Source organism: Bufo gargarizans, chromosome 5, assembly GCF_014858855.1.
Source record: "Bufo gargarizans isolate SCDJY-AF-19 chromosome 5, ASM1485885v1, whole genome shotgun sequence".
Classification (NCBI taxonomy): Eukaryota; Metazoa; Chordata; class Amphibia; order Anura; family Bufonidae; genus Bufo; species Bufo gargarizans.
Window position 1 is genome coordinate 82,765,423 of NC_058084.1, and position 72,089 is coordinate 82,837,511.

At 46.1% G+C, this 72,089-nt stretch overlaps 1 protein-coding gene across 3 annotated transcripts; it reads left to right on the plus strand.

The window, feature by feature from the left end:
• Positions 1-4,178: 4,178 nt before the first annotated feature.
• On the plus strand, positions 4,179-35,756 carry CIBAR1 (CBY1 interacting BAR domain containing 1). Of its 3 annotated transcripts, none has more exons than XM_044293512.1 (10): positions 4,179-4,317; positions 6,194-6,428; positions 10,233-10,301; positions 10,978-11,079; positions 16,951-16,956; positions 19,758-19,862; positions 20,520-20,522; positions 20,693-20,806; positions 22,163-22,267; positions 34,729-35,756. In XM_044293512.1, the coding sequence occupies exons 1-10, from the start codon at positions 4,289-4,291 to the stop codon at positions 34,828-34,830; spliced, it is 870 nt and encodes a 289-aa protein (XP_044149447.1). In that variant the 5' UTR covers positions 4,179-4,288; the 3' UTR covers positions 34,831-35,756. The 3 variants fall into 3 exon arrangements, with proteins under 3 accessions (XP_044149447.1, XP_044149448.1, XP_044149449.1); XM_044293514.1 differs by having other exon boundaries at positions 4,217-4,461; XM_044293513.1 differs by lacking the exon at positions 20,520-20,522.
• Positions 35,757-72,089: the final 36,333 nt, after the last annotated feature.

Genomic DNA, 72,089 nt, shown 5'->3' on the forward strand with positions numbered 1-72,089 from the left:
TTATTTATTTTTTTAACCCTAACCCCTCCAGCCCTATTGTACTATGCATTCTGTATTCAGAATGCTATTATTTTCCCTTATAACCATGTTATAAGGGAAAATAATAAAGATCGGGTCCCCATCCCGATCGTCTCCTAGCAACCGTGCGTGAAAATCGCACCGCATCTGCACTTGCTTGCGATTTTCACGCAGCCCCATTCACTTCTATGGGGCCTGCGTTGCGTGAAAAACGCACACAAAATAGAGCTTGCTGCGATTTTCACGCAACGCACAAGTGATGCATGAAAATCACCGCTCATGTGAACAGCCCCATAGAAATGAATGGGTCCTGATTCAGTGCGGGTGCAATACGGAAAACTCGCCCGTATGAAAGGGGCCTTAGAGTTAGTTGAGGGTCATCCCCTGCCAGGGGAGGAAGCAGGTCCACGTCCCTGCTGGACGTGTCCTGCCTAAGCATGTTAGAGCACCTTCAGCTCTGCTGGCTATGGAGGCCACAGCTTGGAGGCCACAGCTTGGAGCCTCACCAGCCAGGAGGAAAAGTTCCCTGGATTAATCTAGAGTCAGGACATGTTATATTTTTTTTGCGGAGTTACGAGCTGCAAAAACTGCGGCTCGGATGCGGACCAGAACAACGGTCGTGTACATGAGGCCTAAGTCATCAGTATCTGATCAGTGGGGGTCTGACACCAGGGACCCCTGCGGACCAACCGAGCAGGCATTGGCGCTTGCAGTAGCGCCGTGGCCTTCTGGAAGCTTAGCCTAGGCCAGTGATGGCTAACCTCTGGCACACCAGCTGTGGTGCAACTACGACTCCCAGCGTGCTCCATTCATATCTGTGGAGTTCTGAGAACAGCCAAGCAAGTGTGCATCTTGGGAGTTGTAGTTAAACCACAGCTGGAGTCCCAGAGGTTAGCCATCACTGGCCTAGGCCATGTGACATAACGCTCATCGGTCACGTGATCTAGGCACAGCTCAGATCCATTAACCACTTCAGCCCCCCTAGCTTAAACCCCCTTCATGACCAGAGCACTTTTTACACTTCGGCACTACACTACTTTCACCGTTTATCGCTCGGTCATACAACTTACCACCCAAATGAATTTTACCTCCTTTTCTTCTCACTTATAGAGCTTTCATTTGGTGGTATTTCATTGCTGCTGACATTTTTACTTTTTTTGTTATTAATCGAAATTTAACGATTTTTTTGCAAAAAAATGAAATTTTTCACTTTCAGTTGTAAAATTTTGAAAAAAAACGACATCCATATATAAATTTTTCGCTAAATTTATTGTTCTACATGTCTGATAAAAAAAAAAAATGGTTTGGGTAAAAGTTATAGCGTTTACAAACTATGGTACAAAAATGTGAATTTCCGCTTTTTGAAGCAGCTCTGACTTTCTGAGCACCTGTCATGTTTCCTGAGGTTCTACAATGCCCAGACAGTAGAAAACCCCCACAAATGACCCCATTTCGGAAAGTAGACACCCTAAGGTATTCGCTGATGGGCATAGTGAGTTCATAGAACTTTTTATTTTTTGTCACAAGTTAGCGGAAAATGATGATTTATTTTTTATTTTATTTTTTTCTTACAAAGTCTCATTTTCCGCTAACTTGTGACAAAAATAAAAAATTCTAGGAACTCGCCGTGCCCCTCACGGAATACCCTGAGGTGTCTTCTTTCCAAAATGGGGTCACTTGTGGGGTAGTTATACTGCCCTGGCATTCTAGGGGCCCATATGTGTGAGAAGTAGTTTGCAATCAAAATCTGTAAAAAATGACCGGTGAAATCCGAAAGGTGCTCTTTGGAATATGTGCCCCTTTGCCCACCTTGGCTGCAAAAAAGTGTCACACATCTGGTATCGCCGTACTCAGGAGAAGTTGGGGAATCTGTTTTGGGGTGTCATTTTACATCTACACCCGACGCAGGCGCACTGAGGAAGGAGCGGCCGAGCGAGCGTCCTCCTCTCAGTGCGCCTGCGCCGACTGAAGACTGGTACAGCGCAGGCGCCAGATTTTGAACGCAGACAGGGCCAGCTAGAGGACGAGCGCATTCGCTGGCCCTGTCAATCAACATGAGGAGGGGGCGTCTTTATGAAAGGAGGATGCGACTGCTACCAGCAAGTAGCCGCCCTACTTGCTGGTAGAGAGCTCATTTACATATTATAAAAGTCAGTTTTTTTAAGAAACTACTGAACGAAAAAGAGTAAGAGCGCTATATATTAATATATCGCATTATAAGGAATTTAAGTTGGCAAAAAAATATATATGACTTTAGTGGGGTGACAGAAGCCCTTTAAGCCAGCCAGGCCCAGACTAGAGAACAGACAGTGTGTGGCGTGGCCCTACCCTACCCTACCGATACCGAACAGACTGGACTGAGCCTGACCTAGTGGTGACGGTGTGTAGCAGGTTAACTTAATAATAATAAGGTACAACTTACAAGTAGTGACTAGGGACTGACTAAGTCTCTTTCTATTCTAACTAGAGAGATTAGATCTGACTGAGTCTGAGAGGAGAGCTGGCTGGCGGCTGCCCCAGAATCTTCCTGATTTAAAAGTTAAAGGGATTCTGCACTTTAATTTAACTGATGATCTATCCTCTGGATAGATCATCAGCTTCTGATCGGCGGGGGTCCGACACCCGGGACCCCCGCCGATCAGCTGCTTAAGAAGGCACCGGCGCTCCAGTAGCGCTGCGGCCTTCTCACTGTTTACCGCCGGCCCAGTGATGTCACGAGTTACGACTAGTATCAACTAGCGTGGGCGGGGCTAAGCTCCATTCAAGTGACAGAGCTTAGCCGCGCTCAGGCCAGTTGATACTAGTCGTGATGTCAGTCAGTGGGCCAGCGGTAAACAGTGAGAAGGCCGCGGTGCTGCTGGAGCACCGGTGCCTTCTCAAACAGCTGATCGGCGGGGGTCCCGGGTGTCTGACCCCCACCGATCAGAAGCTCATGATCTATCCAGAGTATAGATCATCTCAGTTAAATGAAAGTGCAGAACCCCTTTAAAGTTACTGTCAGTGCAGCCTGGATGATTACAGTGTTTACTTTACCGTTTACAGAAATCATGTTCAAATGTGAGCGGTGGGAGGGTGATCTGTGGTCTGTGGATGTCATGAGTCATTACACTGTTATAGGGGGGGAGGGATCTATGGATGATACTCTTATAGTGTTATAGGGGGGGATCGGGGGTCTTTGGATGTCATGACACTGTTATGGGGGGGGGGAATCTGTAGATAACACTGTTATAGGGAGGGGGATCTGTAAATGACACAGTTATGGGGGGGGGGATCTGTGCCACTCTGTGGATGATACTGTTAGGCTCCCTTCAGACGTCCGTAACAGCGGCAATGTGCGGGTCCACATTTTTTTTCGGGAACGGAATTGCGGACCACGTCGTGCTGCCCTATAGAAATGAATGGGTCCGCAATTCCGTTACGTAAATTTCGGATGTGTGAATGGGGCCTTATAGGGAGAGGGATCCCGATATGACACTGATATGGGGTGGATCTGTGGATGACACATAGCATGAGATGCTATAAACGGTATGTGTCATCCACTGATCCCCCTCCATAAGTGTCATCCACAGATCCCCCTCCATAAGTGTCATTCACAGATCCCCAGGCAGCTAGGACATGTTGAAATCTGAGTGATTGGGGTTTTTCTTCCCTATTGTGGTTTTAGGTATTGGGTAAAGTATCGCAGCATTTCTAAGCATACTTGTGTAAATGTATCGTTGTTATAGCTGCCCCACCTACTTTTGTCCTGGCCCCCAGTGTGCCCCCCCAAAATTTGAAAGCTAGAGACGCCACTGAGTGCAGTACGTCTACTGCCTTATGTGTTACTTGTGCAGGGGGTGGGACACTAGGGCCCACGGGGGGATTTACCTGTACCCCTGTGTGAGCCTGCTCTCTACCCTGAGCATCATGGGGATTCTCACTCTGAAAGACTGATCACAAATGTCATGTGCACTACATGGGCCGCCATTACAGGTATGGTACATTGGCAGATTCCCTCCGATGACAGCTGGTTACCAGGGCTGCATTACAAGCTGCTGAGCAATAAAAAGTTCTGAGTGGACAAGCCCTTTAAACATTCCGAGGGCAAAGCCCCGCCCAGGCCCCGCCTCCACTACCAGGGACGCAGGCTCCGCCTTCATCACGTGATCATGTACAGCGGGGACGCGTCAAGAAGAAACCATGGCAACTTTGGCGCCCACCCCCCTCCCCCCGGTGACTGAGAGGGAGGAGTCAGAGCTGCGATCCCGGAGGACGCGCCATCATCCTCGTCATGAGCCAGACTCCAGAGGCCAGGGCTAGGTGAGGAGTGTCGCCGGTGGGTAGGGGGCGCCGGGTGCAGGGTCTTACTAGGAAGGGGGAAGAAGGACTGGTCCCGGGCCTCTCCCCGTAATACCGTTCACGTCTCGTCTCCAGACCATCTGCAACAATGTTCCTCCAGCCAAGGTATGTATAGAAAATATACCATCCATATCTAGCTGGGGCTCGCGCTGCCAGCATGGAGTATCACTCCCATCAGGAAGCGGGGTACTGTGGATGATGTTTAGGATGGGGTCTGAATACTTGGTAACCCCTGCAGTGCCGATCAGTGTATTGGGGGAACTCTACAGCTGGCTGCGGGGTACACAATTCTAGCTTCACGGTGGAGGTTGCGGTGTAATCACCCGGGTGTCATTTGTTGCAGAAGTTTCTGCCCCCCAGAAGTTTCTGCACACCATGGATAGTGGTTGGCGCCCCCTTTCCCGATCCTGGCTTCTGTTATCTCCCCACTAATAAAAGGATCGGGCAGTTGAATCCAATTTGGTCCATCCTTATGTCCCCAACATCAGCCATAGGGAAGGGGTCAAGAGTAGTGTTGAGTGAACTTTTGTTTTAAGTTTGGCGTCTAAAGTTCGGGTTATCGGAAAATCGCGTTAAGGATTCTGCTACCACGGACCATGTCCATAATGCAAATCCATAACGCGATTCTTCGATAACTCAAACCCGAACTTTAGACACCGAACTTAAAACAAAAGTTCGCTCAACACTAGTCAAGAGGTCCCACACACACAAGTTGGCCAAACCCGCCAATACACTTCTAAAGGGCATCTGCCAGCAGATTTGTACCTATGAGACCTGTTAGGGTACTTTCACACTTACGTTAAAGTTTTCCGGCATTGAATTCCGTCACAGGGGCTCTATACCGGAAAAGAACTGATCAGGCATATCCCCATGCATTCTGAATGGAGAGTAATCGGTTCAGGATGTCTTCAGTTCAGTCCCTTTACGGTATTTGGGCAGATAAAATTCTGCTGTATTTTCTCCGGCCAAAATTCCGGAACACTTGCAGGAATCCGGCATTAATTCCCATTGCATTGTATTAATGCCGGATCCGGTACCAAGTGTTCCGGAAAACCGGTCGCTGTTTCCTGGTGAAATAAATAAATACCCGATCCGTTTTTTCAGATGACACCGGAGAGATGGATTCAGAATTTCAATGCATTTGTCAGCCGGATCCGTCTACAAATGATATCCGTTTGCATGCGGATTTCCGGATCCAGAAGGCAGTTCCGGCGTCGGAACTGCCTGCCGGATCCTCACAACGCAAGTGTGAAAGTACCTTTAATTTATGCAAATGAGCCTCTAGGAGCAATGGGGGCGTTTCCATTACACCTAGAAGCTCAGCTCAGTGTCATCGGTACCGCATACTTACCTGCTCCCCGACGCTCAATTCCAGCTCGTCTTCCAGCATGGACAAAGTCACACGAAGCGGTGCAGCCACATTGCCTACAGATAAGCACGTGACCCCGTCTATGCCAGAAGATAGCACGTGGGGATCGGAGCGCAGTGAAGACAGCCGGGGAGCCAACCTGAGAGGTAGGGAGCAGGTAAGTATGCTTCCTTTTGACATTGGGGCAGATCTACTAAGCTGCTGGCCAAAGCGGTGACCTATCTCTATGTCGGGACCTCATCTTCGACTGGGAACTGGACAACCTTGGAAACGGGAGCCCCGGGGGATCGGTGAGTATCTCTTTTTTATTTATTTTCCTTAACATTTTGTTAACCTGGACAACCCCTTTAAATTATACGCGGCCTTGTGGAGAAGTAAGTGAAGTGTTCACCCATAAAGAAAACCTCATCCTCATTTATAATGTATTACAACCCACGCCTGACCTTCTACTGTTGTTTCTTACCCCAGAGACAATCAGACCAGACAGATTCAAGAAACAGTCAGTAATGTGGAGAAGCACTTTGGAGAGCTGTGCCAAATCTATGCCGGGTATGTCCGAAAAACTGCCCGGCTGCGGGACAAAGCTGATCTCCTGGTGAGAGAAGTCAATGCTTATGCCGACACCGAAACGCCAAATCTCAAGCATGGACTGAAGGGTTTTGCTGATGAACTTGCCAAACTTCAGGACTATCGACAGGCAGAGGTATGGCGGTATCTTCAGGATCATATATGATGGCCTGCTGTATTATACAACACTAGCGGCATAAATGCTGTGGATTCTCTACATCAGGCTATGTACACCTTCGGGGGCAGTTTTACTCATTTTAGGCTTAAAGGGGTTGTCTCATCATGGACAATGGGGGCATATCGCTAGGATATTGCCCCCATTGTCTTATAGGTGCGGGTCCCACCGCTGGGACCCGCACCTATATTGAGAGCGGAACCCTGCAAGTGAAAAAGGGCGCATGCGCAGCCTTCCTCCTTTCATTTTCTACGGGGCTGGCGAAAATAGCTCGGCTATTTCCTTCGGATACATAGAAATGAATGGGGGCGGGGGCCGCGCATGCACGGTAGGCTCCCATTTCCCATTCACTTCTATGGGAAGCCGGCCTGGTGGTTGCCGGACCGGAGTCCTCCAGCCACCACCTTGCGGGGCTCTGTTCTCGGTATAAGTGTGTGTCCCAGCGGTGGGACCTGCACCTAAGACAATGGGGGCATATCCTAGCGATTTGCCCCCACTGTCTATGATGAAACAACTCCTTTAAAAAAAAATTGATTTGGTTATTTCAATTTATTAAAAATGTTCAGCCACTCTGTTGCAAAAGGTGAACTGTTTTTCTAGCTGTATGTATCTTATTTTCACTTTGTGCCATGTAATAATTATCTATAAATTACTGAAAGGTGATAAACACTTCTTATTTAAGCCACTTTCTTATCAGTCAGATAAGAACTGAGCTATAATGAGCGTTTAGGAGATCAGAGATAAGGAGCCGTCAGCTGAGCTGCCTGTTGGAACACAGTAAAACACAGAGGATGTTACTAGAGAATCTCAAGGCTGTACAAAGAAAGGCTCTATTATTTAATAAAGAGCAATTGAAAAAAAAAAAAAATTTAGCCCAAAATGAGTACAATGCAATAATAAAAAATTGCCCCCAAAGGTGCACTTAGCCTTTAAAGTAGATTTTAGAAATCTTCTCCACCCACTGTAGAGAGCCTGCAGAGTAAACTGACTTGTGGTATTTTCGTCCCCAGCATGGCAGTGTATGCTGTGCATTTTACCCACAACTTTCAACCTTTGCCATGCAAAGCAGAAAACAATCTACTGTATGAACAGTGCTGCAGCAAAAAATAGCCCATTTCAGATAATTTTTGCAGCAGTGGCTTTTAGCCAGACCCGTCTCATGTGAGGTCATTGGCTGCAGCTAGGTTGCTTTCTGTGTAGCATGTTGGGATGCAGCTCTGTCATGTGGGTGGCAGTGATCTGCGGTAACATCTGCATTGAGATTATATGTACTGTAGGGCATGGGTGGCAGTGATCTCCAGAATTCCCGTCTGTATGGATATTATAAGCTACTCACAAAAAGTTAGGGATATTTAGCTTGTGTGTGAAATTTCAGGATTAACCTAAAATGCACTCTAACCTTTACATGTAAACTTAATGTGACCTTCTCTAAACTTTTGATTGCACATGTCAAACTGTTCAATGTTTTAGTACTTTTTGCACAACTTGCTGTTCTTTAACAAGGCTCCAATAAATGTCATGATTTAATTAGAGTTGGTATTTAAACAGTTCTCCTCATCATGCTGTTCACATTTTGACATCATGAGACCAAGACGACACCTAAAAATTGATCAACTGCACCTCGCAAGGACTTCAAGCAGGATGTTCTCAGACGTAACTGGCCACTGAGCCTTAGAGTGTCCCAGAGTGTCATCAGCAGGTTGCAACAGAGAGACTAGAAGAGTCACAGAAAGGCATGGTGGACATCCTTTGACAACATCCCACACTGATGACTGCTTCATGGTGAACAATGGCCTGCGTAACTGGATGATGAATGCCACACAACTCCAGGCACATTTAAGGGAGGCGAGAGACACCCAAGTGTAACCTCAGACCATTCGAAACCATTTACATTAGCGTGGTCTGCATGCTAGACAACCTGCAACTGTATCTGACAACTCCACCAGGCACAGGCATCATTGTCTTGCATGGCCAGGGAGTATCTACGCTGGACCAGTGGGCCTCCGTGCTGTTCATTGATGAAAGTCGATTCACACTGAGCAGAGATGATGGCTACCAACGATGTTGGAGACGTCAAGGAGAGCGCTATGCATCAGCCACTGTTGTCACCAGACAAGCCTTTGATGATGGTCATGGTGTTACAGTGTGGGCAGGTGTGTCTACTCAATACAGAACTGCCCTACACTTTGTGAATGGTACAGCGACAATCCCATACTACTTGAATAACATCATTAATCCAATCATTGTGCCTCTGCATGAACAACACAGGCCTAATTCCATCTTCACGCATGTCAGCTCATCGAGGTCGCATCATTAAGGAACGGCTGCTGGAGACTGGGGTAGCTCAAATGGAGTGGACTGCACTTTCTCCAGACCTGAATCCCATTGAAAATCTATGTGACCAGCTGAGTCGCCATGTAGAGGCTCGCAACTCTGTACCCCAGAACCTCAATGAGCTGAGGGCCACCCTTCAAGAAGAGTGGAATGCCATGCCATAGCGGACAATAATTCGACTTGTGAACAGCATGAGACGTGTTCGTCAAGCTGTAATTGATTCTCAAGGCCACAAGTTTTTGAGACACTGACAATTTTATGTGGGGGTATACCCATCACTGGTGTTAGCTTTTGTTTCAATAAATTGAGATAAGGAAATCACTATTGCTGCTTTTACTTAAATACCCTACTTTCATGATATAATATGACTGTAGCGTGACCTTTTTAAGTTTTCCATAAATTTCACCCAAAAGCCAAATACCCTAACTTTTTTTTTGTGAGATATATTATATATATATATTAGTACAGACCAAAAGTTTGGACACACCCTCTCATTCAAAGAGTTTTCTTTATTTTCATGACTATGAAGGCATCAAAACTATGAAATAACACATGTGGAATTATATACATAACAAAAAAGTGTGAAACAACTGAAAATATGTCATATTCTAGGTCCTTCAAAGTAGCCACCTTTTGCTTTGATTACTGCTTTGCACACTCTTGGCATTCTCTTGACGAGCTTCAAGAGGTAGTGACCTGAAATGGTTTTCACTTCACAGGTGAGCCCTGTCAGGTTTAATAAGTGGGATTTCTTGCCTTATAAATGGGGTTGGGACCATCAGTTGCGTTGAGGAGAAGTCAGGTGGACACACAGCTGATGGTCCTACTGAATAGACTGTTAGCTGCTTTTTTCTTGCCATAATACAAATTCTAACAGTCTATTCAGTAGGACTATCAGCTGTGTATCCACCTGACTTCTCCTCAACGCAACTGATGGTCCCAACCCCATTTATAAGGCAAGAAATCCCACTTATTAAACCTGACAGGGCACACCTATGAAGTGAAAACCATTTCAGGTGACTACCTCTTAAAGCTCATCAAGAGAATGCCAAGAGTGTGCAACGCAGTAATCAAAGCAAAAGGTGGCTACTTTGAAGAACCTAGAATATGACATTTTCAGTTGTTTCACACTTTTTTGTTATGTATATAATTCCACATGTGTTAATTCATAGTTTTGATGCCTTCATAGTCATGAAAATAAAGAAAACTCTTTGAATGAGAAGGTGTGTCCAAACTTTTGGTCTGTACAGTGTGTAAATTAGTGGGTGGCAGTGATCTCCAGGTTTTCTATCTGTATGGAGATTATATGTAGTAGAGGGCATGGGTGGCAGTAATGCAGACATTATTTCAGGTTGATATAGTAAAATACGTGGAAATGTCAGGACATTGTCCAATGTCTTTCTGCACTGAAGATCTGAATTTTATTACTAGGTGGAAAGACTTGAGTCCAAAGTAGTTGAACCTCTGAAAAGCTACGGAGCTATCATCAAGCTTAAGAGGGTATGTTGTTTCTGCATTGTATACATGTGGTGTGAACACAGGTCTATAGGCCCTCTTTGGTAATATGGACCGAATTAAGAGCTGCTGCAAGCAGAGGCTCTTGCTTTGGAGGACTTGGTGCTACCTCCCCTATAGTCTTTTGGGATTACACTTAAAGGGGTTGTATCACTTCAGCAAATGGCATTTATCATGTAGAGAAAGTTAATACAAGGCACTTGCTAATGTATTATGATTGTCCATATTGCCTCCTTTACTGGCTGGATTCATTTTTTCCATCACATTGTACACTGCTCGTTTCTATGTTTACGACCACCCTGCAATCCACACTATAGGAAAAAGCCCTACCCTATGTGCACTTCCCGGCCACCAGAGAGGCCGACGCTTTTTCTTGTAGTGTGCAAGCACGACCACCACTGATGGATTGCAGGGTGGTCGTAATCATAGAAATGAGCAGTGTAAAATGAATATGGTCCTGTGCATGAGGCGTTAAATGAAAACATGCCAGCAGCTCAGTCAGCCATATCCACAGCGAACCTTCCTGTGATTTACATCTGGGTGCCATTTTTATCTATCTATCCCCCAGGCACAAGACCACCGCATGGCCTGGGGGAGCAGCGTTTGACACAAAGGTAGGTTTGTTTCAGGTGAACATACTAATTTTTCATTTTTTTAATAGGAGGATCTTAAAGTGACCTTAAGTGCAAGGAACAGGGAATCGAAGCAGATGGCACAGCTAGAGAAAACTCGTCAGAGAAACCCATCAGATCGGCAAATCATTGTATCCTTTTTTTTCCATTTTGTCTTTTGATTGCTTAGTCTTTCTCTGGCGGAATTACTGTTGAACTGAGAGCAGATGAGGGCTAAGAAGTTTTGGCAAGACGTCTGCCATTGTTTTCTGACTGCTGCATGCATTTTACAGAAAGAGCCAGGACCCCAGCGTAGGTGAATGTCATCCACACATTGGAAATTCTGCTATTCATATGGTCAATTTACATCAGTGTCATACAACTTGCCAAAAGCCCATCATATACAAGGCATTCGGAAAATCTTCAGACGCCTTCACTTTTTTTTTTTTTTTATGTTGCAGCCTTGTCCTAAAATAACATTCATATTTTTTCACTTTACACCCACAAACGTTAATGTCATTTACTGGAATTTTTGTGACCGACCAACACAAAGTAGCAAGTATGTGTGAAGTGAAAAGTATATGATTCAATCTGGAAAGTGGTGTGAATTTGTATTCAACCCCTGTGGGATTGAGGTCTGGACTTTGACTGGGTCTTTCTAACACATCACTATGAATATATGCTTTGATCTAAACCAGGCGTGCTCAACCTGCGGCCCTCCAGCTGTTGTAAAACTACAACTCCCACAATGCCCTGCTGTAGGCTGTTCAGGCATGCTGGGAGTTGTAGTTTTGCAACAGCTGGAGGGCCGCAGGTTGAGCATGCCTGATCTAAACCATTCCATTGTAGCTCTGGCTGTTTGTTTAGGGTCGTTGTCCTGCTGGAAGGTGAACCTCTGCCGGAGTCTTAAGTCTTTTGCAATTGTTATTTACAATTGGCCACTCGGACCATCAGTGTCCCTTGGTTTACACGTGTTACTAATTCTAAAAAATAGCTTTTATTACTTATCTTTAAAATGTTTGCTTAGAACTCTATATTTTCCTTTTATTAAAATTGTCAGCGTAGTCTGTCTGCCTATTAATATGCTCACAGTATGATCAGTGATACTCGAATCCGTCCACTAGATGGCTCTGTGCATCTACAATAACTTGGTTCATACGTCCTTTATTATGCAGGCGTCTCTCTGCTTATAAACTGCATGCTGTTATTCCCACAGCGTCTACACTACTGTGCCACCTTCTTGGACTACTCGCCTATCCTTGTATTTTTCTCATACATGAATTGAGGCTAGGCAGTCTCTACCAGGTTTTCCCTCCAGGATTGCCCTGTATTTAGCTCCATCTATGTTCCCATCAACTCTGACCAGCTTCCCTGCCCCTGCTGAAGAAAAGCATCCCCACAGCATGATGCTGCCACCACCATGTTTTACAGTGGGAATGGTGTATTCAGGGTGATGTGCCATGTTTGTTTTTTTGCCACACATAGTGTTTTGCATCTAGGCCAAAAAGTTCAGCTTTGATCTCATCTGACCAGAGCACCTTCACCACATGTTTGCTGTGCCCCCTACATGGCTTGTGGCAAACTGCAAATGGAACTTCTTATGGCTTTCTTTCGTAAATTTCTTTCTTGCCACTCTTCCATAAAGGCCAGATTTGTGGACTACACGACTAATAGTTGTCCTGTGGATTTCTGCAGCTCTTCCACAGTGACCATGGGCCTCTTGGCTAGTTCTCTAATTAGTGCTCTCCTTGCCTGGGCTGTCAGTTTAGGCAGACTGCCTTGTCTTGTTATTTTTTCAGTTGTGCCTTACTCCTTCCTTTTTCGGCTGATGTATTGAACAGTCCTCCGTGAGATGTTCAGAGCTGGGGGGATATTATTTTTTTATAACTTAACCCTGCTTTACACTTCTCCACCCTTTTATCCTTGACCTGTCTAGTGTGTTCCTTGGCTTTCATGATGCTGTTTGATCACTACTACTAATGTTCTCTAACAAACCTCTGAGACTTTCACAGCACATCTGTAGTTATACTGACAATAAATTACACACAGGTGGACTCCATGTACAAATTAGGTGACTTCTGAAGGCAATTGGTCCCACTGAGTTTTATTTAGGGGCAGAGTGGATTTGATTTAAATCACTAGTCAGTAAGGCTTGATTTAAATCATAGTTTTCTACATAAAGACTAATTCTTGCTGGTAATACTTATAATATGCAAGTAGATGAAGATTTTTAGAATAACTTTTCATATTAGTTTGATTAGGTTGATTCTGCATTCATAGGTTTGTAGAAGTTAGGATTAAGGTATTTTTCTCAACTCAGTTCATGTTATAACATTTTTTGCTGTGAAGAAGAGGCATGTGATCTCTGCTGAGTCAAATTCAGTTTTGAGAACTGCAAAAGTAAACCAAGCATCTGTGATAATATCTTGTAGGCAGAGAAACTGCCCAATAATCTTACAAAAACCTCTGGAAGAGCATGACATTGTGAATGGATTAATGGAATTTATTTACCAAAAAAATTACACATAAAGAAACATAGACTGTGTCGGCAGATAAGAACCATTTGGCCCATCTAGTCTCCCCAATATACTGAATACTATGAATAGCCCCTGGCCCTATCTTATATGAAGGATGGCCGTATGCCTATCCCATGCATGCTTAAACTCCTTCACTGTATTTGCAGCTACCACTTCTGCAGGAAGGCTATTCCATGCATCCACTACTCTCTCAGTAAAGTAATACTTCCTGATATTACTTTTAAACCTTTGCCCCTCTAATTTAAAAGTATGTCCTCTTGTAGCAGTTTTTCTTCTTTTAAATATTCTCTCCTCTTTTACCTTGTTGTTTTTTTTTTTTTTATGTATTTAAAAGTTTCTATCATATCCCCTCTGTCTCGTCTTTCTTCCAAGCTATACATGTTAAGGTCCTTTTAATCTTTCCTGGTAAGTTTTATCCTGCAATCCATGTACCAGTTTAGTAGCTCTTCTCTGAACTCTCTCCAAAGTATCAATATCCTTCTGGAGATATGGTCTCCAGTACTGCGCACAATACTCCAAATGAGGTCTCACTAGTGCTCTGTAGAGCGGCATGAGCACCTCCCTCTTTCTACTGGCAATGCCTCTCCCTATACACCCAAGCATTCTGCTAGCATTTCCTGCTGCTCTAGGACATTGTCTGCCTACCTTTAAGTCTTCTGAAATAATGATCTCTAAATCCCTTTCCTCAGATACTGAGGTTAGGACTGTATCACTGATTTTATATTCTGCTCTTGGGTTTTTACGCCCCAGGTGCATTATCTTGCACTTATCAACATTAAATTTTAGTTGCCAGATTTTTGACCATTCCTCTAGTTTTCCTAAATCCTTTTCCATTTGGTGTATCCCTCCAGGAACATCAACCCTGTTACACATCTTTGTGTCATCAGCAAAAAGACACACCTTACCATCGAGGCCTTCTGCAATTTCGCTGATAAAGATATTAAACAATATGGGCCCCAGAACAGATCCCTGAGGTACCCCACTGGTAACAAGACCTTGGTCTGAATATACTCCATTGACTACAACCCTCTGTTGTCCTGTCCCTCAGGCACTGCCTAATCCATTCAACAATATGGGAGTCCATGTACAGCCTTATTCTACATAATTAAAAAACTAATCTTTATTTCATGATGGAATAACCTTTGGATGGTAATAGATTTTCCTCAAAAAGCAATATGTAAAATCTGATTTAACTCAAAACCGATTGATTTTTATCCACCCTGTTTAGGGGTATCGAATACAGGGGGCTGAAAGCAAATTATGCAGTTTGTTCATTAAAAATTCTGAAAACCATGTATCATTTTCATTTCACACATACTTGCTACTTTGTGTTGGTCAAGGGGTATGAATACTTTTTCATGGCACTTTATGTAAGGTCTCCAGCTGACCATGCATCAGAACAAAAACCAAGCCATGACAAGGAAAGAACTGCCTGCAGAGCTCAGGGACAGGAGTGTGTGGAGGCACACATCTGGAAAAGGGTACAAAACATTTCTCCAATCCCTCTCCCAGTAAGATTGAAAGGGCTGTGTGTCCTCACAGCTCCAATGCATGGCTCTGTAATCTAGATGGAGCATGCAGGGTCGGCGTCAGCACCCGACACACCCGGGCAAGTGCCAGGGCCTACTGCTCCTGGGGGGCCCACTGTGCCCGCTCACTTCTGCAGCTGTGTCCTGGTCTTCATTAAACCACCTGTTCGGAATTTTAGGGCAGTTTACCCCAGCAATGCAGACAATTTTTGCAATGTTCACTGCTGGGGTGGGGGGCCCCAGGACTCAGAACAGGGTAGATGGAGTTTCCTACTGGGCTAAAGGACCTTCCTGATGTCATCCGCCCATGTGACCAGTGGGGGGGGGGGAAGCTGCTGTGTTCCTGTAGGGACAGGAGCCTGGCTGTGTGTCTGTCTCTGTGTGTGTGCCATGTCCAGAGAGTGTACACTATAAAACATAAATATCACAAAACGGCCTACCTGTTACTACATGCATGGGTATATCCCTCCGTCCGGGTCGATACCTATATCAAGTACACATTTTAGGACGTGTGTAATAACACTCTTTAATAAATATTACCCTAAACAATGGTACAGCATGAGCCCAGGAATAAACAATGGGACGGAGAAAATGGAGGGAAAAGAAAAAAAAAATGAAAAAAGAAAGAAAAGTTAAAAGAGGATGAGACCCCCCCCCACACACACAACACCACCCACAACCTGGTCAGGAGAGCCAATAACACTATGACCAAAATTTGCCACAAGTTGCCATAATATTATGTGCAATACATACCACAAGACATGATTGGAGGTATACAGAGCAGCGCAGGTCTGCAAAAATACCTCTCCCTGTGTGTGTGTGTGTCTGTCTGTGTCTCTCCCTGTGTGTCACCATCACCATCCCCACAGTGTTCCTAATCCTTGATGCAGCTGCATCAGGACGTTCTGTGCAGGGCAAGAAGAAGATGGCTGCCAGCATGGAGTCCGTAGGAGAGATTCAGGGAGGGACACTAAGGACGTAGGTAACACTACCGCATGATCTACACTAGTGTCATCTGTGGTTTTACACACTACCACATGATCTACGTTATTGTTATCTGTGGTTTTACATAGGACTGCAGGTAACACTACTACATTTTCTGTACTCAGATGGCCATGACTGTGTTATCTGTGCTGTTACATAGGACTGCAGGTAATATCTGCTATATTATCTGTACTCGGAGAGTTATCACTGTGTAAGGGGGCCAATTAGATAATTTTGTACTCCGCACACCTTGGATCCAGTGTGGGTGCCTGTGAGAGTGGTTTAGACAATATAGGTTAAATCCACGGCACTCCTGTGTAAGGGGGCCCACATGAACCTGGAGCTGGCCATGGGAGCATGCATAAGGTTACAGGGCCTGGCATCGGAGCATTGAGGGTGCTTTGCACTACCAATCAGAGTGGGGTGGGGGAGAGGTGATGCCAGTGCAAGAGAACATCTAATTGCAAAAAGCAAGGTAGCATTGGGCTCTCCACCATCACCCCTACCAGGCAGTATTCCTGATTTAAGGGGTTGATCATGGTGACAGATTATCTTTAAGGGGTTGTCCGGCCCTTAAATATTGATGACCTATCCTCAGGATAGGGTATCGGTATCTGATCATTGGGGTCTGACTCCCATCATCAGCTGTTAGAAGGGACCACTGTGGTCTTTTCCTCAAGACCTGACCTTCATGCATCTCAATTCCATTCACTTGTAGGAGATTGAGCTGCAATATCAAGCACAGCCACTATACAATGTTTGGCACTGTGTTTGGTATACCATAAAAAGTCCACACTGCTATCCCTTCATACCCTCCCATGATCTGATATTGATGACCTATCCTGAGCATGGTTCACCAATATTTCATTCCCCTTCAATGAATGGACATCAGTAGTTAGAACATTCCTTGTACAGACTTACTGTAGACTTATTGTTTAAATTTCCATTGGCTTTTTCCTTAACCAATATAAAGTCACAGGTATAAACTGCATCATGTTCATGAATTCACTGGAACTTGGTGGACGGCTCTTCTCCTTTTGCACATGAACAACCAATAGTTAGCCATCTACTTGTCTGGAGAACTTCATTAGTGCCTGTCTGATAATCAACACGCTTGGCATTGCAAGGGTACTGGATTATTAGAAATTCAGAACCATTGGAAGTTGAAATATCTGCTCCACTTCCCTGGTACCCACCACCAGAATTTGTTTACCCGGCTCCAGCTATGATGTGGTGTTTTGACGCATTACTGCTGCCAGCCTTTGAAGGCACCGCTGTGGCTGCAATGGTCACCTGTGAAGATGACCTGACATCACTGGAGCTCGGAAAACAGTGACTGGCGGAGGAACAGGAAAGCTTTATCAGGGGGACTGGTAAAGTATTACTTTTTTGTCACCTTATACCATTGTCAGCGTTTTTTCAAAACGTTTCAGTTTCATGAGCCTGGACAGCCCTGAGTTTTCAAAAAAAAAAAGGTTTGCATAATGGTTGTGCTTCTTTCTACAATCGTAACTGTGAAGGAATAGAATTTGGTCCTTTTCCTTCCATAATTAGTCCTCTCTTCAGCTGCACAGCTAGATACATTTCTCTCACAAGCAGGCGGCGTCTCCCTTCTGTGGAATCTGCCAGCACTATACTGCTATGACGTCCTTTCCCTTACTTCCCATTATGTTTTCAGCTCCAGAGCACAGAACAGATAAGGAGTGGGAGATCACACTTACAGACTCACAGGAGGCTCCTATAATCTTCAAAAGCGGTGTAGAAGCAGTTCTTTTATCAGGCTCAGGATCTCAGCTAGCTCTGACATGCCCCCATTTTCTGTGAGCTGTCTTCTGTGTCTGTGTCGCTACGGACAGATCTAGCCTAACAGGCAGTGGAAGGCAAGTCAGGTGAAAGTGAGACCCCTAGTGGCCATACAGCTTCTTTTTTTTTTTTAGGTGGATGGATGCAGATTTTTTAAATGGAGTGCTTTAGGTATTACACTATTCTCTCTTTAATGAAATTAAATTGTGTGAAAGTACAGTGACTCTTTAACATGTACAGTGCGTTTCATATGCTAGGCTTTATATTCATTTAAAGGGGTTCTTCCATGATTAATGTCAAAATTTAAAATCAGACACCATATAGCACATGACAACCTCTTTCTAACCAAGCTAGAACCAGCTCTGTACTTCACATATATAAGAGATCTCCCTATTCATTGCTCTGCTAGATTTATATCAAGCTGTCAGCTCAGGGGATGTGTCTTTTCTGCTACAGTTCTCTTCCCATCACAGCTCAGGAGTAAGTTGAAGGATGGAACTGAGCATATGCGTCCACCTCAGCAAGGTGGACAGAGGAATAAGAAAAAGAACAAACAGCAGGTGGCGCTATACAGATACATTTTATTGAATAACTCAGTGGCTATACTACATTTTTAATGACGTGCAATTACGAAAGTATCTAGATCCAGGAGCTGGTTTTAAAGACTGCCAACATTTTTATGGGACAACCTCTTTAATAGGGCTGTACCATTAAGACAACTTATCCCCTATCCACAGGGGGCCCATTCTCCCCATTTAAATGGAGTGCCAGACAGCCACACGTGACCCTTGAAGCCCCCCTCACCCTCTGTTCTCTTGATCGGTGAGGTCGGACCCCTGCCGATCAGACGCTTATCCAAAAGATAGTTGTCGTAATGAGAGAACCCCTTTAAGTGTAATACACTGCGTACTGCTGCAGGGAAGCATAACTCGAATTATTGCTGCTTCTAAAGGCTTGAAGAGGTTGTCCGCTTTTTACTATTGACGACCTATCCTTAGGATAGGTCATCAATATCCGATAAGCGGGGGTCCGACACTCGGCACCTCCGCCGATCAGCTGTTTGAGGAGAAAGTAGTGCTCATATGAGAGCTGCCTTCTCTGTTGTGTTTACCTGCTTGCCGCAGTAATTTCAGCTGAGCAGTTGTAATAACAAGTATGGCGTCCCCATTCACTTCTATGAGCTGGATCTGTCCGTTCAAGTGCATAGGAAGGAGCCGTCCCATAGAAGTGAATGGGGACGCCATACTTGTAATTACACCTGTTCACCACTGCAGTTGCTGCGGTGAGCCGGTGCCTTCTCTTCAAACAGCTGATCGCTGGGGGTCAGACCCCGCCGATCTGATATTGATGACCTATCCTAAGGATAGGTCACCCGTAGTAAAAAAGTGGACAACCCCTTTAAATTCTAGTTTAGTGAATGTACATTTCATTTGCCCAGATCAGCTTGAATGTAGACTGTAAACGTTAAGTGAGCTCCTCTCGGTATCTATTGTCTCGTGGATTCCTAAAACTCCTTGGACATCTGTACCTCAACCAAAAAAAAAACTTTTAGTAAGGGGTCATGCACACGAACGTGCCGTGTTTTGCGGATCCACAAAACACAGATGCAGCCCGTGTGCATTACGCAATTTGCGGAACAGAACAGGCCGCCTATAATAGAAATACCTATTCTTGTCCGCAAAATGGACAAGAATAGAACATGCTCTATTTATTTATTTATTTATTTATTTATTTTTTGCGCCCCCACGGAATGGGGCAACAGATGCGGACAGCACACGGAGTGCTGTCCGCATTTTTTGCGTCCCCATTGAAGCGAATAGGTCTGCAGCTCAACCGCAAAAATTGTGGCTCGGATGCAGAACCAAAACACGTTTGTGTGCTTGAGCCCTAACTGTGCTTTAGTGCGTAGATTCAAGTTTCCGATCCTCGCACATAATTAAGGATGTGTATGACCCTCTTAAAATGTCTGTGTTTAAGGCTGAAACAGAACTGCAGAGAGCCACGATGGATGCAGCCAGAATAAGTCGCCAGTTGGAGGAAACCATTGATAATTTTGAAAAACAGAAAATTAAAGATATCAAAGTAAGTCTAGTGTCTCATGTGCAGAGAATAGTCTGTCGTGAGAGTTAAGCTAATTAGTGGTAAGAAATTCTGACAGTAATACTTCGAGAACTGTAGCTTGATGAGCTGCATACGGGGCTGTGCGATGCACAAAAAAAAAAATCAGGACGTCTATTAGGCTTTGTCTGTGGCACAGTCTAATAGACGTACAGTCATGGAGGCCGATTGTGTTTGTGAGGTGCCGATGGTGATAAGGAGCCTCTGTAACTTCCTAGATGCTGCGGTCACTACTGACTGCAGGATCTTGTCTATGGTTGTACAGTAAATCAGAACTGTTATAACGTACATATTATATGAACTTTAAAAGTATAGTCCACTTCAAAAATCTAACTTTTAATGCTGCTGCATAAAATACCACAAAAGGAGAGTACTCACCTCAAAAACAAACAAAATGGTCCCAAAGCAACATAATCAGTATGCTAAAACAGTAGGTATAAGTCCCTATGACAAGTTCCACAGGAGAAGCCTTTCCTAACTGCTGCATCTGTGACGGAAGAGGCCTCTGCGCGGTAGGAGACTATAGTACAGTGTCATTTCCTGTGTACGGTAAGTCTTGTGGGTACTGTGTGGTCATTTAGTCACATTTCTACTTTTGTAGCATTAAAAGTTATGTTTTAGAAAGTAGACTTTCCTCTTTGAAGTTTATTATATCTAGTCCCCTCTTTTCAATAAGAATTGCTGCAATGATGAGAATTTTTTATTTATTTTTTTACATATTTTATGTAAAAAAAATAATAGGTTCATAATTTTATGGGGTTTTTTATTTTTATTTTTTCCCCCTCCTGTTTTAGAAAATTTTCAGTGACTTTGTAACCGTTGAGATGTTGTTCCATGGGAAGGCTCTAGAAGTATTGACTGCTGCTTTTCAGCATATCGAAGACATTGATGAGGAAGAAGATCTAGAGGTGAGGAGCAGGGACCAGACATACTGCATAGTGTTGATTTTCTTAAATCCATTCTATGAGTAAGAGTATCTTTTGTGAATGATACAGGTGTCTATTACTTGCTAAAATGAATCTGTCCCCCCCCCCCCCCTTCCCCACCCCCACCTTTTAAACAGTCTGTCCTTCTTTGGCATCTTTTCTGGCTGCCCCACACCCCCATCTCGGTGGACTTGCAGAGGGAAGCATACTTAGGCTACTTTCACACTTGCGTTTAAATTTTCCGGTATTGAGATCCGGCAGAGGTTCTCATTACAGGAGAAAAACGCTTCAGTTTTTTTTCCCATTTATTGTCAATAGTAACGTAACTGAACAGAATGGAATGCTCCAAAATGCATTCTGTTCCGTTTGGTTGCGTTCCCATACCGGAGAGCAAACCGCAGCAAGCTGCAGTTTTCTTTCCGTCATGGGATGCAGAGCAAAACAGATCTAGCATGATCTACAATGTGAGTCAATAGGGGGGGATCAGTTTTCTCAGACACAATAGAAAACGGATCCGTCCCTCATTGACTTTCAATGGAGTTCATGACGGATCCGTCTTGGCAATGTTAAAGATAATACAACCGAATCTGTTTATAACTGATGCAGATGGTTGTATTATCAGTAACGGAAGGGTTTTTGCTGATCCCTGCCGGATCAGGCAAAAACGCAACTGTGAAAGTAGCCTTACCTGCTCCCAGTCTCGGCGCTCTGGTCCCTACATCTCAACTTCCCACATAGACGGGGGTCAAGTGTCCTGCTGCAGACACTCCCTATCCATGATGGAAGTCGACAAGCGGGGACCGGAGCGATGAGACTGCAGTGGTGAACTGAAGGAGTCGGAACCCAGTGGGGGGAACAGGTAAAGGTTTCCCTCCACAAGTCCGGGGAGGTGGGAGGACCCCTTTAAGTAGAGTACTACATGCATAATACTGCTGGCACTCACTCTGGATTGCTAATTAATATATTGAATCTGCCGCCCATTCCCCTGCTGTAGCGCCACTGGAATCAGAAGCTCCTCTGACATCTATTCCACGGGGTGGACAGACAGGATTAACAGTGTATAAATTGGCATCCTGGAGATGGCACCAACAGTACTATGTATGTAGTAATTGCTCTTGGGGAAGGTGACACCAATCCAATGGAGACATAGGGAAAATTATCAGAACTGGAGCAAAGACACATTGGAGCAGCTGACCATTGCAACCAATCAGAAAAATATAAGAGGCAATCTGACTAGTTGCTATGGGCAACACCTCCAATTTGTCTTGCCCCAGTTTTGATAAATTTTCCCAATAGTGTTTAGCATCTACTCATGACTGTATTATGTCCTATTGGTAGGTCTTCAGAAGTTCCCTTCATCCTCCAGATTTCCAATCTCGCTTAGACATAGTGCGTGCCAATTCAAAGACCTCGACATCAAAGAGGATGTCCACGTCTTTATCGGTAAGACCTACATTTATTCACTTATAGTGGTTGTTATACGTTTTTACTGTAATTTTAAAAAATCTGTTGTCTTGTTTATATAAGAATAATATTATGTACACCTTTAGGAGCAAATGTTTTTTATTGTCCTGATCAAATCAAAATTAAACATGAAGAAACTTTGCAAATGTTCTTAATAAAAAAATAAAATTTTATATATATATATATATATATATATATATATATATATATAATTACCATATGTGTGTACAGCTCCTATACAGACCTACAGTAAGTGTCTCCGTGGTAACAGACTACAAACAAACCCTGTGTAGTCTGTCTCTGTCTAAAGGACCATTTTATAATTTGCAATTAGTGGTTGACTAATGTGGTAGTACAATTTCAGCTTTGGGTGTTATACTAGGAGCACCAGATTTATCAGACAGAATAATTTTGAACAATATGGCTTTATATGATATATAATGGGCTTAAACTGTTTGGTCACCTTACATTATTTTTTGGTTTCTAAGTCTGTGTCACTGCTAAAGTTGTCCTCAGTAACATCTGTCCAGATTATTTTTCTTATCTTTTTATTGTTCCTGGCTGGTGCCCCTGTAAACAGCGCCTGTGTATTGTTTTGGTAGCTCTGGTTCCCATGTATGGCATCATAGAAAATGGCTCCATAGTCTCTCCCATGTTCAGCATACAATTCTCTGCTCCCATTGTCTCAGCTTTGGAGTGCAGCTGAAGTATACGAGCGGTCTTTGACGGTGTGCATGCTTACATCTTTAGCCAACTGCTCTCCTAGGCAGGGAGAAGCGAGCATCTGCAAATTCAAAGCCTACTGCAGTGGCCGGTCGTATTATTCAGCTGTACTTCAAAGCCAGGACGCTGGAGGCAGAAAATAGATTCTACTGTGCAGGTGCCGAACACTCGATGTGGAGTCTGCACAGTAGAAAACAGGACGGGAGCACGCCCTGCCAGTAGGATGGGTGATCCTAGGAAGCCATTTTCTATGATATACGGGGCCAGAGTTACCAAAATAATCCATAAGCAGGGGAACCAGCAGGAAACAAGAAAAAGAATCTGGATGGATGTTAGGAAAGACCTTAACAGTTCAGCCCAAGCAGAGTTGGGGGGTGGGGGTCTGCTTTAGCCCTTCATATCTCAAGCTATGTAGCTTTAAAATAAGACGAGGATCCCAGCATTAGCTCCACTACATCGGGAGATATAGCCTATAGAATTTGGGTTGGGAATGATAAAAGCTGAAGGCAGATTTCAACTGCTTTCACTTCTGACCTGATTTCTAAAGGCCATTTCTCCCTACCTATAGCTTCTGTCCTGGTCTTGTTTTAAAGCTTATTTTGTCAGCTTTCAAATACAATCATGCTCACATCTGATAAACAGCCTGAGATATGACAGGTTAAACAGCCACCCCCTTCACCTGTCTGTGATTTGAGGCAGCCTGGAGGAGTAGAGGGCGTCAGTGGGGGAGCTGTGAGGTTGCAGGGAGGAGGAAAAAAAAACATCTTGACCTGAGGGGGAGGGTAGTATGGACCTCTGTGCATGTTACCTCTCCCTTTCTCCTCCATGAATCAGAGATGGTCACGTTGGGGGGGTCTTTTTTTTTTTTTTTCAGGAAAGGAGTGAGAAGATGAGTGCTTGCCCATCTAATCACTTTCTGCGCCAAATTAGGCCGTTTATTGATGCCATGACCTAGACATTTACACTAGGGCTGAAGCTAACGATTATTTGAATAATCGATTAGTTGTCGATAATTTAATTGATCGGGAAAAACCACCAAAATGACAAAAAATGGGGTTTATATGATTTTACTTGAAAAATTATGTTCAAAGGCCATATTAAAACAAATTTAGGAGTTACATAATTATATAACATGTCCACATGGTCAGGGCTGAGGCTAGCTCTCTTCTTACACGCTATGTTGCCTGTAGCAGAGAAGAGACGTTCCTATGGTGTGGATGTACTTGGGATAGACAAGTATGATCTTGCAAGTTTAACTTTTATGGAGGATCTCTAGATGACACACTTTTATGGGGGATCTGTGGATGACACACTTTTATGGGGGATCTGTGGATGACACACTTTTATGGGGGATCTGTGGATGACACACTGTTATGGAGGGGATCTGTGGATGGCACTGCTATGGGGAGGGGGATCTGTGGATGGCAGTGGCACTGTTATGGGGAGTGGGATCTGATCTCCCCCATAACAGTGTCTCCCGAGTCGCAATACACCGGCCCCGCCGCTCACAGCAATATCTAGAGAGTATTCCTTAAAGAGGACCTTTCATCGGTCCAAACATTGTGAATTAAGTATCCTGACTAGGGATGAGCGAACTCGAACTGTATAGTTCGGGTTCGTACCGAATTTTGGGGTGTCCGTGACACGGACCCGAACCCGGACATTTTCGTAAAAGTCCGGGTTCGGGTTCGGTGTTCGTCGCTTTCTTCGCGCTTTTGTGACGCTTTCTTGGCGCTTTTTGAAAGGCTGCAAAGCAGCCAATCAACAAGCGTCATACTACTTGCCCCAAGAGGCCATCACAGCCATGCCTACTATTGGCATGGCTGTGATTGGCCAGAGCACCATGTGACCCAGCCTATATTTAAGCTGGAGTCACATAGCGCCGCCCGTCACTCTGCTCTGATTAGCGTAGGGAGAGGTTGCGGCTGCGACAGTAGGGCGAGATTAGGCAGATTAACTCCTCCAAAGGACTTGATTAACTGATCGATCTGCAGCTGTGGATCATTGAGCTGCTGATCCTCAATTGCTCACTGTTTTTAGGCTGCACAGACCGTTTGTCAGTCTCATTTTTCTGGGGTGATCGGCGGCCATTTTGTGTCTTGTGGTGCGCCAGCACAAGCTGCGACCAAGTGCATTTAACCCTCAATGGTGTGGTTGTTTTTTGGCTAAAGCCTACATCAGGGTGAAGCTGTGACACCAAGTGCATTTAACCAGCAATAGTCTGTTCATTTTTTGGCCATATACAAAATCAGGGGCAAGCTGCGCCTGTCACCAAGTGCATTTAACCCTCAATGGTGTGGTTGTTTTTTGGCTAAAGCCTACATCAGGGTGAAGCTGTCACACCAAGTGCATTTAACCAGCAATAGTCTGTTCATTTTTTGGCCATATACAAAATCAGGGGCAAGCTGCGCCTGTCACCAAGTGCATTTAACCCTCAATGGTGTGGTTGTTTTTTGGCTAAAGCCTACATCAGGGTGAAGCTGTCACACCAAGTGCATTTAACCAGCAATAGTCTGTTCATTTTTTGGCCATATACAAAATCAGGGGCAAGCTGCGCCTGTCACCAAGTGCATTTAACCCTCAATGGTGTGGTTGTTTTTTGGCTAAAGCCTACATCAGGGTGAAGCTGTCACACCAAGTGCATTTAACCAGCAATAGTCTGTTCATTTTTTGGCCATATCCCAGTCTAATTCTGTCACTAAATCCATACCGGTCACCCAGCGCCTAAATACTAGGCCTCAAATTTATATCCAGCTAAATCTGTCCCTAGTGCTGTAGCTGGGCGAGTTATTTAGTGTCCGTTCAAGCACATTTCTTGTTCTGGGTTGAAATACAATTCCCAATTTAGCAATTTCATAATTTAGTGGTTCCTGCTATATCAGAGCTATTTGAAATCTATCCCAAAAAGGGTATATAATATTGAAGGTGCACATAGGGTCATTCAGAGTAACTTCACACACACCCGCTACTGTGTATTTCCAAGTCTAATTCTGTCACTAAATCCATACCGGTGACCCAGCGCCTAAATACTAGGCCTCAAATTTAATTCCCTCTAAATCTCTCGTTACCCACCGCTGTACTGTTGTTGCTGGGCAAGATATTTAGTGTCCGTCAAAGCACATTTTTTGTTCTGGGTTGAAGTACAATTCCCAATTTAGCAATTTCATAATTTAGTGGTTTCTGCTATATCAGAGCTATTTGAAATCTATCCCAAAAAGGGTATATAATATTGAAGGTGCACATAGGGTCATTCAGAATAACTTCACACACACCCGCTACTGTGTATTTCCAAGTCTAATTCTGTCACTAAACCCATACCTGTCACCCAGCGCCTAAATACTAGGCCTCAAATTTAAATCCCTCTAAATCTCTCGTTACCGTTGTCCTGTTGTAGCTGGGAAAGTTATTTAGTGCCCGTCAAAGCACATTTTTTGTTCTGGGTTGAAGTACAATTCCCAATTTAGCAATTTCATAATTTAGTGGTTTCTGCTATATCAGAGCTATTTGAAATCTATCCCTAAAAGGGTATATAATATTGAAGGTGCACATAGGGTCATTCAGAATAACTTCACACACACCCGCTACTGTGTATTTCCAAGTCTAATTCTGTCACTAAATCCATACCGGTGACCCAGCGCCTAAATACTAGGCCTCAAATTTAATTCCCTCTAAATCTCTCGTTACCCACCGTTGTACTGTTGTTGCTGGGCAAGATATTTAGTGTCCGTCAAAGCACATTTTTTGTTCTGGGTTGAAGTACAATTCCCAATTTAGCAATTTCATAATTTAGTGGTTTCTGCTATATCAGAGCTATTTGAAATCTATCCCTAAAAGGGTATATAATATTCAAGGTGCACATTGGGTCATTCAGAATAACTTCACACACACACGCTTCTGTGCATTTCCAAGTCTAATTCTGTCACTAAATCCATACCGGTCACCCAGCGCCTAAATACTAGGCCTCAAATTTATATCCCGCTGAATTTGAATACAATACATTGGGCCAAATAATATATTTGTTGTTGTGGTGAACCATAACAATGAGAAAAACATCTAGTAAGGGACGCGGACGTGGACATGGTCGTGGTGGTGTTAGTGGACCCTCTGGTGCTGGGAGAGGACGTGGCCGTTCTGCCACATCCACACGTCCTAGTGTACCAACTACTTCAGGTCCCAGTAGCCGCCAGAATTTACAGCGATATATGGTGGGGCCCAATGCCGTTCTAAGGATGGTAAGGCCTGAGCAGGTACAGGCATTAGTCAATTGGGTGGCCGACAGTGGATCCAGCACGTTCACATTATCTCCCACCCAGTCTTCTGCAGAAAGCGCACAGATGGCGCCTGAAAACCAACCCCATCAGTCTGTCACATCACCCCCATGCATACCAGGGAAACTGTCTCAGCCTCAAGTTATGCAGCAGTCTCTTATGCTGTTTGAAGACTCCGCTGGCAGGGTTTCCCAAGGGCATCCACCTAGCCCTTCCCCAGCGGTGAAAGACATAGAATGCACTGACGCACAACCACTTATGTTTCCTGATGATGAGGACATGGGAATACCACCTCAGCATGTCTCTGATGATGACGAAACACAGGTGCCAACTGCTGCGTCTTTCTGCAGTGTGCAGACTGAACAGGAGGTCAGGGATCAAGACTGGGTGGAAGACGATGCAGGGGACGATGAGGTCCTAGACCCCACATGGAATGAAGGTCGTGCCACTGACTTTCACAGTTCGGAGGAAGAGGCAGTGGTGAGACCGAGCCAACAGCGTAGCAAAAGAGGGAGCAGTGGGCAAAAGCAGAACACCCGCCGCCAAGAGACTCCGCCTGCTACTGACCGCCGCCATCTGGGACCGAGCACCCCAAAGGCAGCTTCAAGGAGTTCCCTGGCATGGCACTTCTTCAAACAATGTGCTGACGACAAGACCCGAGTGGTTTGCACGCTGTGCCATCAGAGCCTGAAGCGAGGCATTAACGTTCTGAACCTGAGCACAACCTGCATGACCAGGCACCTGCATGCAAAGCATGAACTGCAGTGGAGTAAACACCTTAAAACCAAGGAAGTCACTCAGGCTCCCCCTGCTACCTCTTCTGCTGCTGCCGCCTCGGCCTATTCTGCTGCTGCCGCCTCGGCCTCTTCCTCCGCCTCTGGAGGAACGTTGGCACCTGCCGCCCAGCAAACAGGGGATGTACCACCAACACCACCACCACCACCTCCGTCACCAAGCGTCTCAACCATGTCACACGCCAGCGTTCAGCTCTCCATCTCACAAACATTTGATAGAAAGCGTAAATTCCCACCTAGCCACCCTCGATCCCTGGCCCTGAATGCCAGCATTTCTAAACTACTGGCCTATGAAATGCTGTCATTTAGGCTGGTGGACACAGACAGCTTCAAACAGCTCATGTCGCTTGCTGTCCCACAGTATGTTGTTCCCAGCCGGCACTACTTCTCCAAGAGAGCCGTGCCTTCCCTGCACAACCAAGTATCCGATAAAATCAAGTGTGCACTGCGCAACGCCATCTGTGGCAAGGTCCACCTAACCACAGATACGTGGACCAGTAAGCACGGCCAGGGACGCTATATCTCCCTAACTGCACACTGGGTAAATGTAGTGGCAGCTGGGCCCCAGGCGGAGAGCTGTTTGGCGCACGTCCTTCCGCCGCCAAGGATCGCAGGGCAACATTCTTTGCCTCCTGTTGCCACCTCCTCCTTCTCGGCTTCCTCCTCCTCTTCTTCCACCTGCTCATCCAGTCAGCCACACACCTTCACCACCAACTTCAGCACAGCCCGGGGTAAACGTCAGCAGGCCATTCTGAAACTCATATGTTTGGGGGACAGGCCCCACACCGCACAGGAGTTGTGGCGGGGTATAGAACAACAGACCGACGAGTGGTTGCTGCCGGTGAGCCTCAAGCCCGGCCTGGTGGTGTGTGATAATGGGCGAAATCTCGTTGCAGCTCTGGGACTAGCCAATTTGACGCACATCCCTTGCTTGGCGCATGTGCTGAATTTGGTGGTGCAGAAGTTCATTCACAACTACCCCGACATGTCAGAGCTGCTGCATAAAGTGCGGGCCGTCTGTTCGCGCTTCCGGCGTTCACATCCTGCTGCTGCTCGCCTGTCTGCGCTACAGCGTAACTTCGGCCTTCCCGCTCACCGCCTCATATGCGACGTGCCCACCAGGTGGAACTCCACCTTGCACATGCTGGACAGACTGTGCGAGCAGCAGCAGGCCATAGTGGAGTTTCAGCTGCAGCACGCACGGGTCAGTCGCACTACAGAACAGCACCACTTCACCACCAATGACTGGGCCTCCATGCGAGACCTGTGTGCCCTGTTGCGCTGTTTCGAGTACTCCACCAACATGGCCAGTGGCGATGACACCGTTATCAGCGTTACAATACCACTTCTATGTCTCCTTGAGAAAACACTTAGGGCGATGATGGAACAGGAGGTGGCCCAGGAGGAGGAGGAGGAGGATGAGGAAGAGGGGTCATTTTTAGCACTTTCAGGCCAGTCTCTTCGAAGTGACTCAGAGGGAGGTTTTTTGCAACAGCAGAGGCCAGGTACAAATGTGGCCAGCCAGGGCCCACTACTGGAGGACGAGGAGGACGAGGATGAGGAGGAGGTGGAGGAGGATGAGGATGAAGCATGGTCACAGCGGGGTGGCACCCAACGCAGCTCGGGTCCATCACTGGTGCGTGGCTGGGGGGAAAGGCAGGACGATGACGATACGCCTCCCACAGAGGACAGCTTGTCCTTACCCCTGGGCAGCCTGGCACACATGAGCGACTACATGCTGCAGTGCCTGCGCAACGACAGCAGAGTTGCCCACATTTTAACCTGTGCGGACTACTGGGTTGCCACCCTGCTGGATCCACGCTACAAAGACAATGTGCCCACCTTACTTCCTGCACTGGAGCGTGATAGGAAGATGCGCGAGTACAAGCGCACGTTGGTAGACGCGCTACTGAGAGCATTCCCAAATGTCACAGGGGAACAAGTGGAAGCCCAAGGCCAAGGCAGAGGAGGAGCAAGAGGTCGCCAAGGCAGCTGTGTCACGGCCAGCTCCTCTGAGGGCAGGGTTAGCATGGCAGAGATGTGGAAAACTTTTGTCAACACGCCACAGCTAACTGCACCACCACCTGATACGCAACGTGTTAGCAGGAGGCAACATTTTACTAACATGGTGGAACAGTACGTGTGCACACCCCTCCACGTACTGACTGATGGTTCGGCCCCATTCAACTTCTGGGTCTCTAAATTGTCCACGTGGCCAGAGCTAGCCTTTTATGCCTTGGAGGTGCTGGCCTGCCCGGCAGCCAGCGTTTTGTCTGAACGTGTATTCAGCACGGCAGGGGGCGTCATTACAGACAAACGCAGCCGCCTGTCTACAGCCAATGTGGACAAGCTGACGTTCATAAAAATGAACCAGGCATGGATCCCACAGGACCTGTCCGTCCCTTGTCCAGATTAGACATTAACTACCTCCCCATAACCATATATTATTGGACTCCAGGGCACTTCCTCATTCAATCCTATTTTTATTTTCATTTTACCATTATATTGCGAGGCTACCCAAAGTTGAATGAACCTCTCCTCTGCCTGTGTGCTAGGCCTAAATATATGCCAATGGACTGTTGCAGTGGTGGCTGACATGAAGCCTGATTCTCTGCTATGACATGCAGACTAATTCTCTGCTGACATGAAGCCAGATTGTCTGTTACGGGACCTCTCTCCTCTGCCTGGGTGCTGGGCCTAAATTTATGACAATGGACTGTTGCAGTGGTGGCTGACGTGAAGCCTGATTCTCTGCTATGACATGCAGACTGATTCTCTGCTGTCATGAAGCCAGATTGTCTGTTACGGGACCTTTCTCCTCTACCTGGGTTCTGGGCCTAAATTTATGAAAATTGACTCTTACAGTGGTGGGTGACGTGAATCCTGATTCTCTGCTATGATATGAAGACTGATTCTCTGCTGACATGAAGCCAGATTGTCTGTTACGGGACCTTTCTCCTCTGCCTGGGTTCTGGGCCTAAATTTATGAAAATTGACTCTTACAGTGGTGGGTGACGTGAAGCCTGATTCTCTGCTATGATATGAAGACTGATTCTCTGCTGACATGAAGCCAGATTGTCTGTTACGGGACCTTTCTCCTCTGCCTGGGTTCTGGGCCTAAATTTATGAAAATTGACTCTTACAGTGGTGGGTGACGTGAAGCCTGATTCTCTGCTATGATATGAAGACTGATTCTCTGCTGACATGAAGCCAGATTGTCTGTTACGGGACCTTTCTCCTCTGCCTGGGTTCTGGGCCTAAATTTATGAAAATTGACTCTTACAGTGGTGGGTGACGTGAAGCCTGATTCTCTGCTATGATATGAAGACTGATTCTCTGCTGACATGAAGCCAGATTGTCTGTTACGGGACCTTTCTCCTCTGCCTGGGTTCTGGGCCTAAATTTATGAAAATTGACTCTTACAGTGGTGGGTGACGTGAAGCCTGATTCTCTGCTATGATATGAAGACTGATTCTCTGCTGACATGAAGCCAGATTGTCTGTTACGGGACCTTTCTCCTCTGCCTGGGTTCTGGGCCTAAATTTATGAAAATTGACTCTTACAGTGGTGGGTGACGTGAAGCCTGATTCTCTGCTATGATATGAAGACTGATTCTCTGCTGACATGAAGCCAGATTGTCTGTTACGGGACCTCTCTCCTCTGCCTGGGTGCTGGGCCTAAATATATGCCAATGGACTGTTGCAGTGGTGGCTGACGTGAAGCCTCATTCTCTGCTATGACATGCAGACTAATTCTCTGCTGACATGAAGACAGATTCTCTGTTACGGGACCTCTCTCCTCTGCCTGGGTGCCGGGGCCTAAATATCTGAGAATGGACTGTTCCAGTGGTGGCTGACGTGAAGCCTCATTCTCTGCTATGACATGCAGACTAATTCTCTGCTGACATGAAGACAGATTCTCTGTTACGGGACCTCCCTCCTCTGCCTGGGTGCTGGGCCTAAATATATGCCAATGGACTGTTGCAGTGGTGGCTGACGTGAAGCCTCATTCTCTGCTATGACATGCAGACTAATTCTCTGCTGACATGAAGACAGATTCTCTGTTACGGGACCTCCCTCCTCTGCCTGGGTGCTGGGCCTAAATATATGCCAATGGACTGTTGCAGTGGTGGCTGACGTGAAGCCTCATTCTCTGCTATGACATGCAGACTGATTCTCTGCTGACATGAAGCCAGATTCTCTGTTACGGGACCTCTCTCCTCTGCCTGTGTGTGTGCTGGGCCTAAATATATGCCAATGGACTGTTGCAGTGGTGGCTGACGTGAAGCCTCATTCTCTGCTATGACATGCAGACTGATTCTCTGCTGACATGAAGCCAGATTCTCTGTTACGGGACCTCTCTCCTCTGCCTGTGTGTGTGCTGGGCCTAAATATATGCCAATGGACTGTTGCAGTGGTGGCTGACGTGAAGCCTCATTCTCTGCTATGACATGCAGACTAATTCTCTGCTGACATGAAGACAGATTCTCTGTTACGGGACCTCCCTCCTCTGCCTGGGTGCTGGGCCTAAATATATGCCAATGGACTGTTGCAGTGGTGGCTGACGTGAAGCCTCATTCTCTGCTATGACATGCAGACTGATTCTCTGCTGACATGAAGCCAGATTCTCTGTTACGGGACCTCTCTCCTCTGCCTGTGTGTGTGCTGGGCCTAAATATATGCCAATGGACTGTTGCAGTGGTGGCTGACGTGAAGCCTCATTCTCTGCTATGACATGCAGACTGATTCTCTGCTGACATGAAGCCAGATTCTCTGTTACGGGACCTCTCTCCTCTGCCTGTGTGTGTGCTGGGCCTAAATATATGCCAATGGACTGTTGCAGTGGTGGCTGACGTGAAGCCTCATTCTCTGCTATGACATGCAGACTAATTCTCTGCTGACATGAAGACAGATTCTCTGTTACGGGACCTCTCTCCTCTGCCTGGGTGCCGGGGCCTAAATATCTGAGAATGGACTGTTCCAGTGGTGGGTGACGGGAAGCCAGATTCTCTGCTATGGAACCTCTCTCCAATTGATTTTGGTTAATTTTTATTTATTTAATTTTTATTTTAATTCATTTCCCTATCCACATTTGTTTGCAGGGGATTTACCTACATGTTGCTGCCTTTTGCAGCCCTCTAGCTCTTTCCTGGGCTGTTTTACAGCCTTTTTAGTGCCGAAAAGTTCGGGTCCCCATTGACTTCAATGGGGTTCGGGTTCGGGACGAAGTTCGGATCGGGTTCGGATCCCGAACCCGAACATTTCCGGGATGTTCGGCCGAACTTCTCGAACCCGAACATCCAGGTGTTCGCTCAACTCTAATCCTGACATATACAGCGGCGCCCAGGGATCTCACTGCACTTACTATTATCCCTGGGCGCCGCTCCGTTCTCCCGTTATGCCCTCCGATATGTTTGGGGACTTGGTTATAGTAGGCGGAGTCTGCCCTTGTTCTGCTGGGCGTCCCCTTCTCCTAGGCTGTAGCGCTGGCCAATCGCAGCGCACAGCTCACAGCCTGGGAGAAAAAAACCTCCCAGGCTGTGAGCTCTGCGCTGCGATTGGCCAGCGCTACAGCCTAGGAGGAGGAAACGCCCAGCAGAACAAGGGCAGACTCCGCCTACTATAACCAAGTCCCCTAAGTCTCCGCCTACTATAACCAAGTCCCCGAACATACCGGAGGACATAACGGGAGAACGGAGCGGCGCCCAGGGATAATAGTAAGTGCAGTGAGATCCCTGGGCGCCGCTGTATATGTCATGATACTTAGTTCACAATGTTTGGACCGATGAAAGGTCCTCTTTAACCGTTACCCTGCAGTAACTTTTACTTTGAATCGGCGCTATGAATTGATCTTTAATACCTTACAAAATCAAATACAATGAAGCTCTGGTAACAGGCAGAGCGGGCGGCGGCGTAACGTCACTTACACACATGATGTGCCTGCTCCGCTTACTGCTCCCTGTTACTGGAGCTTCATTGTAAGGTAAAATAAAGATGCACTGATTTAAAGTAAACCGCCCGCCCACATAGCAATGAATCGGCGAATATTCGATAACTGGATTAGTCGACAACGAATCCCGTTATCAAATATTATCGATAAAGTCTATTTATTATTGCAGCCCTAGTTTACACGGCCCTCACAATGTTATGTCGTTAGAAAAATAAAAATGTTCTGGGTCTTGGAATGCAGCGATCAGGACGACCCCCGCTGATTAGCTGTTTGAGAAGGCACTGCCCAAGCACAACTTTACGCATTTTATACACATTCTGCTCCATACACACACGTTATACATTCTCACACACAATCTGTCTGTCATTTCTTTACACTTACATTCACTCTACTGTCTTCTTGGCCTCTCCAACTTGTGGCATCATCAAAGGTCTTTCAGCTGCAGTTTAATATGAGCTTTTTTCTCCGTTACTGCAGCCCGGAGACCTTCTACATGGAGAGGCTGTGTTTCTAACAGACCCCTCCATGTGCTCAACAATTAGTCATCCTCTTCTCCTGCCTGAACTGATCAGAGATCGGTGTCGGGCAGGAGCGAGAGAACCTATTTGATATATTCTCGTGGCTCCAGTTATTTTTTATTAAAAACTAATTTTTGTATTTGCCCGGTGTTTTTTGTACGGAGTCTGATTTATTCTTATATTGATAGCAAACTTCTGGGAGTCGGCAAAAAAAGAAGGCGGAGGAGGAGGAGGAAGAAGAAAACGACCTTGATGATGAGGATGATGAATCAACTGAGGGCTACAACTAACTTTGTACTTCAGTCAGTGATATTTTTGGAGAACTCAAGCCATTCCAGAGTATGGAAACATCTATACATATCAAGATGTACAGTCTTATGGTTTTTGGATATATACGGTCAGCAAGCACTGATATTTTCTCAATGTATTACTGATGGAATTTGGATTGCTTTCTCAGAAGATTTGGTTAATACTGCCTTAAATTTAAATGGTCAGAGTTTTTTTTGTCGCCGTTTGGGTTCCAGAAGCGGAGAGCTTTACCTGGCCCCCATGGTTCATCAGAAGAGCGTTAGATGGGAAAGATATTTTCTTTGTCGTTCTGTGATGTCAAGTACAATTCTTGAAAGTGTATGCAACTTTTTAATATATTTTGTGTTTCAGCCTCACACAGTTTTCAAGATCTCTGCTTGCCAGCGTATGAAAACCTAACGAGATTTATATCTCCCTGGCGTAGAAAAAAAGTCAGAAACGCAGTGTTTGCAACTTTTTAAAGAAATTTTGTCGCAAGTGCTGTTTCTGCACCTTCGTTGGCACTTTCCCTAAAAATGGGTGGGGAGTAGGCAGAGACAGTGGGTCAGACACATTTATCTTCATTTGCGCGTGTTTTAAGCCGCAAAGGAAGACAGAAATTCATGCTGGTGTTGATTTCATTCTGGCACGCAGCCCTCCAGATGATGCACGTAATATATGACCAGACCGGCACCTCCTCATAAATTAGGTGCATCATCCGGCAGCGCAGTAGAATTCAAAGACCGGCGTAACTCTGAAAACCATTCCTGTCCCCGTCCTGCTCACACAGCTGCTGGAGCTGCGACAGTGCATCAGAATCCAGGATTGTCTGCAGCGATGCTTTGATATTTCCATTCACTGAGAACTAGCTGAGATCTTAAAATGAAGAAAACATTTTTACCGTCCGTGCGGCTCCCGGGGCGCTTCAGAGTGACGTCAGGGCGTCCCCACGCGCATGGGGCGCTCTGACGTCATTCTGGAGCGCCCCGGGAGCCGCACGGGACGGTAAGTATACTGCTCCCCCGCTCCCCACTACTACTATGGCAACCAGGAATTTAATGGCGTCCTGGCTGCCATAGTAACACTGAACGCATTTTGAAGACTGATCCATCTTCAAATGCTTACAGTTCACTTGTGTTTTTCCGGATCCGGCGTGTAATTCCGGCAAATGGAGTACACGACGGATCCGGACAACGCAAGTGTGAAAGAGGCCTTAGAATGTTGCTTAAAGGGGTTGTTCAGGTTAACCAAGCACAGTGCCGTACATTGTATAGTGGCTGTTTTTAGTATTGCAGCTCAGGCCTATTCACTTGAATGGGACTAAACTGCACATAGGCCATGTGACCAATGAACATCACATTCATTGGTCACATGGCCTATGTGCAGTTTAGTCCCATTCAAGTCACTGGTCTAGAAAGAAGACGCAGCTCTCCACTGGGGTCCTGAAAGTCGACCCTCCACTGATCAGATATTGATGACTTATCAGGATAGGTCATCAGTATATGAATCCCGGAAAAACCCTGCAAGTTTTTCTTCACTTTTAAGGTGTTCCAGATGTTCAGTGGATGAAAACCTTTAAAGGTAAACGGTACATTTCTGAATTTCCCGCTGACTTTAGCACTTTTTATTTTTTCCTACCCACTCCCTCCTCGCCCGCCCTGCCAGTCACTGCAGACGGCGTCTGAGTTGAGCTAGCTGCTCTGACACTGTCTGTGTTGATTGATGAGAATCACTCCCTGAGTGAAGACCACTGGTAGCCGCCCCCTTGGCAAAGCAGCGACAGATTCAGGTATTTGGTGATGGAACTATTGGGGCCCTAATCAATAAGAATAGGGATGGGATAGGAAAAAAAGCGGTAAATTCAGGAGGACAGCGGAACTTCGTAAAAATACTGTTTACATAATACTATCATGACCACCAATGAAACTCATTTGGGGATGGATCCGTTTTCTATTGTGTCAGAGAAAACGGATCCGTTCCCCATCAACTTGCATTGTGTGTCAGGACGTCTTGCTCCGCACCACATCGCGGACAGAAAAACGCTGCTTGCAGCGTTATTTTGTCCGCGATGGGAACGCAACCAAACGTTGCAATATTCCTAGCAATATGCCACCAAAATGCGAGAGGGGCCACCCCCTTTTAATATCGCACATTGTATACATTACCTTCTTATACACAACATCAAACCTTTTGTATAATTTGTCTTCTCAGGCCTCTTGCACACGACCGTATGGCTTTTTCAGTATTTTGCGGTCCGCAAAAACGGATCCACAAAAAATACGGATGACGTCCGTGTGCATTCCGTTTCTTGGGAACGGAACAGCTGGCCCCTGATAGAACAGTACTATCCTTGTCCGTTATGTGGACAATAATAGGACATGTTCTATCTTTGAGCGGAAATACGGAAACGGAAGGCATACGGAGTACATTCTGGTTTTTTTTTTGCGGACCCATTGAAATGAATGGTTCCGTATAAGGAACGCAAAAAAAACAGAATATAAACATGTGCAAGAGGCCTTAGAGGTTATCTTGTGCCTACAAGGGCTTTTCTAGGAGTTGACTATGGATAGGATAGGTCATCAGTATTAGATCTGCGGGGGTCTGCCTATCAGCTGATTTCAGGAGTCTTTGTAGTGAGAACTGCTGATCGGCAGTGGTGCCGGGAGTCAGACCCCCACCAATCCGATATTGATGAGCTGTTCTAAGGATAGGTCATCATTAGTAATCTCCCAGAAAACCCTTTAAATATAATACCTCAACAGTTGCAGTGCTGTATGCTGGAATAGACTATGCGATTGAGTCTTTCCGCTATGATTTTCTAATAACTTCTTGCCAAAATGATACATTACCACATAATTTTATTTTAAAGAGGTTCTGTACTAATGTCAATATATGTTCCAAAGTGACTTTTTAATAGCCATGGTTTTACAGTTTTGCTGCTCAGTAGCTACAAAATGAAGAAGAGAGCAGGAAACAGTCAGAGCAGATGCAGACGCTTCCTATTGTATTACAGCTGTCTTGTCCATGGTGCTGCCTGGACAGATTCCTGGCTCCCTACACGTTATAGCTGCTTGCAGAGGTACTGTGTATATCACAGTGTTAATGTTTGATGTGCCGACACATTGTAACCATTTAATGTTTTTTTTTTCAATGTAATAGGATATTCCGTCACATTATGATTGGTGGGGGTCTAGTTGTCATCCGACGCAGTGTGGGCATGGTCGCTTGCTACGCTGCAGCCAATGACTTACCTCTGTTCATTGTGACCATGCCCATGCAGCGCCAGGCAACTCTGGGGACCGAAAAATGGACACAGCAGAGGTGGCGGGAGCAAAAAAGTGTGACTCCTCTGCTTAGAGAGAAAGGCTGCAGGCACTTGCTAAAAACTCAGTATTCCTGGAGAACCCCTTTAAGAAGTGCAGCTGATGGGAGAGCTATGTGGCTCTGATGAGTTTAGTGCCAACGAGATCCACTGACCTGACCGAATACTAATGTAAGTATCTTTTTGAAGTCATTTTACTATTACTCACAAATGACTTGAGAAGTAGAATAAAATATAAGGGCCTGGATATATTGTAAAGAACAGTATTGTATAACCCTTCTATGCACATTCTGCGCTGTTTTATACCACGAGCGCCTCGATAGGACTGCTGCGCTGATTTGTATTTGTCAGTTCTGTTTCGGGGGCATTCTTTTATTATATACGTTATTACTGGCGTGTCGCACAGAACATGTGTTTGTTTGTTTTTTGTGATATTTTTTGTGAATGTATATTGTACATTGAAATTAAAAGATTTAATACAAACCATCCGGTGCAGTCCCCCCCCTCATAGTTGCCTATGTTAGTTTCAAAAATCATTTATTTGAAGATTTTCGGTTCAAGTATAGATAGTTATAGTATCGAATACATTGTAGATCAATAATGTGATACAGATCATTATGGTAAAGTTTTGTCAGAGAAAATCTAACAATAACCAAAAAACATACGAACAAATCGGATCAATTGTTCCAGGTACGGGTAAGTACAGTATACAACTATACAATTTTGCACAAGCATTTTATAGCGTGAAAGTGTATCTGAGGTCTACTGCGAAAGATGACAACATCCATGGTTCCCAGACCTTCTCAAAGACACTGACTGTATCTGTCCTGATTGCTGTGAGTCTTTCAGAAAGAAACAATTTGTTAATCCTATCTATGACCGCTTGTTTGCTAAGTGAAGGAGTGCGCCACTTGAAAGCGACATGAATACTTGCCGCCAGCAAGATAAATTGCGACAATTTAAAGTTGGGCATGGACAATCCTGAGGGCTTGTCACCCAATAAACACAGAGGAATCGTGGCCAAATACCTACAACCTAAGACCAAAGCAATCAGTGAGCAGATCCGGTCCCAAAACCGCCTCACTACTGGGCAGCCCCACCAAATGTGTAGCATTGTACCATCCGCATCACATCCCCTAAAGCATTTCTGTGAAACCTCTGGGTACATCTGATGTAATCTTGCTGGCACCATGTACGTCCTGTGTAAAATTTTTATAGAGGTTTCCGCTAAAGTGACCTGCCAGGAACCTTTTGTAAGTGTTTGTGATCTTCGGAACCATGTAGGGACAGAGGATTCAAGACCCATATCACTTTCCCAGGCTAACATATAGGGTAGTTTTATCCCTTCTGGGTGAGCGTCAAGATATCCGTATATTCTGGACAGAAGGCCTTGTTTGTATAGGGAATATGTGACCATTCTCTCAAAAGGGGCAAATTCTAGGTTTTGGGCTGATCCAGCCAAAGACCTTAAGAAGGAGAATATTCTATTAATGTTAAAAAGTTCTCCATCTGGAGGAGAATGCTTCCCCAAAAAATCATTTTTAGACTCTAGGGAGCCTCTACGGAGAAATTTATGTAGAACACAGAGGTTCTTGCTGGCCCACCAGTGGAATGACAGGGGATGCAAGCCTGGACGAAACAACGGATTGCCGAATATCGGGGTCAGTGGGGATGGTGTAGATTGCAGCTTATATTTGAACCGGACTGACCTCCAGAGTAACAATGAATAACATAGTTGCCTATGTTAATGTTCATGACAGTGCTGTACAGAATGTTGCTGACATTGTCATTTCCCCCCAAAAGACTCTCAAATCATTTCATATGTCAGACACACCTATGTTCCAGGAGTATAGAGGGGAGAAGCAGGACGTAATCCTCTGCTTCGTATATCGTGCCGCTGTCGGCCACACAATGGGATATAATAAATGGTATCTTCATTGTAAAGAAAAAAAAATAAAACGTGTTTCGGAGCAAAACTGCCTCTATCGCCAGGTACTCAACACATGGAGGCGATCCACCTCCGAAATGTGTTTTTACAATAAATATATCATTTACTATATCCCATCATGGGGCCAATTGCTCTGGATACAGCACCGCTGAGGATTCCATCCTACTTCTCCCGCTTTCCACTATCCTCTGAGATTCCTCCGGTTACCCGCATGGCCGGTCCAAGAAACTGGGCAGCAGTAAGGAGCACCGGCGAATACACTGCTTACATCAACTACATTTACAGTCAGAATGGGCAAAGGTGAATGCAATACGTACCTGTATATACGGTTCCCTCTGTGCCTTTGTGTTTCTTTCTCAATTTTCTTGGATGGAAACTAGGGTTACATGGCGAGAGAAACGGCAAGTTACTGGTCGCCAAGAAAAAAAACCCTGTAAGCTGCACAGCAATTGGCAGCTTGTCACAATTTTCACCATGTAGCCCAGCCTGAAGCTGATAACTAGTGTTCAGTGAACTCCAAGGTTCGGGATGTCTAAGAATTTTGTTATGGATTTCGCTACCACAGACGATAAGTTATAGTCCATGGTAGCGGAATCCATATCAGGATAATTACTTAGATAACCCGAACCGCGTACGCCGAACTTGAAAACAGACGTTTGCTCATCCCTACTGATAACATATGTCAAGTTTCCTGTTTGTACAGTGAGTCTCCTATTGAACAGGTATATGTAATGTCAGTGTAGAAACTTTGTGACACAGTTGGTCACCTGTGACAACAATCCCAAAACGGGATGTCACCAGTCAATGATAGCAGGACATGCCTAGTTTGGAGTGGCAGCAAACAAGGAAAACTCACCAGCTGGCCATGTAGAAACCTCGAGTGCGCGAGACTCGCTCCAGTGTAAAAGAATGTCCAGCACGAGGAAAATAAAACCTTGAAGCTTTCTTTCATGGTAGATTAAAATACGTCTCCACAGACACCATCATGTTCAGGATCAATGCGTTTCAATCAAAAGATTTTAATCAGGGCACAAATGAGCTGAATAGTTCTAAATATATAAGGTAGCGGCATGACGCAGTGGAATTTGAAAGGTCATTAAAGAACAGATGGTTCAAATCTCATGGAACAGGTCAATTTAACCCTTTGGTATCACTGCTTGCAAAGTATATACTGAAAACATTACAGGCAAATAGACATATGCCAAAGCAAATAAAAACGTATATACAACAGGCCCATAAGCATCCACGGTGTATCAGAAAATAGAAATACAATGAGAGAAAAAAGGCATAATATATTGCCAGTACTAATTATAAGTAAGGCTACTTTCACACTTGCGTTTACATTTTCCGGTATTGAGATCCGGCAGACAAAACGTAACTGAACAGAAGGGACTGCTCCAAAATGCATTCTGTTCCGTCTGGTTGTGTTCCCATACCGGAGAGCAAGCTGCTGTTTTCTTTCTATCATGGGATGCGGAGCAAAACTGATCCGTCCCCCATTGACTTTCAATGGAGTTCATGACTGATCCATCTTGGCTTTTGTGACACAGTGAGGGGTTGTGTCTGGCAAGGCAGGTATTTTCCTCCCAGCATGTGCAGCTGGGCTGGTTTCCAGCCAGGTGGGGTTAAATACCGGACCGGAGTTTAAGTGCCAGTCCGGGTTTTGGCAGCACCTGGCTGTCCTTAAATAGGCAGCTGGGCTCAGCAGAGATGTCTCTGTTTTGGGGATCTGAGGCTTTGTGCCGTGCTGGAGGGCTGAGAGACGCATGCTGGGGAAACAGGCCCCCTAAAGCCTGCTGTGGACTACATGAGACAGAACTGCCAGCAAGGTCACTTGTGTTTTATGAACTTTCCATTGTGTGTGAATTAACACCAAGACTGCAAAGTTACGTGCTGTTTTGTGCAATTGCCTCAAGTGTGAATAAACACTGACATTTTGAGTTAAGAACTTGTATTTAGCCTCTGTACTGCACCCGCTTACCCTATCTACCAGAGCGAAACCCCACAATTGGTGGAGAATGCGTGCAGGAGCAGTGAGGCTGACGTGAACGCTGATAGTTTTGGTTTCTGCATTTTTCAGGCATGGTTGTATGTGGTACATTAGACCAGCTGTATTATGGGGGCAGAGCCTGACCTCACTAGATGGCGGCTACTTAAGAGAAGAGCAAGCTATCCCCACGAGATGGTGATTTAACCCAAGACTCACCTGGGAGAGAGACGACTGGCGCTGGAAAACCGGTGAAAACACATAAGAACATGGAGAAATACCTCAGCAAGCAGTCGTCCCAGCCGGATGTATGCGCTGGCAAGATGGCGCCTAAAGTTCCAGGCACGGATGTACCCAGCGAGGATATCGACGCAGATGCCTCCCCCGTACAACGGGCGGTCAGTGAACCTAAATCTCTCACCTGTGACTACCTGGATCGGGCCCTCCAGAGAGCTTTAGCTCCCATAGCAGTGGACCTTTTCACCATTAAAGCAGATGTCTGCCATATTGGGGACAGAGTGGAAGCTTTGGAGCAATCGCAAGAAGCTATGTTCTCTTTTAACTCTGCTGTCAAAAGCACCTTAGGGTCCTACCATACTGCCATAAATAACACCCTTATGTTGATAGAAGACCAACAAAATAAAAACCCTAGGAAGAATATCAGATTACGAGGTCTTCCTGAAGCTTCTGACAAAGAAGACCTGTCTGCGGTTCTGCTGAATATGGATTAATATTTACTGTCAGCCATGTCCTCACACCTACCATTTGCTGAAAGATGGCAGAGGCAATCAAGCACCACTCCTGCTTCAAAGCCGCAGCCAGATAGCAGAAAACTCCTAGCAGGCCACTTGTGGTTACATTTCACACCTCCAGTCAGACAGGACGGATCCTGCAGGAAAAAAACCCAGCAGGAGGTATCAGCCCTTGCCAGGATCAATGATAGCTCCCAGACATGTTGGCACCTACATTTCATACGGAATTATGAATTGTCCTGCCATCGCAGGTGCAAACCGGATACATATTTGTGGCCATGGTGTACGTGGCCATGGTCTTTGAGGGTGGGATGCCAGGGAGTGGAGGTATCCATATCTGCCCACAGAAACCACATAACAGTACAATGTGTGGACTCTATTTGTAGCCGGAACCCAGGCGGATCGGTGGTCCCAGAACCATTCGCCTGTGACGTTCTGATCTGGAGCTATGTGGGTCATTTGCAGCCAGTCCAGCAGAGGGGGGGTGGACCCCTCCCAAAGGCCAGGAGGGGACGGCTACAGGTTAAAAGGCTTGTGCCAGCAAGCGGGCGGGTCTTTCTCTGAAGAAGGGTCACATCATGTAATGTGTTTAGGGGGACCCAGGAACTAGCTGACATCACTGTCCTTCATGTGACTACAGCAAAGAACACACCACAACCGAAAGGAACTTTTATCTTACCCGGTAACTGACTTTTGCTCTTCTTAACCCTGTTGTACCTACATAACCTATATCTGTAACCTCAGACCACTGTATATATTCTCTGTGTATATTGTGTTATATCTAGTGTGCCCTTAAGGCGATTAAATATATAATTTAATCTTGTGCTATCTTGTATCTCGATCACGAATCCCCACGTCTGTTTCGGCCTAGTTATAAGCTACCCCGGGTTGGTTTCTCACCCTATATAATCCCGTTAGCGGACCGGGCTTATATCAAACGAGAAGCTGGTGGCAGATACCTGGGCTAAGACAGCGCTGTTTTCACTACGGCAGTGAAAAGGCTCTCTCAGCTTGTTGCCTCTCTGTGCCCACGTGGACAGGAGGTGTATGTGTAAACTGTACCAAGCTGACCTTACCTGCTCCTCTGGAGGACGTGACGTCACACTTTGGTAACCAGTGAGCGTCAAGCGGGCACGAGGTGTGGTATTCGTCACAGCGGTCATGGGGGTCCTGTTCTCAACTTTGCTGGGCTCAGAGCGAGCGTCTTGCATTGTTGTGGAGCGAGTACACAGGGCTCTGCGTCCCAAACCTCATTCCTCAGAAATACCACAGGATATTTTTTGCGGCTTGCTGAGCTATCGGGACACTGAAGCCATCTTATACAAGGCCAGGAACATAGAGGAAATAATGATGGCGGACTTTAGAATCTCGCCCTCTACCCTCAAGAAGAGGAGAATCCTGAGGCCTCTTACAGAGTCACAGCGCATAGCAAAAATCCCTTATAGGTGGCTTTTTCCTTTTGAGCTCCTCATCTCCTCCGGCAATCAGCGCTTTACTATTCGCACCCCAGATGATTTACACCAGCTCTGGGAACCCCTGGGCCTAACACCGGTGGAGGTCCCCTCGTGGATGCCTGTACACCAAGACGGTGATCTTTGAAGGTTCCTCCTACATGGTCGACTATAAAGAAACAGAAATCCATAAAGATTGTGGTCACTCTATGGATGTGGTCACTTTGCTGGTAGTCATCTAGTGTTTATCACTTAATGTCATATTGTAGGCAACTCCTATGTTGAAGAATACGCAGGGCCTATCTATGGAGATGTTCGCGCATGCCATATTCTTTTGCATTGCGCCGAACTTTGACCCCCATGACACATCCACACACACCCTATAACAGAACCCAATCTGGCTGCCATTTTATATTCTGTATTTTGTCAGTGTAGGGAGAGGTTGCTTTGTGGAGCAGGGACAGACTGTTAGGGACACCAAACACTAGCTAATAGGGCCACAAAAATCCTTTTAAGGACTGGTGTAGGTGTGCTATCGATAGGTGTGATATACCTATAATATACCTTTTAACATGGAAAGTATATTATAGTGCATTTGTACTGGGCAGCAGTTGTTTGCGGTTCTGCTGCGATACCGCAGCTATAGAGAAGGACAAACGCTATTGGCACAACTAATTGCAACGGGTGTTGCCCCCCCCAAAAAAACTGATTAAGGCAGGGGTGTGATATACCTATAATATACATTTTATATAGTGCATTTGAACTGTGCAGCAGTTGTGTGCGGTTCTGCTGCGATACCGCAGCTATATAGAGGTTCTAATGGTATCGGAACAACTAATTGTGATGGGTGTGATATACCTGTAGACCCCCCAAAAACTGATTGAGGGGTGTGTTATACCTGCTTCCACAAAAGACTGATTAAGGGGCTAGATATACCTGCGTCCACCAGATATTGATTGAGGCCTGCAATATACCTGCTTCCACAAATACTGCTCTTCTCTAGGGACTTAGGCACAGGGTGATTTTTTTAAATGACAAGCCGGAGCCTAAGTGGGAAGTTGGAGAAGGTTTGTGCGATTACTTCAAAGGACGCACCAGAGTTGGTTGAGTGGCTCACTCACCCTTCCGCTTCTGCACCCTCCTCATCCTCTGTATCTGCACCCTCCTCACTCTTAGCTGTGTCACCCCCAAATCCACCACCACCATAGCCCCTCCACACAAGTCAGAGGAATTATTCCTAGACCTTACCTAAGCGCAGCCATTCTTGACATCGAATGAGGAAGATGAGGTAGCAACGGCCGCCACCCAGCGGTCTGACGACAGTACCCAGATCAGCCCAAGAAGGGAGGTCCTCGAGGTTGCTGCCTATTCCCAGATCTCAAATGTCAGTGGTGGTGAAGGTGAGGATGATGATGTGTCGATGGACGTCACGTGGGTTCCCACAAGAGAGGAAGAGGAGGGGAGCTCAGAAGCAGAGAAGAAGGAGAAGCAGGCACAGCTCGCAGGGCACAGGCGGCAAAAATCAGACTGCAAATGTATCTGGAGCTAGTCATCCACCATGCACGGTCACTTCTGGCGCTTCCAGGACGCTGGCACATGGCGCCGCAGTGTGGGCTTTTTTTTTAACGTGTCAGCTGCTGACAATAGTGTTGCTATCTGCAGCCTGTGCTGTCAACGCATAAGGGACGACCGCCTTAAGAAGGCACCTGGCCTCCCATCACCGAGCCCAGTGGGAGCAACGCCGTCAGAACCCACAAAGCCACACTCCTGACGCTCCACGTCCTGCCTCTTCTCTCATTTGTCCTCCACTTCACCTTCCACCGTGCCATCATCGCGTTCATCTGGCATAAGGCAGGCTTCCATGGCCCAAATGTTTGAGGCCTGCAATATACCTGCTTCCACAAATACTGCTCTTTAGAGAACTGCTAGCCTGCCATCTACTGCCAAATAAACTGGTGGACTCTGAGGCCTTTAGAAAATTTGTGGCCATTGGCACACTGCAATGAAAGGTGACCGGAAGGAAATATTTCTCCCAGAAGGGCATCCCAGAGCTATATGGCCACGTTCAGCTGCAAGTGAATATGTCTCTGGCACACAGTGTTGGTGCCAAGATACATCTGACCACAGACACGTGGTCTAACAAACACGGGCAGGGAAGGTACATAACTTTTACTGCCCACTGGGTGAACCTTCTGACGGCCGTCAAGCATGTAACCTGTGGCTCCCGTGTGGATTTGGTGTTACCGCCATGGATTGCATGCAGGCCTGCCTCTTCTTCTTCTACTCCATCCTCCGTCTCCTTCTCGGCTGACTCCTCCTTTTCCAATGCTACTGCCTCTTCTGCTGCGCCCCCCAAGCTCCCCAGAACCTATTCGACGTCCCAGGTGAGACGTTGTCATGCTGTGCTGCGGATTTTGTGCCTGGAAGCCAAGAGCCACACCAGTCCTGCACTGCTTTCAGCTCTGCGGTCACAGGCCGATCAGTGGCTAACCCCGCTCAATTTGACAGTTGGTAAAGTGATGTGCGACAACGGTGCCAATCTGCTGAGCGCGCTGAAACTGGGCAAAATGACACAGGTGCCGTGCATGGACGTCTTGTGGCAGGCCAGGAAAATCTCTCGCCATTTTAGAAAATCTTACACAGCCATGGCTCGCCTTGCTGACGTTCAGCGGCGACACCACTTGCCCGTCAGACGTCTGGTTTGTGACAGCCCGACGCTCTGGAACTCCACCTTGTATATGCTTTTTAGGCTGCTCCAGCAGCAATGCGCCGTTAACGATTACCTGTACGAACTTTGCAGCAGGACAGATTCTGGGGAGCTTTGTTTCTTTTCACCGCGCCAGTGGCTGCTCATGCACGACGCATGCAGACTTCTGCGGCCGTCTGATGAGATCACCAAACTGGTTAGTCACAGCCAGGGGCACCATCAGTGACATCGTACCTTACGCCTTCTTTCTGGATCGTGCATTGCTTTGTGTCATTGATCAAGCCGTCGAGGAGCAGGAAGATGAGGAAGTCGCAATGCTGAATGAATTCCCGGGGGGGGGGGGCTACTCCATCTGAGACAACAAATTGGGCAACAAGGAGGGGAGAGGCGCTCATAGGGTAGTAGGTATGGTAGAAAAAAAGACTGTTTAAGATGATTAGGCTCACTTTACGTGGTTGTGCAACCGTATGCACAAACCTAGTGTACACAGGTGTTGGTAAGCAGTCGGTGCTGCCAGTGTCGTTCGATCCCCACTAGAACTGGTTGCCGGCTCCTGAAAAGGTGGATAATGAAATTGGAGAGGGTGGTGCCCTCAGACGATATAACCTCTGTGAAGACACTTTGTCGGCGCGACTGAACGACCAGATGAGCAAGGATGTGAACTTCTGTTTATTCAATCGAGGATGACAATGCGTTTTGGAGCATGCGGAGCTCCTTTTTCAAGTCTTTAAAACAAACATATATATATATATATATATATATACACACACACACACACACACACACACACACACACACACACACACACAGTACAGACCAAAAGTCTGGACACACCTCCTCATTCAAAGAGTTTTCTTCATTTTCATGACTATGAAAATTGTAGATTCACACTGAAGGCATCAAAACTATGAAATAACATGTGGAATTATATACATAACAAAAAGGTGTGAAACAACTAAAAAATCTGTCATATTCTAGGTTCTTCAAAGTAGCCACGTTTTGCTTTGATTACTGCTTTGCACACTCTTGGCATTCTCTTGATAAGCTTCAAGAGGTAGTCACCTGAAATGGTTTTCACTTCACAGGTGTGCCCTGTCAGGTTTAATAAGAGGGATTACTTGCCTTATAAATGGGGTTGGGACCATCAGTTGCGTTGAGGAGAAGTCAGGTGGATACACAGCTGATAGTCCGACTGTTAGAATTTGTAATAGGCCCCATGCACACGGCCGTTGTTCACGGCCGTGTGCGGGCCGTGGAACCGCGGCCTGGATCCCTCCTGAGAGCAGGAGCGCACGGCGTCACTGGTTGCTATGACGCCGTGCGCTCCCTGCTGCCGCCGCAATACAGTAATACACTGGTATGATCTATACCAGTGTATTACTGTACTGTGCCGGCAGCAGGGAGCGCACGGCGTCATAGCAACCAATGACGCCGTGCGCTCCTGCTCTCAGGAGGGATCCAGGCCGCGGTTCCACGGCCCGCACACGGCCGTGAACAACGGCCATGTGCATGGGGCCTTATGGCAAGAAAAAAGCAGCTAAGTAAAGAAAAACGAGTGGCCATCATTACTTTAAGAAATTAAGGTCAGTCAGTCCGAAAAATGTGGAAAACTTTGAAAGTGTCCCCAAGTGCAGCCACAAAAACCATCAAGCGCTACAAAGAAACTGGCTCACATGCGGATCGCCCCAGGAAAGGAAGACCAAGAGTCACCTCTGCTGCAGAGGATAAGTTCATCCGAGTCACCAGCCTCAGAAATCGCAGGTTAACAGCAGCTCAGATTAGAGACCAGGTCAATGCCACACAGAGTTCTAGTAGCAGACACATCTCTAGAACAACTGTTAAGAGGAGACTGTGTGAATCAAGACTTCATGGTAGAATATCTGCTAGGAAACCACTGCTAAGGACAGGCAACAAGCAGAAGAGACTTGTTTGGGCTAAAAAACACAAGGAATAGACATTAGACCAGTGGAAATCTGTGCTTTGGTCCAAATTTGAGATCTTTGGTTCCAACCACTGTCTTTGTGCGATGCAGAAAAGGTGAACGGATGGACTCTACATGCCTGGTTCCCACCGTGAAGCATGGAGGAGGTGGTGTGATGGTGTGGGGGTGCTTTGCTGGTGACACTGTTGGGGATTTATTCAAAATTGAAGGCATACTGAACCAGCATGGCTACCACAGCATCTTGCAGCGGCATGCTATTCCATCCGGTTTGCGTTTAGTTGGACCATCATTTATTTTTCAACAGGACAATGACCCCAAACACACCTCCAGGCTGTGTAAGGGCTATTTGACCATGAAGGAGAGTGATGGGGTGCTGCGCCAGATGACCTGGCCTCCACAGCCACCGGACCTGAACCCAATCGAGATGGTTTGGGGTGAGCTGGACCGCAGAGTGAAGGCAAAAGGGCCAACAAGTGCTAAGCATCTCTGGGGACTCCTTCAAGACTGTTGGAAGACCATTTCATGTGACTACCTCTTGAAGCTCATCAAGAGAATGCCAAGAGTGTGCAAAGCAGTAATCAAAGCAAAAGGTGGCTACTTTGAAGAACCTAGAATATGACATATTTTCACTTGTTTCACACTTTTTTGTTATGTATATAATTCCACATGTGTTAATTCGTAGTTTTGATGCCTTCAGTGTGAATCTACAATTTTCATAGTCATGAAAATAAAGAAAACTCTTTGAATGAGAGGGTGTGTCCAAACTTTTGGTCTGTACTGTATATCCAAAGAATATTGAGCAAAAAATGACATGAATATACATGGTTGATTGTATGAAAAATCAGTGCAGATTGCTCAATGATTAGGTCAGAGGTAGGCTAAAATAAATATATATATATATATATATATAGATATATATATATATATATATATATATATATATATATATATATATAGAGAGAGAGAGAGAGAGAGAGAGAGAGAGAGAGAGAGAGAGAGAGAGAGAGAGAGAGAGAGAGAGAGAGAGAGAGAGAGAGAGAGAGATAATGAGCGAATATATATAAAATTCTCACAATGGATGCATATTAAATGGATGACTGACTGTATATGTCCAATTAGTAGAAAGATATGAGGGGCAATTTGGGATTAGTAAAAGGGACATCACCTCATGGATGGAAAAGTGTGAAGAATGCACTAAAAGACTGGGAGGGGAGAACAGGGAGGACACGCATGCTCCGAAATGAGTTGTCATCCTCGATTGAATAAACAGAAGTTCACATCTTTACTCATCTAGTCGTTCAGTTGCACCGAAAATTGTCTTCACGGAGGGTGTATCGCCTGAGGGCACCACCCTCTCCAATTCCATCTGAGACAAGTCAGCAGGAGTCTAAAGAGGAGTCAGAGGAGGATGGTGGCTGGGGGAGGAGGAACAAGAAGAGCAGGCTTTGAGGGGGACTTCAAACTATTCGTGGATCCATGGTGTTGTCCGTGGCTGGGGGGAGGAGACCGAGGGCGACATTCTGCTGGGCGATGAGCAGGGGCCAGGGCGCTCCACCACTTCCAATTTAGTGCAAATGGGGGCCTTCATGCTCCAGTGTCTGCAGAGGGACCCCCATATAAAAAGCCTAAAGGGCAAGGACCAGTACTGGGTGGCAACGCACTTAGACCCCCGGTACAAACACAAAATGGCGGACAGAAGAATTTCCACCCACAGCGAAACAGGTGCGGGTACCAATCCTACCGCGCCTGCAAGAAGAGGGCGGTTTGAAGATGGGTTGGTCCTTCAAACTGAATTATCCTACACTTCTATCAAACAACAAATAAAAGATTTAAACATCCTTTATATGTCGTGGATAGGCAGTAAGAATCTTGTGAAGACATACTTACTTCCCAAACTGCTCACTTAATGCAAACGCTCTCCATATTTTTACCGGAGTCATACTTATTGTCTATCCGCAGACTCTTTTCCTCCTTTATCTGGAAACAAGCCAGACCACGCTTGGCTTACTCCACATTGGCATTGCCCAAACACAAGGGAGGCTCTGGGCTGCCAGTTGTCAAAACATACTACCTATCCATCCAATTGAGACTTCACTCTGAACACCAAATTAAGTTGTCAAATTGCTTGAATGTTACTCTCTCCCCCTGACATAGCTAACTTGTGGAAGGTGCCTACTAAGCTACACCATTTATGCCACTGAGACTTCTTCCCTTCTATCTACAAAACAGCTACAGTGGATATAAAAAGTCTACACACCCCTGTTAAAATGTCAGGTTTCTGCGCTGTAAAAAAAATGAGACAAAGATAAATCATTTCAGAACTTTTTCCACCTTTAATGTGACCTATAAACTGTACCACTTAATTGAAAAACAAACTGAAATATTTTAGGTGGATGGAAGAAAAAATAATAATAATGTGGTTGCATAGGCGTGCACACCCTCTTATAACTGGGGATGTAGCTGTGTTGAGAATTAAGCAATCACATTTAAAATCATGTTAAATAGGAGTCAGCATACACCTGTCATCATTTAAAGTGCCTGTGATTAACCCCAAATAAAGTTCAGCTGCTCTAGTTGGTCTTTCCTGACATTTTCTTAGTCGCATCCCACAGCAAAAGCCATGGTCCACAGAGAGCTTCCAAAGCATCAGAGGGATCTCATTGTTAAAATGTATCAGTCAGGAGAAGGGTACAAAAGAATTGCCAAGGCATTAGATATACCATGGAACACAGTGAAGACAGTCATCATCAAGTGGAGAAAATATGGCACAACAGTGACATTACCAAGAACTGGACGTCCCTCCAAACTTTATGCAAAGACGAGAAGAAAACTGGTCTGGGAGGCTACCAAGAGGCCTTCAGCAACATTAAAGGAGATGCAGGAATATCTGGCAAGTACTGGCTGTGTGGTACTTGTGACAACAATCTCCCGTATTCTTCATATGTCTGGACTATGGGGTAGAGTGGCAAGACCAAAGCCTTTTCTTACGAAGAAAAAGATTCAGGCCAGGCTACATTTTGCAAAAACACACCTGAAGTCTCCCAAAAGCATGTGGGAAAAGGTGTTATGGTCTGATAAAACGAAAGTTGAACTTTTTGGCCCTAATTCCAAAAGATATGTTTGGGGCAAAAACAACACTGCACATCACCAAAAGAACACCATACCCACCGTGAAGCATGGTCGTGGCATCATGCTTTGGGGCTGTTTTTCTTCAGCTGGAACTGGGGCCTTAGTTAAGCTAGAGGGAATTATGAATACCAGTCAATATTGGCACAAAACCTTCAGGCTTCTGCTAGAAAGCTGAACATGAAGAGGAACTTTCAGCATGACAACGACCCAAAGCATACATCCAAATCAACAAAGGAATGTCTTCACCAGAAGAAGATTAAAGTTTTGGAATGGCCCAGCCAGAGCCCAGACCTGAATCCGATTGTAAATCTGTAGGGTGAGGGCTGTGCACATGAGATGCCCTCGCAATCTGAGTGTTTTTGCAAAGAAGAGTGGGCAAATCTTGCCAAGTCAAAATGTGCCATGCTGATAGACTCATACCCCAAAAGACTGAGTGCTGTAATAAAATCAAAAGGTGCTTCAACAAAGTATTAGTTTAAGGGTGTGCACACTTATGCAACCATATTTTATTTGAATTATGTTTTCTTCCCTCTACCTAAAAGATTTCAGTTTGTTTTTCAATTGAGTTGTACAGTTTACAGGTCACATTAAAAGGTGGAAAGAGTTCTGAAATGATTTATCTTTGTCTCATTTTTTTACATCACAGAAACCTGACATTTTAACAGGGGTGTGTAGACTTTTTATTTCCACTGTATGTTGATGCCCTTGGAATTTGGTCTGTATTTGGGGACCGCACTGTCGGGGGCATGCTAAAGGGAAATGTGATCACCATTCTGTGTGACCTCTAGGAGTCGCTCCTGGTTTCGAAATGGTCATCCATTCATTACTCTCATTTCAGTTCATTGTTCCATCAATATTTAGCCATTGCCCAAAGAAATTATATACCTTCTTGGTACGATGCTATATTAGACTCCTCTAACCCAAGTAGAAAATTAATTTCGCTTATCTACAACAAAATATTAGAAACTAATATTCCCACTAAGCCACATTTTATCCAACAATGGGAAACAGAGATGGGAATGACATTATCCGACAGTGACACATCTAAGATCCTCAAAAATTCACATGGTATCTCGAGATGTGTCAGGTTACAAGAAACCTCATACAAGTTGATCACACAATGGTACCGTACCCCAGACAAACTACATAGAATGGACCCCTCCTTACCCTCAGCTTGTTGGAGATGCCAGAATAATCCAGGTACGGTCTACCATATCTGGTGGACATGCCCGAGAATAACTCCCTATTGGGAAACAGTGTTTAAAGCGGTCCATCATATCTGCTCCATAGCTACAACTTATTCGCCTTCACTGGTACTTTTAAACTTACCTACTCAACATTATCCACTGGATAGGCATTCATTGTCTTCTTATCTTATAGTGGCGGCAAAACTTCTCATTCCACTCCATTGGCAGTCAGAACAGGTGCCCCCTATATCAGATTGGATCCAAAAAGTCCATGAATTATGTAGGTTAGAGAAATTATATAGTTGGGAGAATTTCTCCCACGACTACCATCTTGACCTTTGGTCCCCCTAGTTTAAGTGGTGCAACAAGAATACCAATACCCCATCCTCCACACCTTGAATGCCTCCGCTTCTCCTTCTATTTCGATGGTATACTAATGTTTCCTGCATGCTACATTATAGGATTTTCTTTCCTGTACCAGGATATGCAGTATCTTTTTATTATCTTCCTTAGGCCTCATGCACATGACAGTTTATTTTCACGGTCCGCAAAAACGGGGTCCGTAGGTCCGTGATCCGTGACCGTTTTTTCGTCCGTGGGTCTTCCTTGATTTTTAGAGGATCCACGGACATGAAAAAAAAGTCGTTTTGGTGTCCGCCTGGCCGAGCGGAGCCAAACGGATCCGTCCTGAATTACAATGCAAGTCAATGGGGACGGATCCGTTTGACGTTGACACAATATGGTGCCATTTCAAACGGATCCGTCCCCATTGACTTTCAATGTAAAGTCTGGAGTTCTTTTATACCATCGGATTGGAGTTTTCTCCAATCCGATGGTATATTTTAACTTGAAGCGTCCCCATCACCATGGGAACGCCTCTATGTTAGAATATACTGTCGGATATGAGCTACATCGTGAAACTCAGATCCGACAGTATATTCTAACACAGAGGCGTTCCCATGGTGATGGGGACGCTTCTAGTTAGAATACACTACAAACTTTGTACAAGACTGCCCCCTGCTGCCTGGCAGCACCCGATCTCTTAGAGGGGGATATGATAGCACAATTAACCCCTTCAGGTGCGGCACCTGAAGGGGTTAATTGTACTATCATATCCCCCTGTAAGAGATCAGGGCTGCCAGGCAGCAGGGGGCAGTCCCCCCCCCCCCTCCCCAGTTTGAATATCGTTGGTGGCACAGTGTGCGCCCCCCATCGGGCCCCCCCTTCCTCCCTCTATTGTTATAAATCGTTGGTGGCACAGTGTGCGCCCCCCATCGGCCCCCCTCCCTCTATAGAAGTAACAACATTGGTGGCCAGTGTGCGGCCTCCCATCTCCCCCCCCCCCCCCCCCCCCGATCATTGGTGGCAGCGGAGTTCCGATCGGACTCCCAGTTTAATCGCTGGGGCTCCGATCGGTAACCATGGTAACCAGGACGCTACTGCAGTCCTGGTTGCCTTGGTTACTTAGCAATAGTACAATAGTAGAAGATTCATAGTTACCTGCTTGCTGCTGCGATGTCTGTGTCCGGCCGGGAGCTCCACCTACTGGTAAGTGACAGGTCTGTGCGGCGCATTGCTAAAGAACGGTCACTCACCAGTAGGAGGAGCTCCCGGCCGGTCACAGACATCGCAGCAGCAAGCAGGTAAGTATGATTCTTCTACTGTTGTACTATTGCTAAGTAACCATGGCAACCAGGGCTGCAGTAGCTTCCTGGTTGCCATGGTTACCGATCGGAGCCCCAGCGATTAAACTGGGACTCTGATCGGAACTCCGCTGCCACCAATGATCGGGGGGGGGGGGGGATGGGAGGCCGCACACTGCCACCAATGTTGTTACTGCTATAGAGGGAGGGGGTCCGATGGGGGGCGCACACTGTGCCACCAACGATTTATAACAATAGAGGGAGGAAGGGGGGTCCGATGGGGGGCGCACACTGTGCCACCAACGATTTATAACAATAGAGGGAGGAAGGGGGGGCGCACACTGTGCCACCAACGATTTATTACACTAGAGGGAGGAAGGGGGGCCCGATGGGGGGCGCACACTGTGCCACCAACAATATTCAAACTGGGGGGGGGGGTCTGCCCCCTGCTGCCTGGCAGCCATGATCTCTTACAGGGGGATATGATAGTACAATTAACCCCTTCAGGTGCCGCACCTGAAGGGGTTAATTGTGCTATCATATCCCCCTGTAAGAGATTGGGTGCTTCCAGGCAGCAGGGGTCAGTCTTGTACAAAGTTTGTAGTGTATTCTAACTAGAAGCGTCCCCATCACCATGGGAACGCCTCTGTGTTAGAATATACTGTCGGATATGAGTTTTCACGAAGTGAAAACTTAGATCTGAAAAAGCTTTTATGCAGACGGATCTTCGGATCCGTCTGTATGAAAGCAACCTACAGCCACGGATCACGGACACGGATGCCAATCTTGTGTGCATCCGTGTTCTTTCACGGACCCATTGACTTGAATGGGTCCGTGAACCGTTGTCCGTCAAAAAAAATAGGACAGGTCATATTTTTTTGACGGACAGGATACACGGATCACGGCCTCGGCTGCAAAACGGTGCATTTTCCGATTTTTCCACGGACCCATTGAAAGTCAATGGGTCCGCGAAAAAAAACGGAAAACGGCACAACGGCCACGGATGCACACAACGGTCGTGTTCATGAGGCCTTAGATTTATTGGCCATCTGTACTGCCCATGTGATCCTAGGCATATTGCGTTGATTGTACAACAATGCAGAATTGACCATTACAATGTAAGCTTGTCTTTATGAAAACTAAATAAAATAAAAAAATAAATAAAAAAAAATGCTGTATTACAACCAGTGCCCTACGACAAAATGGAGGCTGTTGTGAAGGCCCTCATGGAGGCTAATAAGCAGCAGCAGGAGACTAACCAGTTGCTGCTATAACACGTGATGGCTTTGCAGACAGCAGGAGCAACCCTGAGCGTCCACGATGCCCGGAAAGCAGTCCGTGCCGCGATTCCTAAGATGACCCCAGCAGACAACATCGAAAACCTACCTGGCAATGTACGAGAAAGTGGCCATCAGGGAAAAGCTACCCCGTGACCAGTGGGCTGAGGCCGTCGCTCCATTCCTGGTATCAGATTCCCAGCGGGTGCAGTGTCAGACTGGGGTACCTAGGGACCACCAGTAAAATTTATTTTGGGGGCCCACCGTACGGATACATTCAAATATAATAAATAATCTAAACATTTTTTTATATGAACATAAGCTGGTTGATGTGCTGTACATTGAATATATGTAGTGTACTAAATCTAATGTGTTATGTGCCACTTGTGCAGGGGGTGGGAGACTAGGGGCCCACCGGGGGATTCCCCTGTACCCCTGTGGGCCAGTCCGAGCCTGAGCGGGTGTATTTTGACTTGCCGGACCATCAAGCGGCCGACTACCAAAAAGTATAGGGTGAGATTTTGGCAAGACTGGGGGTGAATGTGTTGGTCCGGGTCCAGCAGGTACATCAGTGAGGGTTTAAGCCGGCTGAGCCTGTGAGGACCCAGTATTATGATTTAGTCCACCTCTTGCAAAAGTGGCTAGAGCCTGATGTGCTGAGTCCCACGGCTATGCTGGATAGACTATTGGCTGATATGTTCTGGAGGGCTCTGCCACCCCCTTTCCAGCACTGGATCAGCCAGGTGTCTCCTGGCAACGCCATAAAAATGGTGGACCTGGTGGAGGGCTACGAGGCTAATAAAACTGTTACAAGGGGTTCTTTTGGGAGGAGGCCAGTCAAACCCCGTAAATCACCATCCCAGACCCAGCGACTTGTACCAACCAAACCCATCTGGGGTGTACCCTCTACAGACCTGGCTCCGATAGTCTGCTGGCGGTGTCAGGAGCCGGGCCATGTAAGAGCTGACTGTCCCCATCAGGTGGAACCAATGGATACTAACTATAGCTACCGTCAGTCGCTATATGCCAGGAAGCTGTGTGCAGCAGGTACCCCAAAAACTCTAAACCACCTGTGCCTGGTGGAGGTAGGAGACACTCCAGCGAAGGCTCTGCTGGACTCAGGGAGTCTGGTGTCCCCAGTAAGGGCTCCCCTGGTACGGTCAGTGGAGTATACTGGCCAGAAAGTCGGGGTCATGTGCATCCATGGAGACTAAAAAAGACTATCCCACCGCCCTGATGTCTCTAACCACAGGGGCTGGCAGATGGACTCATGAAGTGGCAGTTGCCCCAAATTTACATTACGAACTGCTAAAAGAGTGACTCATACCCATGAGACAGGGGTAACCCTAGCAAAGTGGCCCGGCTCGGGGGGGAGGCCTGAAAGATGGGAACCTGAGACAGAAGGGCCAGCGGTAGAAGTGACCGCCACTTTGGTGGAAGAGGGGGAGACAACCCCGCTAAGTGTGATGGTGGGAGACGTGAAGGACTTGACGGCGGGTCCTAAATGTCTCCGGGGATATTTTGGTACTGCCCAATGTCCGGACCCAACCCTATCCTGCACCTGGAAAAGGTGTTAATAGTAGATGGTGAACCACAACAACCTGGGGCAGAGTCTGTTTCCCTGTTTTGTGGTTCATCAGGATATGTTGTATCGGGTAAACTAACTACAGGGTGAGCCTATTAAACAGTTGGGTGGTCCCCAAGGCTAATCGAAAGCTTGTGTTAGATCTAGCCCACCAACACTTTCTCGGGGGTCACCTGGCGCTGCAGAAAACTCAGGATCGTATTATACAGCGGTTTTACTGGCCCAGCATATTTAAAGAAGTGGAAGAATTTTGTAAGTCTTGCCCGACCTGCCAGATAACTAGCCTCCAGCCACATTTCCGTAGTCCCCTAGTACCTCTCCCGATTATTAAAGTACTCTTTGACCGAATAGCTATGGACCTCATAGGCCCAGTACCGAAGTCTGCCAGAGGGCATCAAGACATTTTAGTCATTCTAGACTACACCACTCGGTACCCGGAGGCTGTGCCACTGCGACATACCTCGGCTAAACTCATAGCTAAGGAGTTAATAGAGATGTTTTCCCAAGTGGAACTACCTAAAGAGGTTCTGACTGACCAAGGGACCCCTTTTATGTCCAAGGTGATGAGGGATCTCTGTAAGTTGCTGCACATAAAACAACTACGGATGTCCATTTACCACCTGGACGGTCTGGTAGAACAGTTTAACCAAACATGAAAAAAATGTTGAAAAAAGGTAGTGTCTAAAGATGGGAAGGACTGGGACCTCCTTCTGCCCTATCTCATGTTTGCAATGCTAGAGGTATCCCAGGCCTCTACTGGGTTCTCGCCCTTCGAATTGCTATATGGCAGACACCCTCGTGGTCTCTTGGACGTGGCCAAAGAGGCGTGGGAACAACAACCTACCCCACATAAAAAAGTGTAATGGAGTACGTTATCCAGATGCAAGATCGGATAGAGACAGTGTTCCTCTTGTTAGGGAGCTTATGGAGGCAGCTCAGCGAGCCCAGAGTCGGGTCTAAAATCGGCAGGCTCGGGTCCGGATCTTTAACTCGGGTGATCGAGTTTTGGTTCTGTTGCCGACTGTGGACAGTAAGTTCCTGGCTAGGTGGCAGGGGCCCTACGAGGTACTCGAGAAAATTAGAGATGTAAATTACAAGGTACACCAGCCAGTGCAGCGAAAGCAGGTTTACCATATGAAATTTACTCAAACCGTGGAAAGATAGGGAAACCTGTACAGAAGACAGCCCGCGGCCGGGTTTTCTAGAAGAGGTACCGACCCCTCTTGTCTGATGCAAGAGAGGCAGCTGCCACAGTAAAAATTGCTGACAGCCTCTCCTCTAAACAGACTCAGGAGGCCAGGAAGTGGATGTGTTCTCAGACCTCCCTGGACACTTCCATAATCCAGTATGACATTGTCACTGAGCCTCAGGCAAAAGTCTTATTAAAACTATACCGGGTACCTGAGGCTCGGCAACAAGCCATATCGGAGGAGGTGCAGCTAATGTTGTAGCTAGACGTCACTGAGGAGTCAAAAAGTAAGTGGGACAATCCTATAGTATTGATACCCAAGCCAGACGGCACGTTGCTGTTTTGTAACGACTTTCGAAAACTTAACGAGTTTTCCAAATTTGATGCGTATCCCATGCCCCGGGTGGATGAGATCATCGAGAGGTTAGGACAAGCCCGGTATTTTTGAGTTTTGGTCCTCACGAAAGGGTACTGGCAGGTGCCTTTAACGGAGGCTGCCATAGAGAAAACTGCCTTCATCAGGCCTGAGAGGCTGTATCAATATAAGGTTTTACCCTTTGGTCTGCATGGCGCCCCCGCCACTTTTTAGCGACTAATGGACATTGTGCTTCGTCCACATAATCAGTATGCTTTGGCTTACCTGGACGATATTGTTATCCACAGTACCGACTGGGAAAGTCACCTACTCAAAGTGCAGGCTGTAGTGGACTCCCTTCAGAAAGCTGGACTAACCGCTAACCCAAAAAAATGTGCGATAGGGTTAGAAGAGCCTAAGTACCTGAGGTATGTCATAGGGCACGGAGTCATCAAACCCCAAGTGAACAAAATAGAGGCAATACGGAATTGGCCCCGACTTGTCACCACTAGTCAAATAAAGTAATTCCTGGGAATGGTGGGCTATTACATGAGGTTTGTTCTCCACTTTGCTACTCTATCCGCACCCTTGACAGGGCTCTTGAAGGGACGAAAATCAGTTATGGTTCGCTGGGATGATCGGGCGGAAGAGGCTTTTGCCGCTTTGAAGTCGTCCCTGTGTGGGTCCCCGGTTTTGGTGACGTCTGACTTCAAGAGGAAGTTTCTGGTACAAACGGATGCTTCCGAAGTAGGCCTCGGCGCTGTACTGTTTCAGGAAGTCAACGGGGAGGAGCATTACGTTTTCTTTCCAAGCTGCAAGCTCACCCCAGCCGAAACCAGGTACAAGTATAGTGGAGAGAGAGTGCCTGGCTATCAAGTGGGCACTTAAGTCTCTCCGCTACTATTTGTTGGAGAGAAAGTTCTGCCTGGTGACCAACCACTCCCCTCTCAAGTGGATGAGCCAGGCCAAAGACAGGAATGCCCGGGTCACCCGATGGTTTTTCTCTGCAGAACTTTAAGTTCTCGTTAGAACACAGAGCAGGCCGGTTGCAGGTAAACAGGTTGAACAAAGGGTGTATGTGACACAATGAAGGGTTGTGTTTGGCAAGTCAGGTATTTTCCTCCCAGCATGTGCGGCTGGGCTGGTTTCCAGCCAGGTGAGGTCAAATACCGGACTGGAGTTTAAGTGCCGGTCTGGGTTTTGGCGGCACCTGGCTGTCCTTAAATAGGCAGCTGGGCTCAGCAGAGAGGTCTCTGTTTTTGGGATCTGAGGCTTTGTGCCATGCTGGAGGGCTGAGAGCCGCATGCTGGGGAAACAGGCCTCCTAAAGCCTGCTGTGGACTACTGGAGGCAGAACAAGGTGACTTGTGTTATATGAACTTTCCATTGTGTGTGAATTAACACCAAGACTGCAAAGGTACATGCTGTTTTGTGCAATTGCCTCAAGTGTGAGTAAACACTGACATTTTGAGTTAACAACTTGTATTTTGCCTCTGTACTGCGCCCGCTTACCCCATCTACCAGAGCAAAACCCCACACTATGTTAACGATAATACAGCCGGATCCGTTCATAACAGATGCAGACGGTTGTATTATCAGTAACGGAAGTGTTTTTGCTGATCCCTGCCGGATCCGGCAAAAACACAAGTCTGAAAGTAGCCTAACTGGGAGCATTCTTTTTTAAGCCTCATTTACATGTCCGTGTCCGTACTCAAATCCGTCAGCAGGTGGTCAGTGATGCATCCGTGAAGCTGTCTGTGTGTCCATTTTTTGCTGTCCGTGTTTCACTGACACTGAACAGCTGAAAAATAATTTTCAAAGAATCTCTTCTTAATGATCCATGAAACACGGATGGCATCCGTTGTTTTCACGGACCTATAAACTATAATGGGCGTGATGGATCCGTGAACATGGACAAAATAGAGCACGCATCCGTGCTAAAAACACAAATCCACGGACCGCACTAAAACACTGATTTCTGAATACACACAGTAAAATGAATGGGGACGTGTGCTGTCCGTGGAGAACATGTACAGCACACGGACGTGTGAATGAGGCTTTACCAACTACATTCTTGGCTAGTCTATAGGGCCTGTGGGGATTCGCTCTGGTAAGCAGGGTGAGCGGACGCAGTACAGAGGCAAAATCAAGGTTGCAAATCAAAAGTTCTGTGTTTATTCACACAATGAAAGAAAACAAGGCAAAAGTAAGTGTTCATTTTTGGTGCCTGTTCACACCACACAAAGTTGACAGTGCAAAAAGACTTCACCTGGTCAGCAGATGATTTTCACCCACAGTCCGCAGCAGGCTTTAGAGGCTTGTTTCCCCAGCCTATGGCTCTCACAAATCAATGCCTGTGTCTCAAACCACAGACTCCTCTGTCATGGAGGATAATCCACACCAGCTGAACGTGCTGGCTAGGTTTTTATATTCCAGCCAAACCCCGGCCTGGAACCGTGGGGAACAGCCACCCACCCTGCTCTTTGACTGCTCCCAATAAGAACCGGCCCGGATCGGCTTTACAGCCATACTAACAGTTGAAGTGTCAGACTGCACTACAGAACTGACACTTCAGGAAAAAATCCGGTTCTTACCTCACCGAGGCCAGGAACCTCGGTGACACGTATCTTCCGTCAATGACGGCTCCTTGTTCCTTCTTACAGGCCATACTTTACCACTATAATACTCCAAGTTCATATACAGGTTATTTTCTCAGATTCATTGCCACTCATGATACTCTTAAAAAAAATGGGGGGAGGGGATTGTCTTCATAAGCTAACTCCCTAAGGCCTCTTTCACACGGGCGAGTTTTCCGCGCGGGGTGAACACATTGCACCCGCACTAAATCCGGACCCATTCATTTCTATGGGGCTGTGCACATGAGCGGTGATTTTCACGCATCACTTGTGCGTTGCGTGAAAATCGCAGCATGCTCTATATTGTGCGTTTTCCACGCAACGCAGGCCCAATAGAAGTGAATGGGGCTGCATGAAAATCGCAAGCAAGTGCGGATGCGGTGCGATTTTCACACGTGGTTGCTAAGATAACAGTCTATTCACTGTATTATTTTCTCTTCTAACATGGTTACAAGGGAAAATAATAGCATTCTTTAATACAGAATGCTTAGTAGAAGGTCAATTGAGGGTTAAAAAATAAAAAAAATGAACTCATCTCCTCCTCTTGATCGCGTAGCAGCCGGTCTCTTCTTACTACTGTAATCATTAGCTGCCGGATAAAGGACCTGTGATTCACCATGGTAAAAGATCATGTGTCGTACCATGTGATGACCGGAGTGACGTCATCAAAGGTCCTGTTCCTGTAATTAATGCTCACCACAGGTCCTATTCAACAAAGGAGACAGAAGGAGATGCCGGGCCGCGATCAAGTGGACTAAGGTGAGTTAAATTATTATTTTTAACCCCTCCAGCGCTGTTTTACTTAGCATTCTGTATTCAGAATGCTATTATTTTCCCTTATAACCATGTTATAAGGGAAAATATTAATGATCGGGTCTCCATCCCGATCGTCTCTTAGCAACCGTGCGTGAAAATCGCACTGCATCCGCACTTGCTTGCGGATGCTTGCGATTTTCACGCAACCCTATTCATTTCTATGGGGCCTGCGTTACGTGAAAAACGCAGAATATAGAGCATGCAGCGATTTTCACGCAACGCATAAGTGATGCGTGAAAATCACCGCTCATGTGAATAGCCCCATAGAAATGAATGGGTCGGTATTCAGTGCGGGTGCAATGCGTTCAACTCGCGCATCGCATCCGCGCGGAATACTCGCCCGTGTGAAAGGGGCCTTATTCTGCGTTTTTCACGCAGCCATGGGCCCATAGAAGTGAATGGGGCTTCAGTGAAAAACGCATTGCATCCGGAAGCAAGTACGGATGCAGTGCGTTTTTCACTGATGGTTGCTAAGAGATGTTGTTTGTAAACCTTCAGTTTTTTATCACGCGCGTGAAAAACGCATCAAAACGCATTGCACCCGCGCGGAAAAAAACTGAACGCAATCGCAGACAAAACTGACTGAATTTGCTTGTAAAATGGTGCGAGTTTCACTGAACGCATCCGGACCTAATCGGTCACGGTTCGTGTGAAAGGGGCCTTAGGGCTCATGCCGTCCGGGCCCGTGCTGCGCGCTAAGCGTAGGGCCACCGTATGCAGACGCAGGAACCATTCACTTGAATGGGGTACGCAATCCGCATCCAACGGTCCACACCAAAAAAAAGTAGTGCAATGGTCGTGGGAATGAGCCCTAAGACTGGCTCCGGGAGATACGCTCCATGTGATGGATGCACAAAAGCTTCAACTCAAGTGTGAACAAAGCCTACAGCTAGCCCAACATAACCTGTCGCCTATCCTGGCTGGTTTTAGTAAATAAATTGCATCCCCCATAATATAAAAGGCCTTTCTTCTTTCCGTCATTTGTTATTGCTCCTATATGTATATATTTCGGATGACTACATCTCATGTGCAGCATGGCCAGCTTCAAAGTTTGGGGAAAATGAAATTGCAAAGCGAGTGGAATGGTATAAAACTGCTGTCACAGCTCTGATAACCCCTGGAAATAGAAAAATCCCCTTTAAGATTTGTGGCATCCTAGTTCACACTTCTAGAGTATTATATTATATATCACTTCGTGGGAGTATTTGTACGACTGGCACATACACAAGGCTGTATACGTAGTTCTCCTCTCAACCACCCCGGGGCGCTGTTTGCCCTCAGCCCACCTCCGCTCAGATCTGCAAACTAATGCCATCTCCGCGCATGCGCTGAGTCCAAACAGCCGAAGGTTTTTACCGCGCACGCGCGTTCTGTCGCCGTCGCTGTCGCTGAGCGTGCGCGGCCGCGGGTTGTCGGTTGTCTGCCCGTTGTTCAGTTCTGGTAATGTGCGGGAGCGGTGTGTGTGACTCGGTGGTGTCATGCGGCAGGAGGGGCTGTTATATCCTTAGGACGCGGCTTATCAAAGCCAAGCGCTACGTGGTTATGGAGTGACGGGAATGGCCGGGGCCATGTTATAGGTGTGCAGGGGGGGGGGGGGGCGTTACTGGGCTGTTACATGTGTCCGGGAATTTCAGGACCCCACACAGCCTGGGACTGTGCCTCCTTCTCTGCTATCTGGGGGACAGGCTGTGGGAGGGCAGTGACCCGGATGGCAGGGGGAGGCAGTGGGCAGGAGGGGTATATTAGGCTAGTTTTACAATAGGGGAGATTTATCAAAACTGGTGTAAAGTAGAACTGGCTTAGGTGCCCATAGCAACCAATCAGATTCCTCCTTTCATTTTCCAAAGGAGCTGTGTGGAAGGGTGGAATCTGGTTGCTAGGGGCAACTAAGGGCTCTTTCACACTTGCGTTGTCCGGATCCGGCATGTACTCCACTTGCCGGAATTACATGCCGGATCCGGAAAAACGCAAGGGAACTGAAAGCATTTGAAGACGGAGCCGTCTTCAAAATGCTTTCAGTGTTACAATGGCAGCCAGGACGCTATTAAAGTCCTGGTTGCCATAGTAGGAGCGGGGGAGCGGTATACTTACCGTCCGTGCGGCTCCCGGGGCGCTCCAGAATGACGTCAGAGCGCCCCATGTGCGTGGATGACGTGCCATGCGATCACGTCATCCATGTGTGTGGGGACGCCCTGACGTCACTCTGAAGCGCCCCGGGAGCCGCACGGACGGTAAGTATACTGCTCCCCCGCTCCCCACTACACTTTACCATGGCTGCCAGGACTTTAGCGTCCCGGCAGCCATGGTAACCATTCAGAAAAAGCTAAACGTCGGATCCGGCAATGTGCCGAAACGACGTTTAGCTTAAGGCCGGATCCCGATCAATGCCTTTCAATGGGCATTAATTCCGGATCCGGCCTTGCGGCAAGTGTTCAGGATTTTTGGCCGGAGCAAAAAGCGCAGCATGCTGCAGTATTTTCTCCAGCCAAAAAACGTTCCGTCCTGAACTGAAGACATCCTGATGCATCCTGAACGGATTTCTCTCCATTCAGAATGCATTAGGATAATCCTGATCAGGATTCTTCCGGCATAGAGCCCCGACGACGGAACTCTATGCCGGAAGAAAAGAACGCAAGTGTGAAAGGGGTTACTTCCACACTTGTGTTGTTAATTCCAGTATTGAGATCCGGCAGAGGATCCCAATACCAGAATTAAACGGATCTATTTTGATTTTGCACATCAGGATGCATCCGTTCCGTTGTGTGTAATCGAAACGGAAAAAACTGATCCATCACTAAATACATTAAAAGTCAATAGGTGACGGATCAGTTTTTTTAGGCTCCTAAAAAAAAAAACGGATCCGTCTCCATTTACTTGCATTGTTTTCAGTGCTGGATCAGTTTTTTTTTTTTTCGTTTTTATGACCAGAGGTAAAACTGCAGCTTGCCGCTTTTTGTGTCCAGTCAGAACGGAATCAGTCTGCGTTATTCATTAAAAAAAAAGTCTGTCAAAACGGATCCGTCCTGACTTACATTGAAAGTCAATGGGGGACGGATCTGTTTTCAATTGCATTAGGCCTATTGCACACGACCGTATGGCTTTTTCAGTGTTTTGCGGTCCGTTTTTCATGGATCCGTTGTTCCGTTTTTTGTTTCCGTTGTGTTTCCGTTTCTGTTCCGTTTTTCCGTATGGCATATACAGTATACAGTAATTACATAGATAAAATTGGGCTGGGCATAACATTTTCAATAGATGGTTCAGGAAAAAACGAAACGGAAGACATACGGATGCATTTCCGTATGTGTTCCGTTTTTTTTGCGGATCCATTGACTTGAATGGAGCCACGGACTGTGATTTGCGGGCAATAATAGGACATGTTCTATGTTAAAACGGAACGGAAATACGGAAACGGAATGCATACGGAGTACATTCCGTTTTTTTTGCGGAACCATTGAAATAAATGGTTCCGTATACGGAACGCAAAAAACGGCCAGTAAACGAAAAAAAAAAACGGCCGTGTGCAATAGGCCTTATATTGTGTCAGTGAAAAACGGATCCGTCCCCATTGACTTACGTTGTAAGTCTAGACGGATCCGTTAGGCACCGCATCGTCAGACGGTCACCAAAACGCTGCAAGCTGTGTTTTAGTGACCGTCTAAAAAACGTAACTGAGACCAAACGCAGCCAAACTGATGCATTTTGAGCGTATCCTTATCCATTCAGAATCTATTGGGGCTGAACTGATCCCCCCCCCCCCCCCACTTCTACTGTAAAAACATATTCCCGAAGTCTGGTTTGGTTCCAAGGTACCGAAAAAAATAACTATACATATGTGGTATTGTCATCGTACTGACCCAGAGAATGAAGGGCACAGGTCAGTTTTGCGGCAAACAGAACGCTGTGGGAACAAAATGCGTAAAACGGTAGAGGAATAACGTTTTATTTCCAATTCCAACCCGTTTGGAAGTTTTTTCCTGCTTCCCACTACATTGTACGCCATATTAAATGGCGGCATTGGAAAGTGCAACTTGTCCCGCAATAAATAAGCCCTCATACAGCCATGATAACGGAAAAAGTTATGGCTCAAGGAAGATGGGGGGGGGGAAATGAAAACACGAAAACGAAAAAACCTCCGGTAACCTAAGTATTAAAGATGGCACCCCCTCTGGAGTCCAGCGGGCGCCATAGCCACCGGGTGCGTGCTGTTTCACACAGCAGACCCCCGGAGGCTAATGTCTGTGACCAGCGCAAATGCTGATTGCAGTCATTTAACCCCTCAGATGCTGTGGCTATCTGAGAGTGCAAAACCTGGAAGTGCTGCCTGAACGGCTCCCCCATGTGGTGACTGTGGGAGCTGTTTATTGCCTGTGAAAAGCCAGTGCCTATACAAATTGTGATCCAATGATTGTATGTTATAGTCACCTAGGGGACTTAAAAGAAGTAAAAAAAAAAAAAGGAAAAAAAGTAACATGTTTTTAAAAGGAAAAAAATGTAAAAGTCCAATTCACCCCTATCATAGGCACCGCCGCATGTGAAAACGCCCATACTATTAAAATATATATTAAAAAAAAAATTATCCCAGACGGTGAATGGCGTAACAGTTAAAAAAAAAAATTACTACCAACTCAAGAAATGTAATAAAATGTATCAAAGTCATATACAACCCAAAATGGTATCACTACAATGTACAGATCGCCCCACATAAAATGATCCCTCACACAGTTCTGTAGATGTAACTATAAAAAAAAGTTATGGGGGTTAGAATTTGGCGATAAAAAGAGAAAGTTATTTTTTGCCAATGTGGTATCTTTGTCATCGTACTGACGCAGTGAATGAAGGTAACCGGTCAGTTTTACCGCTTATTGAAGGCTGTAAAAACTGAACCCATAAAATTCTGGCGGAATTGCGTTTTTTTTTTTTCTGTCTCAGTTCAACCCCATATTAAAAAAATAAATAAAAATCCAGCTTCCCGCTACATCTTATTCAATATTAGAAAATACAGCTTGTCCCACAAAAAACAAGCCCTGAAATGGCTTTGTGAATGGAAAAATAAGGGTTCATGCACATGTATTTTGCGATCTGCAAAAAACACAAATGATGTCCATGTGCATTCCGTATTTTGCAGAACGGAACAGCTGGCCCCTAATAGCACAGTCTTATCCTTGTCCGTAATGCGGACAATAATAGGACATGTTCTATTTTTTTTTTGCGGAATGGAAATACGGAGATACAGAAACAGAATGCACACAGAGTAACTTCCGTTTTTTGGGGTTTTTTTTGCGGACCCATTGAAATGAATGGTTCCGTATATGATCCACAAAAAAAAAAACGGAACGGACACGTTAAGACACGTCCGTTTTTTGGGCGGACAGTTTGCGGAACCATTCACTTCAATGGGGCTGTAGAAAATACAGAAGTTACTCTGTGTGCATTCTGTTTCCGTTTGTCCGCATGGCCGTTCTGCAAAAAAGTAGTGCAAATCGCGGTCCAAGGCCCCATTGGATCCGCAAAAAATACGGAAGGCTCACCGTATTTCATCCTTATTTTGCGGATCCGTACTGTAGAAATGCTATGCCCAGCCCATATTGCTCATGTGTTTGGTGATTAATAAGTTACTGTTTCTGTATACGATCCGCAAAAAACGGATCAAATACGCAAACCATACGGATATGTTTTGTGCAATAACGGAACGGAAGAGGACTTAAATCAGAGAAAAAAACCTCAGATACGGAACAACGGATCAGTGAAAAACGGACCGCAAAACAACGGTCGTGTGCATGAGCCGTAATTCTGAGGATTTTCATTACGGATTTGCCCTTTGCAATGCAGAGAGTGAAATCTGCGTCAGAACAGACACACAAATGCACCGGTTAATGCAGGTTTCTTCTGCTGTAGATTTCACAGGGTGGGACTGGGGGAACAGAAAGTGACGGGAGATGTAAGGCTTTGTGGTGTAGCAGGGTTGGGACAGGATGTGGGCACAGGCAAGGGAGGGGGGGCACTAGGTGGATGGGCTGTGTGGGTGGAGGCGCAGGAAGAAAATGGCGGTGTGTGGGATGGGGCTACATTAGGTGACAGAAGCTCTGTGGGGGACAAGGTGGGAAACAACACGTGTATGTTAGTGCATGAGAATACAATGAATCTCGTGCAAGCTTTAGTGTACCTGCACACAATGTGGACTACGCACGTTTTGTCTGCACGGATTCTTGTGCAGAAAAACCACCATAAGGAGAAGTAGTGGTCAGGCTTGCTCCCTGCCACTCAATGGGAGTCATTTATTAAGACTGCGTACGCCAGTTTTTGGTGTAAAAAAAAAAAGTCTGATAACCCGTTTTGAAATTCTGTTAATGCTCATGCGACAAAATAGTGGCGCATGTTACGTTTTCCTGCTGCCCTAGTAGTGAGGGAGGAGTGGATGAGTGTCGGGGGCCGACAAAAAAACGCTGCTTGCTTCCGTATGTGTTTGGCCAAATCTTGGCACCAATGGCAGAAACAGGACGGATCCCTGTCGGGTCCCATTATAATCAATGGAGCCCAGTGGTTTCCAGCTACGGTGGATGCAGTGAACTCCGGCAGGCTGTTTTTCTACCAGTGTGAAACTAGCTTTAGCAGCATGGCGAGTACCACCGTGCCCTCGGCTGCCCGACATTTGGAACATATCCAGCTCCTAGGTCAATGTAGAAAGAAAATATATTTTTGTAATAAAATAATAATTTATGTAAAGGCAGGAAGGCTATTTGACAAATATAAAAAGATAGAGATTGCTGCATGTAAATGCTTCTCTCACCTCCACTGACAAGCAGGCAGTTATCAGGAAGGAGCCATTTCTTCCCAATAATTGTCTGCACGTGTAAATGCGCCTTAAGATTGCCTGGCAGTCCTAAAAATGGTGGACTTGAGGCCCCTTTGATATGATCGTTTGTGTGGTCATCTAAATCATCGTTTGCCAGCCACAGATTGTGGAGGAGATGGCTGCATGTAAATGCAACGGTCTCCTTCACTGACGAGCAGGCGATTGCCGGGATGGATCGCTTCCTTCCCGACAGTCATCTGGGAAATTGTGCAGTGTGAAGGGACGTTTAGCCACCAGTGCTCTATGACTGTTAAGGCCCCCCTTACACATTAGTCTATGAAAATACAATGAATTTGGGGCAAGCTTTAAGGTTCCTGTACACAATGTGGATTACGCACGGGTTTTTTTTTCTGCGTGGATTGTCGTGCAGAACAGACACAGCGTAACACAGTTCCAGCAAAGTGTATGAGAACAGACAAATCTCATATTTACTTCGCTTTTTTTCTTCTGTGCGGAAATTTTGAAATCCGCAGCATGTCAATTGTTCTGTTCTTTTGTATGGATTTCACCCTTTTCAATGGTAGGGTGAGACCTACAGTAAGCCGCATCAAAAACTGTGAATCATGGTTTTTGGTGAGAAAACGTACAGTAAGGGCTTGTTCACATTCCGCATCAGGTATGCGGACCCATTCACTTGAATAGGTCTGCAAATCCGTAGATGTGGTGCAGAACGGAACCCTATGGAATCACTACGGAGTGCTTTCGTGGGCTCCGTTCCATGCCTCCGCACCACAAAAAGATAGCAATTGCTCTTTCTTTTTGCGGATGGTTGGTGCGCGTGCATTGCGGACCGCAATTTGCAGTCCACAACACGGGCAGCACACGGTCGTTTGAACAAGCCCTAAACTGTACAGAAATCTGTGCAGATTTCCTGCTGGTAAACCCGCGCCCATGTGCAAGTACCCTTAGGCTACCTGTACACGTTGCGGATTGCACACAATTTTTGTCTTTGGATTCTTGTGTGAAGAAACCGTAGCGTAGTACTATACTACCAAAGTAAATGAGGATAGACAAATCTCATGTATACTTTGCTTTTTTTTTTTTTTTTTTTCGTGCAGAAGTTGAACTTCCGCAAAATGTCTGTTCTTTTGTGCTTATTTCATTCTTTTCGAAGCAAGGGTGAGATCTGCCGACAGTCCACCAAAAACCACAAAAAACTTGCGGTTTTGGGTGTGTAAATGCACAGTAATTCACAAAAAAAGAGTGGATTTTCTGTTTAGAAATCCACACCCTTGGGCCGGTAGCGTAATGCAAGGGAACGTCTAGGATAGAGGTGAATCTCCTTAAAGAGACCAGTCCTGTATGGAGACTTCTTGGCAGTGCTCCATGGGAAACGATTATGCAAAGAGGTATCTCCTAAGGACAGGAACCATCTCGCTAGCACAAGATGATTCTGTGAATTGAAAAGGTCCCAAATCTCCAATGTGTTTGAGATTAAACGTATTTAAAGGGAACCTGTCACCGGGATTTTGGTTATAGAGCTGAGGACATGGGTTGTAGATGGCCACTAGCACATACGCAATACCCAGTCCCCATAGCTCTGTGTGCTTTTATTGTGGAAAAAAAACGATGTGATACATATGCAAATTAACATAAGAGTCATATCTTACTTGTGTGGCCAGAGAAGAGTCATATTTTCAAGCTCTGACTCATCTCAGGTTAATTTGCATATGTATCAAATCTGTTTTTATACTTAATAAAAGCACACAGAGCTATGGGGACTGGGTATTGCGGATGTGCTAGCGGCCATCTAGCAACCCAAGTCCTCAGCTCTATACACAAAATCCCGATGACAGGTTCCCTTTAAATATTATAGGAGCATTGCACAGAGTACTTGACAATGTTTAATTCTGTGTTTAACTGAGGAATATGTCCGTTTTCTATATCAACAGGGAGTACATTGAGTAAGAATAAAGAATGTCACTGATGGTGCGATTACAAGGTCTTCCACCGTCTGCAGACGCCATACACATTCGAGATTTCTTTACCGGATTGAAGATTCTGCAAGGAGGTGTTAATATTATTGGTGGGGTGCATGGAGAGGCGTTTGTTACATTTGAGAACAGCTATTATGTTTCCGTAGCTGTTATAAGGTCAGGACAACATCTGATGGATTCTCCTGTCCACATTTCAGCTGTATGTGAGTCTCAGTCTGTCCCCGGTTATGTCCGTGTATCGTTTAGACCCTTAGATGCGACACTTTCTGATGTAAAAAAGTTTTTCAAAGAGTTGTCTGTGGAAAGTGTACTTTTCTTAACAGCAAACAGAGTGAGGAACGGCGACGCCCTGATTAAATTCGGAAATATCATCGACGTCCAAAAAGTCCTGTCAGCATTTTCGTCACCTAAAAGTAAAATCCCTATTAATAAGTTCAAGAATCTAAAGACATTTACCGTCCTAACTGCAAGGAAGTCACATGAAACGGAATGGGTCCGGTGCTGTGGTAAGAAGCTTTGTAAGAAGACCAGTCAAGCCAGTTCAGC

Excerpts from the sequence above, each read along its gene's own strand:
- CIBAR1 (XM_044293512.1), top strand. The coding sequence starts at position 4,289 with ATGAGCCAGACTCCAGAGGCCAGGGCTAG. Across the intron at positions 6,429-10,232 it reads AGGACTATCGACAGGCAGAG|GTGGAAAGACTTGAGTCCAA; the intron begins GTATGGCGGTAT and ends TTTTATTACTAG. Across the intron at positions 10,302-10,977 it reads CTATCATCAAGCTTAAGAGG|GAGGATCTTAAAGTGACCTT; the intron begins GTATGTTGTTTC and ends TTTTTTTAATAG.